At 34.7% G+C, this 70,849-nt stretch overlaps 5 protein-coding genes and 1 long non-coding RNA gene across 9 annotated transcripts; 3 read left to right on the top strand and 3 right to left on the bottom strand.

Annotated features, from left to right (window-relative positions):
- LOC109706133 (NADP-dependent glyceraldehyde-3-phosphate dehydrogenase) lies at window positions 6,508-13,451 on the top strand. The gene is made up of 9 exons (XM_020226937.1): window positions 6,508-6,880; window positions 7,721-7,914; window positions 8,633-8,761; window positions 10,468-10,587; window positions 10,670-10,806; window positions 10,899-11,054; window positions 11,578-11,956; window positions 12,645-12,761; window positions 13,017-13,451. Exons 1-9 carry the CDS (start codon window positions 6,523-6,525, stop codon window positions 13,128-13,130), a joined length of 1,704 nt encoding a protein of 567 aa, XP_020082526.1. The 5' UTR covers window positions 6,508-6,522; the 3' UTR covers window positions 13,131-13,451.
- On the bottom strand, window positions 15,375-18,549 carry LOC109706898. Its single transcript, XM_020227916.1, has 2 exons — window positions 17,209-18,549; window positions 15,375-16,076 (listed from the first exon to the last, which is right to left on the bottom strand). Exons 1-2 carry the CDS (start codon window positions 18,547-18,549, stop codon window positions 15,375-15,377), a joined length of 2,043 nt encoding a protein of 680 aa, XP_020083505.1.
- Window positions 27,241-44,134, top strand: LOC109725393 (neurofilament heavy polypeptide-like). Of its 4 annotated transcripts, none has more exons than XM_020254584.1 (15): window positions 27,241-27,342; window positions 29,658-29,861; window positions 29,990-30,171; window positions 32,406-32,532; window positions 32,625-32,807; window positions 35,571-35,621; window positions 35,785-36,070; window positions 36,194-36,609; window positions 37,956-38,060; window positions 39,034-39,116; window positions 41,265-41,316; window positions 41,413-41,499; window positions 41,580-41,623; window positions 42,274-42,348; window positions 42,450-44,134. In XM_020254584.1, the coding sequence occupies exons 1-15, from the start codon at window positions 27,241-27,243 to the stop codon at window positions 43,627-43,629; spliced, it is 3,177 nt and encodes a 1,058-aa protein (XP_020110173.1). In that variant the 3' UTR covers window positions 43,630-44,134. The 4 variants fall into 4 exon arrangements, with proteins under 4 accessions (XP_020110173.1, XP_020110164.1, XP_020110155.1 ...); XM_020254575.1 differs by having other exon boundaries at window positions 35,785-36,100; XM_020254566.1 differs by having other exon boundaries at window positions 35,785-36,609; window positions 41,583-41,623.
- LOC109725388 lies at window positions 44,734-46,815 on the top strand. Its single transcript, XR_002220248.1, has 2 exons — window positions 44,734-45,884; window positions 46,071-46,815. It is a non-coding gene; the product is annotated as an uncharacterized LOC109725388 (long non-coding RNA).
- LOC109725860 (transcription factor bHLH66-like) lies at window positions 47,566-53,884 on the bottom strand. Its single transcript, XM_020255260.1, has 7 exons — window positions 53,417-53,884; window positions 53,265-53,324; window positions 53,026-53,151; window positions 52,716-52,781; window positions 51,969-52,034; window positions 51,161-51,229; window positions 47,566-48,062 (listed from the first exon to the last, which is right to left on the bottom strand). Exons 1-7 carry the CDS (start codon window positions 53,762-53,764, stop codon window positions 47,865-47,867), a joined length of 933 nt encoding a protein of 310 aa, XP_020110849.1. The 5' UTR covers window positions 53,765-53,884; the 3' UTR covers window positions 47,566-47,864.
- Window positions 59,949-65,406, bottom strand: LOC109706217 (omega-6 fatty acid desaturase, chloroplastic). Its single transcript, XM_020227025.1, has 10 exons — window positions 65,239-65,406; window positions 65,092-65,140; window positions 63,656-63,891; window positions 63,428-63,571; window positions 63,175-63,326; window positions 62,106-62,228; window positions 61,800-61,977; window positions 61,200-61,318; window positions 60,511-60,625; window positions 59,949-60,434 (listed from the first exon to the last, which is right to left on the bottom strand). Exons 1-10 carry the CDS (start codon window positions 65,395-65,397, stop codon window positions 60,273-60,275), a joined length of 1,437 nt encoding a protein of 478 aa, XP_020082614.1. The 5' UTR covers window positions 65,398-65,406; the 3' UTR covers window positions 59,949-60,272.

Here is a 70,849-nt window from a genome sequence, read left to right as displayed (position 1 = left end):
TCCCCCCCCCCCCCCCTCTTTTTTTTTTTTTTTTTTTGGGTCCTAACATATAAGATGAGTGGAACACAACAGCTATGGCCTCTCTCTCTCTCTCTCTCTCTCTCTCTCTCTCTCTCTCTCTCTCTCTCTCCAATAATATAATCTTCGGTCCTATAGCGTTGGCATTACCACGTAGCAAACTCTGGGCTCGGAGTTCTCCACGTAGAAAGTTGGAGCCATTGGGCGAATTGATAATATAGATTCGTAAGAAATATGAGCTTGAAGTTCTCCACGTAGAAAGTTGGAGCCATTGGGCGAATTGATAATGTAGATTCGTAAGAAATATATAAAAAAAAAAAAATTTGTTCTATGTAATTAATTGGTTGGTATCCTACTATTTATATGCAGTATAAATTAGTATCATTTGTGAGTCAAGGATTCTGCATATTTAAACCGAACATATAAAAAAAATCAAAAATAAATAGTTTGCAACTCCTAAGAAAGAAAATACCATAAGATATTAGCAACTTATTGAGCGCAAACATCAATCTAAAATGTTTAATCGTAAGTTGTTAGTAACCGACTGTTTAGCACTCGAGCATTCACAAACAATCTTCTTTCCATCAAATATGAGACGAACGAAACATCACTTTACCAAAATATAAGCTAATAAAAGGCTAAATTACAGAAAACCCCCTTATAATAACCCACTTTTTTACTTTCCCTCCCTGACATTTAAAAATCTACACTTTATCCCCCTATAAAATAAAAAATATGCACTTCACCCCCTACCGTTAGGGTTCTGTTAAAAAATATATTTTTATGCCGAAAATACCCCTCCGCCATCTCCCTGTTGCTTCGCCTCCCTCCGGCTCGCCACCTCGCTGCCGCCTCGCCGCCTCGCCGTCCTCCACTGCCGCGCCCTCACCTACATCCCCTTCGCCGTCCTCCGCCGCCTCGCCTCCGCCTTCTTTGCCCTTCTCCTACTGTTGCCTATCTCGGTTTTCTCCTACTGTCGCCGAAATCGAGGGTGCCAAGGGTCCAGGAGGAAAAGGGGAGCAGGTGGAGAAGGAAATGGAGAGAAATCGCGGCCGATTGAGGTGGGAATCGCGGCCGAACGAAGGGGCGGCTGAGAAAGATGGGAAAGAAGACGACAATGGCGAGGGGCAAAATGGTCATTTTACATCCCGTAACTCTCCTGTGAACATTTTTCATTTTACAGGGGGGCAAAATGTAGGTTTTTAAATGTCAGGAAGGAAAAGTAAAAAAACAGGTTATTACAGGAAGGTTTTCTGTAATTTAGCCAAAATAAGAAACATAAAATGCTCCACATCTCATTTTCTTTGCGCGACGGTCAATTACGCATGCATCAGAAGCGCAATCAGAAAGATACTTAAACTTTTTTCAGTGTGAAATGACCTAACTAACCACTTAAACAAAAAAACATTGACAAATCTAATAGAGATCTAAGGGCTTCAACACATATGCATGAGAAATCTTTAAGAGAAGGCAAAAAGGGGATTCTAACCAATCAACTTAAGACAAATTCTGGTATAAACTGGAATAATGCTATGGATATGCCTCATACTTTATTTGAGGGGCTTATTCACAGTGTTGACCAGGAAATGTTGCGTTCGTAGTAGTTGGAAAGGTGTACCATGAGGTGTGCTGTTTGTGTGGAGACATTATTGAAAATGACTCTATATAATTATTAGGGTTAATTTCATTCAGCTCTATGTAAACATATCAAATAATAAATATATTCCAACAAAGTTTAATTTTTCATATTTGTCTGTACAAAAATTCAGTTGTATTCGTATTTGCCATCCGGTTTGTTCCCGTTAAAATACTATTTATTTTTAGATAAATTTCAAATACCATCCTTGTGATTTCGCACTTTCTCACTTTAGTACCATGTAGTTTAAAGTGTATCAAGTTAGTATCATGTGGTTTCATTTTTATCTTTTCGTCGCTTCTCCGTTAATATTTCGTTAAATTATATACAAAAAACTTCAAATACCCCACCTAGGTTTATCAAATATTCATTTTAGTACTATTTAATTTTAACTTCGTCACTGATTTAACGAAAAAAATTAGTAAAATCGATAATAAAAAATAAAAATAAAATCACAGAGCACTAAATTAATACACTTTAAACCACTGAATATTAAAGTGAGAAAATGTGAAACCACATGGATGGTATTTAAAATTTTTTCTATTTTTACTTGAACTCTCCGTAGTTTTACTTCAACTTAAACCTTATCTTTAGTGAAACAAGCAAGCCTAAAATCTCTTTAAGTTCAACTTCAAAATTAAAAAGGCTTTTTTTGCAAATAGCCCCCTAAGCAATTTTTATTTTAAAAATAGCCCTATCAAAATTAAAATTGCAAAAATAGTCCTGTCCATGCCACGCAGGCGCCACGTCAGCGCCACGCGGGCAGGGCTGGGGCCAGCGTATTAAGTTGAACACGGTGAATCATTCACCGTGTCTAAACACGGTGAATGGTTCACCGTGTTTCTTACGTATTTTTTGTATATTGAAAAGTGGAATAAGCAGTAGGGATGTCAATAGGTATGGATATCCGAAATATTATCCGAATCCAAATCCGAATAAATTATATATATATATATATTTTATTTTTATTTATTTATACAATATATAAAATATTTAATAATTTTTATTTCTTAGATCTTTATTCAAAGGTATGGATTTTTAAAATCCGCCGGGTNGAATAAAAATTATTAAATATTTTATATATTGTATAAATAAACAAAAATAAATTATGTATATATATATAATTTATTCGGGTTTGAATTCGGATAATATTTCGGATATCCATACCTATTGACATCCCTACTCCTTATTCCACTTTTTAATATACAAAAAATACGTACTAAACACGGTGAAGCATTTATCGTGTTTGAACACGGTAAATGGTTCACCGTGTTCAACTTAACACACAGGTCCAGCCTGGGCCCTGCCCGCGTGGCGCTGACGTGGCGCCTGCGTGGCAGGCCCAGGGCCATTTTTGTAAATTAAATTTTAACAGGGCTATTTTTAAAATAAAAATTTGTCAGCGGTCTAAATGCAAAAAAAGCCCAAATTAAAAAGATTACTGCAAGTAGAGGGAAAACTTCAAACCCCCCCCCTGTGGTTTCACACTTTTTCATTTTAGTACCCCGTGGTTTAAAGTGTTTCAAGTTAGTACCCTGTGGTTTTTCACTTTATCACTTATAGTACCATGTGATTTAAAGTGTATTAAGTTAGTACCTTGTGGTTTTGCACTTTATCACTTTAGTACCATATGGTTTTAATTTTGTATCAAATTAGTACCCTGTGATTTTTAAACCACAGGGTACTAAAGTGATAAAGTGCGAAACCACAGGATACTAAAGTGATAAAGTGCAAAACCACAGGTACTAACTTGATACACTTTAAACCACAGGGTACTAAAGTGATAAAGTGAGAAACCACAGGGTACTAATTTGATACATTTTAAACCACAGGGTACTAAAGTGAAAAGAAGTGAAACCACAAGGGGGGTTCTTGAAGTTTTCCCTAAAAATTTTAATAATTAATTAGGTGTCGATCTAATCTGGTCCAAGTAACAACTCTAAACGGGTACAACTTTGTCGGAGTTTTCCCTTGTTTTGTTGGGAATTTATGTTTATGTTTAGGGAATCGATGGTAAATTAGGCTTGTAGATCGTCTATTGTATCTTTTCCTTGTTGGTTTTGGGACTTACAATTTCCTCCCAAACTGTTTACTAATTAATTAAAAGTTTTACGTTAATGAAATGCCTACAAACTTTTCTTTTAGAAAAGGACAATTATTTCTAGTACATAACAAGCAAATGATCTTGACATGTGTGGAGATGATCATCTCTAAAGAAGAAAACAAAATTTGATTACTAATGCTACCTAAAATATAGTTCCCTTTACTATTGGAACTAATTAATAATTAGGGCTACGTACAACTTCTCATAAAAATATCGAATAGCAAATATTATTACCCTTACTGTTAGGATCCGTTAGAAAAATATAGCTAACCGTAAGTAAAATACTTAACCCTGATTAGTGAATAAGATAAATTATTCTTTTTACCTCTTTTATATTATATGTAATGGTAGAAAGAAAGTGACCGTTGGAGATTTTTAAGAGAACATTTCTGTATGATTCTAAAAGTTAGGACTTTTTGAGGAACATATTTGTGATGGCAAAACTGTCATTTCACATATCTCCTGTAAAAAATAAAAGGTAAACTTCAAATACCACTCCTGTGATTTCGTATTTTCTCACTTACTCTATGGTTTAAAGTGTATCAAGTTAGTGTCATGTGGCTTCTTTTCGTCAATTTTTTTGTTAATATTTTGTTAAATTATAAAAAAAAAACTTTAAATATCCCACCTAGGATTATCGAATATTCATTTTTATACCCTTTAGTTTTAATTTTAGCACCGATTTAACGAAAAAAACTAGTAAAATCGATAATAAAAAGATAAAAATAAAACGACAGAATACTAAATTAATACATTTTAAATTAAAAAATACTAAAATAAAAAATATAAAATTACAGAAGCAGTATTTAAAATCTTTCCTTATAAGTATGCACCAAGTAAGTGTTTCAAACTACCACACGTATATGGGTTACATATTGATGTCACCAGCTGTTGAACTTTACATTTCGTGCAATAATGTCACCTATATTTTTATATTTTTGGTAAAAAAATAATATCACCTAAATTCTTGGGTAAATAAATAAATGAATAAAAAGATGGAGACTGTTACTGTGTTCGTTGCCTTCGCTTTTATTGCCACCACCAACACATGTTCAACGCTTTTATATTGTTGCTAAAAAATAAATAAATAAAATAATTAAATAATATATTAAATTATATTTCTCTTTTAAATTATTATAGTTGTTGAACTTTTGGCCATCCAACTTTATATTTTAAAAGTCTTAATTTATGTCTTTTAAGTTATTATAATTTAATTTAATTAATTAAATATTGATATATTAGTAATTCGATAGTGAGGTGATATTTATTTATTACGGCATTATCAATTCAAAATTGCTGTGTTACTATCACGTCACCAATTTTACTGTTTAGGTAATTTAATTAAACTGTAGAACTTACATTTTGGACAATTTAATTTAAAATTATAATGAATAAAAGTTTAACAAGAAAAAGTATAATTTTCTAATAATACTAAACAAAAGCTTTTATATCATGTGGGCTTATCACACTAATATTTTTGTCCGGTAGTGGAGAAATTATTCCATGGACTAGCTTTACCACGTCAGCCATTGACGGTCCACTGATTTGGTGTTAATCTTTTTTGAACGTATATTAGATGATGAAAAAGTGCCTTCACTTATCTAAAGAACATGCTAATGCATAGAAAAAATTTGAAAATTCTATTTCAATCATTAATTATTTTTAAAATTAATCTGAAATAATGTATATTAATAATAAATTTAGAAAAAAATAATTTTAAATTGTAATACTCACAAAATAAATAACGAGCGGCTATGATTAAGTCATCGATATTTATCTTACTCTAGAAGAATGAAAATTAAAATAAAGAAAAATGCTATTTATATACCTACTTATAGATGGACACCTCACATCCCATTAACCATAGGATTTATAAATCTCTTTTTATTAAAAAAGTTAATTGGACTAGTAAAAAAAAAAAGTTTTTGAATAAATTAGATGTAAAATTTAAACCAAATAAATAAATTTATGTTAGGGTTGGTTTGGTTAAACATAAAACAGTAAAGAATAATTTTCCATGAGAAAAACTTTTGGTGGATTTTTTTTTTACTTTTTGTAATATTTAGTTTTCAGAAAAGAAAATTTTTCATTGATATTTGCTTGGTTGAAAGAAAAAAATTTACATTTATTTAGATCGGTGTAAAAAAATGAATGAAAAAAATTTATCCAGCTTGAGATTTTATTTTTTGCCAAAAAATAATAAAAAATAAAAATTTTAATTTTTTTCGAATCAGTAAAAATTCTTTTACAAAAAAATACTTCTACATCGATCCAAATAATATAAAAAATATTTTTCATACGAAATATATATTTTGAGAGATAGGTAGCACGCTACCAGCTTCGTTTATTTCATTTAGAAATAAACTTAGCTAAAAATGTGAATTTACTAGAATTCAAATTATCATACTTGCATCACGTTATTAATAATAAGCCAGTTATTTTCTTTTTTAGAAACAAAAGTATAATAAAAATATTTTTTTTATAATTATGATGTGACATATATTTTTTTAAAAATTTTTTTTATTAATTTGTTACGGAACGTCACCAATATACCACCGGTGCATTCTTGAATTTTTCCTCTCGCGGGTCCCGCTACTGGCGCGCCGTACGAGGCCACGAATTAATTTTGCGGCCCCACCGGTCCCTCAGTGGTACGTCCGTAATTTCCGCGATAAAAGGGTGGCAAATCCGACACTCAAAAACGGCCCCCACCACCGCCCCCGTCGCTTTCCCCGAGGAGGACCCCACCACCCCGCCCCGACCAATGGGAGCCCTCGCTCCGCCCTTTATCGGCGACTCGTGGCTCGCCTCGCCCGTATATATTAACCCTAACCCTAACCCTAACCCGAACCGTAACTCGCTCCGCGCGTTGTCCTTCGCGTCTCCTCTCTTCGCTCGCTGCTCCCCTGCTTCGGCTTCGAATTCGAATTCGGCTTCGTGGGCGTCGGGTGAGAGGTGGGCGTGGGCGAGGGAGCGGAGGAGAGGAGGGGGAGCGTTCGACGAGATCGTCGACGGGGAGGTGTTCAAGTACTACGCCGAGGGGGAGTGGAGGAAGTCGAATTCGGGGAAGTCGGTTTCCATCATTAATCCCACCACTCGGAAGGTCCAGTACAAAGTGCAAGGTGCTCGATCCTCTTCTTTCCTTTTACATTTTTGCTTTTAATTTTGGGTGGTAGTTTCCGCATCTTAGGAGTGTGATTCGGATTTGTTTGTGATTAATTTTCGCAAAGATTATGTTTTTTTTCGGGGAGAATTAGAGCGCTCTGAGATGCTCTTTTGGGTTTTTTTGAGGGTAATTTGAATTGGGTTGTGATTGATTTTTGCGGAAATGGAGTTTTTACCAGCTTTTTCTGCAATTTTTTTCTTTAAAATTTGATCTTTTTTTTTTTTTTCTCGATAGGTTGAATTAATTTGGGTGGGTCTTGATTTTTTTCTTTATTTTATGAGATTCGGCTCCGTGCGAGATTTTCTCTTGCAAGTTCGATTTTTTTTTTTTTTTTCACTTGCGAAATAAAACTAAAATTACCTGGAAAAAACTGAGAATTAGATCCTCAAATCGATATATTTCGCAATTGAAATGATCGTCAATGCGTTGGAGAGACCATTTCGTATTTTCAAAATGAAACCAGAATAATGTCTCAATCTAAGCTTCTTAACGATTTCTTCTTTTTTTTTTTTTTTACATTGTATACTATATCGCATTTTGCTCTTTCTCTGATGGGTTTCGTAGTGGTCAAATTCTATTTTAACCGAGTTCCTTAATTGTCATCAAATATTTATCCTTTTTCCACGAGCTCTGTGATGTTCGTTTTCTTGAGAAATTTCTATGTTCATTGAATGTTATTTTCTATTTCCCTCTAATTCTTTTTTCTTCAGAAATTTTCGTCTCAAACTTGTTAAATTTTGCTTTTTTTTTTTTTTTTTTTAACAAGTTAAAATTTTGCTTCTTTTGGTGTGGTCAGCATGCACGCAGGAGGAGGTGAACAAGGTAATGGAGGCAGCGAAGGCGGCGCAGAAGGCGTGGGCGCGGACGCCGCTGTGGAAGCGGGCGGAGCTCCTCCACAAGGCCGCGGCCATCCTCAAGGAGCACCGCGCCCCCATCGCCGAATGCCTCGTCAAGGAGATCGCCAAGCCCGCCAAGGACGCCGTCTCTGAGGTCCGGTAGCTTAGCTTCTGTTTCCTCTTTCAGCTGCAACCACCTCTAAGAGCATGTTCGATGAACTAAAATGTTTTGAACTTCTGCAATGGCAGAAGCAAAAAAAAAAAAAAAGAAAAGAAAAGAAAAAAGAATTGAGGCCCAAAAAGGAGAATCTATAAGTTTAGGCTTTTAATTTTTCTGTGGAGAGAAGCTGTTTGGAGGAATTTGAACTGAAAAGCTAGCTGTGCTTCTCCTAAATGTACTAAGGCACACTTTGTCGAACAACAATTAGACACTATGGTCCTTTAGCCCCAGGAGTTGAAAATACTCCTTAGCTTGTATATTTTGTGTAAAATTACCCTCCAAGCAGATGTAATGTTCTTTCTTTTCTATCCGTCACCTATTTTGTGGTGCCATTGATGGATCTTTGCCCTGCATGTATAGGACTATTCCGGTAATGAGCCTTTTTGGCCTAGCTAGAGCTTCTTCAAAACTATTATTCAAAAGAGTTGTTTGAAAAAGTACTTAAAAGCATTTTTCTTAAAATTCCAGCGAGAAATTTTTGCAAAACCTTCCACTTTTGGGTCATAGAAGCTCAATTGGGCTTCCCGCTATAGCTAGAAGTTTTAGACTTTTGTTTGCCAAATGTTTGGTTTTGATATCTCTAAGAGTAGAGAAGTTGTTGCCAAATAGAAGAATCTTGTTGCATAGTAATGCTTTTCTTTATTGGTAATAGGTGGTTAGGTCCGGTGATCTCGTATCGTACACTGCTGAGGAGGGTGTCCGGGTACTTGGAGAGGGCAAGCTGCTTCTTTCTGACAGCTTTCCTGGCAATGAACGCAACAAGTATTGCCTTGCTTCTAAGGTATACATATTTTATCTATTCTTAATTTTGTTTTCTTTTATGTTACCCTCCTTTTGTGGACTTGGTAAAAGTTCATATATTAAAAAAAATTCTGCAAAAACTCAGCAAACAGAAACGTAGTGAATGGTTCCAACCTAGTTTGGGCTTACGTAACTTTTGTGATTTGGCGGTGGCTTAGCTCGACGCAAATGTCTCTTCAGATTGATTTTTGGTATTAAATGCATTATTCTCATACCATCAACTAACAAAATTAGCGGGTTCCTTTCTGCTTTGCTGGATGTTAGAAGTTTTGTTGATTGTAATTTATAAATACAGTTGACTTTTAGGTATGTGGCTCATTTAGTTTTCCTTTACTTTTTGGTGCTAGTCTTCTCAGAGAGCAGAGTATTTGGAGAAAGTGACCCCTCACAGCCTCACCCAACCTGCAACCACCGCGTGCAACACATTTTATAATCTCAGGATTTCAGATTGATTTTTCATGATGTGCCAGAGTTTATAACACTCGAACAAAACAAAACAAAACAAAGACTGTTCAATTAGTTGAAGATGGTAAACGTTAAGAGGGTGAATCAATGGCCTTGAAGTAGGAAAAATCTTTCTATTATTCTTGAAGAGGATGACTTTCTTCCATATGCCGTTGGTTTGGGGGAATAGCTTAGAAATTAGTTAATTAGTTAGTAACTGTATTTTGTGCACTAGAGGATTAATGACTGTATTTTGTGCACTGGAAGAAAATGGGTGTGAAAAACAGATGGGGTGGTAGGGGTATTTATTTTTGCAGTTGCCAAAACAAGTAGCTATTCATTTATACTGTGGCATCTTTTTTATGTTTAGGGCATTAATTCTGACCTAATCAGATACCATGTCGATTTTATGTGGGGTCAGTTCTTGGTTGTTCCTAGTTAGGCTGTATTAATATTTGTTTGATGAAACCATGGGCTTTATTGGGTACAGTTTAAGAGTGGAAAGATTTCTAAACATGTTACGTTGTTAGTGGCTGAAACTAATTATTATTTTGGAAATGTTTATAATGAATATACTAACCAATCTATCTGTAATTCATCAGTGCTTAATATTTAAAAGGACAAAACTATAGCAACATGTCCGTGTGGAAACAAAAGAATAATACGAAGAGAGAATTTGGATGCAGGTGAATTGAAAAACTTGTACCTTGAAACTTTTACAACAGTTGACCCACCAAACTAATCGTTAGTACCTTAACTGATTCCTGAATTGTATGGCTATTGAAGCATCACTTTGCAAAGCTTGCGAAGCAAAGCATTGTTCACTTTGAATCTTTAATTAACACGACTCTGGCTATGTATTACTTTGTGGCCTAGTCATAAAAAACATTTTTTTTTTTTGCTATGGACCAAAGATTGCAGATGAGAAGCAGGACGATTAGTAATGATTGGCACTTTGGTTTGTGATCTCTTAAGCTAAGCACTTTTGAATCAGAAGGAAAAAGAAAAAGTGTAGGAATTCAATTGAAAGGACAAAAAGGAAGAACAGAAAAGTACGATAACATGAGAAATTAGGATAACCTGAAGTTAAGGGAAGAAAGAAAGGAAAAGCAGTAGGAAGATATGAATTGTAAAACGAAACGAGGAAAACGTTAAAAAGACTAATTAGTAATAATACTCGAATCAATTAAGATATGTTATTCTTTATGTTTATGTTTGTAATAGTCGTGTGTATTATTGTAGATACCCCTTGGAGTTGTTTTGGCAATACCACCATTTAACTATCCTGTGAACTTGGCGGTCTCCAAGATTGCTCCTGCATTGATTGCTGGCAATGCTCTTGTGCTCAAACCCCCTACTCAGGTGTAATAGATGAAACACACTCGTACACTCGTATCCTTACTATTTATAATTTGTCATTTTTTGTGAATTATTGTTCAACCAGGGTGCAGTCGCTGCTCTTCATATGATACACTGCTTTCACCTGGCCGGTTTTCCAAAAGGCTTGATTAGCTGTGTCACGGGCAAGGGCTCAGAAATTGGAGATTTTCTCACAATGCATCCTGGGGTCAACTGTATAAGGTACTGAACATTGTGTTTGAAGGCTTTTATGGATCTTATACTATGGTGTTTATACAAACCTCTTTTTCATTTTATTTTTCTTCTTATTGCAGCTTTACTGGAGGCGATACTGGCATTGCCATTTCAAAGAAGGCTGGAATGATCCCCCTTCAAATGGAACTCGGGGGGAAGGATGCGTGCATAGTGCTAGAAGATGCTGATCTTGATTTAGTTGCTGCAAATATAGTAAAAGGAGGTTTCTCTTACAGGTAATGTAGCATAGCCCTTGATCGTTCTTGCTGCCAGTCTCCTGTGTAGTGATTGGTAGGTGAACAACAGGGGGATAGCTCAAATTTTCCCTCTTATTCTGTCAAAAGCAACCGAAATAACCTCAGGAAGTTTGCTCTGGTCAAATCATATTATTCTAGGATAACAAAAATACAATTCCAACTAAATACTATGCAACTAATGTCTGGATTCATCATCAGTTTCTTGGTTTATTACAGTTATCTTTGTAATCCCACAATTAATCATATGAATCCAAAACTGACCACAAAATTAATTTTGCCCTCATTAATTATCAGATAGTGGGACAATCTAGGGTTTAAAAAGGTTTTTCCCCCGAAGAGTATTTTGTTCTGATAAACAAATCATGTTTTTATTTACTCTAAACGTCGTAAGATTATGAACAGTATCTATCTCTGCTGTTAGTTTAACTATGTGTGTGGGAAGTGAGTATGATTTCTTAAAGTTAGTGAGGCCTTATTTTCTCCTTGCTTTCAACCAATACAGCGGCCAACGATGCACTGCTGTTAAGGTTGTCCTGGTGATGGAATCAGTAGCGGATGCTCTTGTGGAGAAAGTGAATGCCAAGCTGGCGAAACTCAAGGTGGGTCCGCCTGAGGAAGACTCTGATATAACCCCTGTGGTGACCGAGTCCTCGGCAAATTTCATTGAAGGCTTGGTTACGGATGCCAAAGAGAAAGGAGCAACATTCTGCCAAGAGTATAAGAGGGAAGGAAATCTCATCTGGCCGTTGCTTTTGGATCACGTCCGTCCCGATATGAGGATCGCTTGGGAGGAGCCCTTTGGTCCGGTCTTGCCAGTGATTAGGATTAGCTCAGTCGAGGAAGGTATCCACCATTGCAATGCCAGCAATTTTGGGCTCCAGGTATGTTAGTCTCGCTTTCTAGGTCTGCCCTCCCGGGCACCTACCTCTCTCTACTTATCACATATACCCCTCAAACAATACATTCTTTCGTGAATGCCCTTTCCCTTGGACATTCTTAAAAATAAAAGCACATTTTCCTGGCATTTATATTCGTAAGGGTATTTTTAGATGACATTTATGATATTTGCAACTTTTGGACAGTATAGAAAATTATAGGTTGCCTAGGGATATGTGAGTAAATTTTGCCTTTTTACATTAGTCTGGCAGGGGCAGCTGGCTTTCCTTATTCTCTGTCTGCTTTTACCTTTGGATAGATAATGCAAGAAGTAATTGTTAATCCCAAGTTTAGATACTTGCCACCGTTACCTTGATGGACAATGTAACTATATTTGTTCCGAAGAGTTTGTTCACACAAATATCTGCATGCAGCTACTACTATTTTTCGGGCATATATTTGCTACTTCTCTCCTGTCCGCGATTAATTATTTTAATGGTAGTTTGTAATTTCCTCCGTTCGATCTAATGTAATAGTTATAATAACTGAGATATTCCTGACACAACAGCAATAACTTACAACAAATGGTGTTGGTGCAGTAGAGCTTATATACTCTATTGTTGCTTGCTCCTTGGACATTCTAAAATCTCCTCCGTAAGCAAGCTGACTCCTAGACGCTTCACATGTCCACAGGGATGCGTCTTCACGAGAGACATCAACAAAGCAATCATGATAGCCGATGCAATGGAGACAGGAACTGTTCAGATCAACTCAGCGCCGGCTCGCGGACCTGATCATTTCCCCTTCCAGGTATTGATCTTTTTTATATTTGAGTAGAGCTGTTGGAACAAGCCCGAGCAGTTTGTGTCGTGAAATCGCGCTAGCCGCATCCTGCTGAAGCTAAAATCGGGAGTTCCAAAGTCCAGATGAAGCTCATTTCAGCTTTCTGTTTCAACCTAAAGCTATAGGCTTCTATTGGAAATGATTTTGAGCAGAAAAAGTTGTTCCAGGAGCTATGCGCGGAATGGGCGTTAAGTAAATCTCGGTTTGGCTTGTGCTTTGCAGGGTCTTAAGGACAGTGGCATCGGATCTCAGGGGATAACTAACAGTATTAACATGATGACGAAGGTCAAGAGCACCGTAATAAACCTCCCAGCCCCCTCTTACACTATGGGCTGAGAGATTCGAGTAAATATTAATCCCTTTCTTAAATAAATCACAAGGAATTCGGGATCCTCTCTCTGTTTCCAGTTGTCTGCATATATTCTGTTGTCCTAATTAAATAAGATCAGATAAAAAAGGGTCTTCGCTAGTTTAGATAGTCGCCGTGTTTCTCTTTCTTAATGCTTTACTTATGCAAAGGAAGTTGTATCAAGAAACTGAGGATGAGCATTTGTATCTCTTTGTGTATAATGTAATACGTTGTAATATTATGTAATGTTTATAGCCCTGATGTTGAATAGAGGGCATAATAATTGAGATGAATTTTGGTTGGTCAAATTTTGTGTGCGCGCGCGTGTTCATAGATTATTTTGTTGGTTTATTGCAGTTGCTACATGGTAAAGTGTAACTTAGCAAACCCCATGTTGAATCAATGAAAATGCATGATAAAGTGTTTAACTTATTTTACTAAGAAGTTGTCTATCCTGAATCGGTTCAAAACTTATTATCTTCTATTCTGATCTATAGAATGGGTCAGATGTATTGGGGAGCACATGTACGCGTCTAAAGTTTGCAACATTTTTGGCATTAATAACATGGTGCACATTTTGGATAGAACTATTTAGTTACTTTTAACCCTATTAAAGTCACTCTATGCATCTTGTGCATCCTAATTTTTAAAACCTAATATGCTATGTAATTTAAATTTTGAGTATTTTCTATTATTAAAATGTATAATTTAATATTCTAGAATGAGTGACGCAACTATGAGTTAATCGGCAACTGAAAGTATAAGATGAGTCTCGATCGAGCTAGAATTATACAGTGAGGAGAGCTCGACTCCCCGACGACTTTACTAGTCCATGTCATATAGAATAATTAATGTTCTCTATAATTACAGTCTAGTAATGCAAGATATATATTTTTCTTTCTTTCTTTCTTTCCAATAATAGAGTAATCCTTTGTTACTAGTAATCTTGAACTATTTATAAAATTGCGTGCGGGATGAACTAAATGCGGCACTCTGAAAAATATTTCTGTAGGATTTTTATTAATTCTGGCAGAATAGCACGAACTAAATGCGCTCTTAGGATATTATTTCTTTTATAATTAATAAACTCATAAAAATTATAAGATATTTGTTCTAATAGTTTTGCTAGAAGGCATAGTAATTCTCATGAAAATAAATCATGGGCTAAACCTTGCCTTAACTAAAGTTTCTATGTACTAAGTTCTAGCAGGGGTACAATAGCTTTAAAATAAAAACTGTTTCATGCATGCCATATTTGCCTCAAAAGCTATTTTCCAAGCTTTTCTCAGATTTATACTAACGGATTCGGGTCCATAACCATGGGTTCCAATGCACCCCCTGCCAACTAAGGGTCTCTTTGGTTCAACATAAAACCGTGAAAAAATAATTTTTCGTAAAAAAAATATTTTCGCATTTTGTAGTGTTTGATTTGTGGAAATATTTTTTTTTCATCACTATTGTTTGGTTGGAAGGAAAAAAAAACTACATTGGTTTGGTTTAGTGGAGAAAAATGAATGAAAAAAGTTTTGCACAGTTTGGATTTTTGTTTTCTGCCAAAAAATAGCGAAAAATGAAAACTTCAATTTTTTTTTCAAATCTGTAAAATATTTTTGCAAAAATATATTTTTATATTAAATCAAACAAGTAGAAAATATTTTCCATGTTGAAAATAATCTTTTCGATTCATTTTATGTTGAACCAAACACCCTCTAAGGTTGAGTTGATAAAAAAGAGAGAGAATTTCTCAACTGGTGCAATAGAGAGTGAGAGAATAAATTGAACTTTTAAGGTGCAATAGAGAGTGAGAGAATAAATTGAACTTTTAAGGTTGTGTGTGTATATAGAGAGAGAGAGAGTTGAGTTGAATTTTATTAGTAGCAAACGAACTATATTGTCACTCATTTATTTTCGATGATGGAACCTCCAAATTGACGATTGACACCGTTGAATATGAAAACATTTAGAAACTAAATCTCATACTTTTTCGATATTGTTTTTCTGTCCATCAAGTTGACATAAAAATGAACGGTTGAAAATGAATGTTATTTAAAAAATAATGATAGTAGTCTTGTAATCAAGATTAAGAATATAGATTTTATTTTTAATAGTTTAAAGAATTTTCTATCTAAAATTTAATTAGTTTGGATATTTTTACACCGTTAAACGAAAAAATGTCTCATATNTCGTGGCTTCCTTCTTGGATGCCCCGCGCACATTCCAAATAATCAGCTTCATAAGGAAACAGAAGATTCCAGATCTAGCTCATCAGCCATTGAGGCCGCTTCGAAGTCCTTCTTTTGGGGTTGTCGTTTTGTCGATCGTCGAGATGCACTTTTCAGTTTGGCCTTTAGCAGCTCCGGCGACTTTTGGGCAAGATCCCCCACATCGAGCTCCTCCATAATACCCTTTTTAGAGCCAAGCCTAGCCAGTTTTCGAGCTAAACTTGATCGAAGGGGCTGCCGATGAGCAAGAGGAGGAAGGGCGTCAAGGGCCATAGAGACCTTCTTAGCTAGCATCTCCGTTGGGGAGGGAGGTCTAGATGACCCCTCGCCGGCAGAGGTGTCTAGGCGCTTGGGGTCAGAAGAAGAGGGAAAAAAGCTAGCTGGCTGCAAGAGCCCGCCATGGTTACCTTCTTCCATACATTGATCCCCATTATGAGGATGCCGATCAACGGACATAGCCTCGCCACGTGCTGCGATCTGATCGTCATTTGATTCAAGAACACCATAATTCACAGACTTAATTTGATCCACCAACTCACTTGGGCCCCCATGCACTATCTTTTGGGTCCCACTTGTCCAAGCTAATACTCCATCACGTGCATTTGAATTATTTAAGCCACTTTTCTTCCATCTGTCAGAACCCATTGGGCCCATTGCTAACTTCATGCTAGTTGGCCTGTTCACATTGNCGGATACCTCTGTGGTCATAAGCTATTTTTGATGATAGAACTTTCAAATCAATAATTGACTTTTGAAGTATATAAAAAATAAATTTTGTGATTTTCGATATTATTTACCTAATAATAAAAAATGCTAAAAATAGACGGCTAAAAATAAAAATCTTATAAAAAGTTGCGATATAGCATTAAAATTTTCGATCAGAGATATTAATTTTGTTCTAAATAATATAAAAAATTTTCTGTCAAAATTTCATATGGTTTAAATACTTCTACACTGTTAAACCTATAAACGGCACACATCAACTATTAAAATTTATCGATTTTGAATCCTTTTGATCAATAAGTAAATTATATCAGAAAATTACAAAATTTATTTTTTAGGTATTTTAAATAAACTAGATTAAGTTTAACAGAGCCATTTGTCGATTCAAAAGTTCTATTATCGAAAATGACTTAGAAGCATGAAGACCTCCGTTCTTTTAATAGCACACTAGTCCTACTATATATATATATATATATATATTGTTTTGATGAGTCCGGTTATAGTGCTTGTAAAAGCACCAAGCATTTGGTGTTTATAAATTTTTTACCATTAGGTCTACTCCTTTGATCATTTTCATCCGTTAGATCATAGTATTCAACCAACCACCCACTCAACCCTAAGGGTCCTATATCATTTTAATCGCACATTTTTTAATTCAATTGTCAAAAATCTACAAGTACTAATTAATAACTTGGTATTTTTAAAGCACAAAAGTTCAATTGTTGTTTTGATTACATAAGGTAGGGTTGGAACTTGGAATGAGAGACTGACCGTTCCTAGAGCAAGTGGCAAAAGGCTTGGTGGTTGGAACCCGAGACCTAAGTTCGAATCATAGTTGATTCATATTTCCAGCTAAGTTTATTTCTAAATGAAATAAATGATTTTAGAAATAAATGAAGTGGGTAGCGTGCTAACTATCTCTCTCTCAAAAAAAAAAAAAAAAACTTGGAGAGAGAGAGAGAGGGAGAGAGAGTGGGGTGAAGGGGGGTGGAGGTTCCGTTATCTCAGTTTTGAGTTGCGTGAGTCGTGAAGCGAGAGTAAGAGAGCGACTAAAATAGAAGGGTGGTGGAAGTAACCCGNCATGCACTATCTTTTGGGTCCCACTTGTCCAAGCTAATACTCCATCACGTGCATTTGAATTATTTAAGCCACTTTTCTTCCATCTGTCAGAACCCATTGGGCCCATTGCTAACTTCATGCTAGTTGGCCTGTTCACATTGGTCTCCCCTTGGTCAACATTTAAAGTAGCAGCATCCCCTCTATGGGCAGGAGTAATCATGGAGGATATTAATGGGTTAAATCTGACACGCTCATTAATGTGATTTTTCCCGTTGAGAGCCATATCACGTGAGTGGTCAGAACGGTCTTTTGTGGCCGGTTCGCCCCGGCCCACGATAAACCCCCGAGTTTCTTGAACCGGGTTATCACGCACACCTCTGTCGGCGGTCGGAGTCGGGCTTATTGTCTTAGGCTGCTGTGATCTTGAACGACGACGGCTACGTCCACGACGCCCAGAGCGACGTCTCACCCGAATCCAGGGGCCAAATAGAAATGTATCATCCTCATTGTCCTGTTGCCTTGAATTCTCCTCACCAGGCTCTCCTTCACTTAAACTATTACTCATTCTAATTGGATCCTTCACTATCATCAACTTTTTTGTGGGACAATCCGTGGGTCGGTGACCCACATGCCCACAGCAAAAGCAGACAACAGGGAGATTCTCATAAGAAATAAGCACATAAGCTTCCCTCTCAAGAGGACCCACCCATAATCCTTGACATAGTGGTTTTGAGAGATCAATCTTAATGCAAACTCGGGCGAACTGTCCCCGGGCCCTAGTAAGCGTCGTATCATCTAACTTGAGTGGCCTACCAACCCGACTAGCAATTTGCAAGAAAATAGGCTGCTTCCAGTACTCAATGGGTAAATTGTGGAAGTGGACCCATACTAGAGCAGTAGAGATCATCTCCTCCATTGGGTTAAAATTTGGCCTCCATCGCATGAGATTAAGGGGTAGACCCCTCACTGTCCATGGGCTAGCTGACAGGATTGATAGCATAGCTTGCTCGCTTGAGAACTTGAACAAGAAGAAACCCGATGGCAGGTCAATAATGTCAAGGTTCCCATCAGTAGGCCAAATAGTGCTTAGGACATTCTTAATAATATGTAAAGGTGGAGGTCTGGTAAGAAACTTACCAATTAATGAGAACTGCCATTCATTTATACTCTCCTGGAGCTCTATTGGATCAATAACTACACGATCTGTAGTTGCAGCCTTAATTCTAGAAAGTTGATCAGCAGTAATAAAGTTAGCATTTATATGAGCAATGTTCTTTCCCACACCTGAAGTAACTTGTGCCCACGAACGAGATTGGGGCATCAATTCGGAATCCTTCTGAGCATGCGACGGAGACGAGGATTCCTTCAAAGGTGGAGGGTCGGGAGGAGGGCCTCCCTCCATGAGGAGGAAGGCAAAGCTACAGGCAAGTCTAGGAGGGACGCTCTCTCTCTCTCTCTCACTCTCTCTCTTTCTCTCTAACACATGAATTCACAGTCATTCACTTTGCATACATAGTTGTTCAATACTTTCTTGCATGTTGCATATTTAATTTAGCATTTCTTATATATCATATGACGGGATTGAATGTAGAATTGTCTTTATTTGATGCAATTCTTATTACTTTGAATTGAAAGGAATGAATGATGGCCAATCGTGCACATGACATGATGCACTTATTTGTTTTTTCTTCACTTCTTGAACTTTCCAATCTTTTTAATACCTAGCAATATATCATTGGCTTATTAACTTAATAAATTGAATCTCTCAAAAAAAAAAAAACTTAACAAATTGAAGGTGGCCACATCTATCGCTTCAAACCCTCAGTTTGAGGCATTAAATCTAGACGATATAATTTAATTTGATAGTTGTGACAAAAACTCTGTCGTTGGCAGCAGATTATTTGCATTTAGTTTTTCTTTTCCTTTTTTTCTGAGACTAATTTACTTGCAAATTTGTGTTTTCAATTCTGTTCAAGCACTATGCTCCCAAATCTATAAAAGGTGATCTCGTTTTTTACATGTTCAATGAAATGCCAATTCAGATATACTGTTGTCAAATTTTTATATTTGCTTTTTATGTGTTCAATGCATGGTCACTTCAGGTATGTGGCTTAAAATTTTGTCGGATTGTACGAGTATTGTATTGCTTTTCAATATGTTGGATGGATTGCAAATTTAGATTTGTTTGCACTTTTTCTGAGGAAATATTTATACAATAATTAAGTTTGGTTTGGATGATGATAATTCATACCTTCTTTTCTTTTTTTTGGGAAAGCAATCAATGATGATAAGATACCTTTCAATAAAGATTCTTTTACTTTTTACCCAATAGTTTTAATAGAAGGGTAGTAAGAATGGTCTCATGGCAATCACTGCCATCCTTAATCTTTCTAAAATTTGATTTACTTGAGAATAAAAATTAGGAGTCTATTTTATATACCAAATAATGATGAATAAGTATATTACCATCTGAGCCATTCTTTTCATAGTTTTCACTTAACATTTTCGATTTGGTTTGAATTTTGCAACTTATTATCAATCTTTTATTTTTCTTGCTTTTTATTAAGCTTCATTAAAACTTTCAAATACGTGCAAGGTGGTCTCGCTTGCTCCCAAATTTATGTAAGGTAATATTGTTCTTCATATGTTCGGTATTTGTTTGATAAATGTTAATTTAGAGGCATTTGGCCAATTAGGAATATATTAGATCTTTTAAAAATTTTGAAGGGTATATTTGATATTATTTATTATTTTTATATGATCAAGAAGAGAGAGAGAGAGGACGTGGGAGATAGCTATCAATTTGAGCATGGATTGGAAGTATTTGTATATCATTTGGATACTTCGGATCGAGATATCCAATCATAAAAGTATTTTAATTCAGATACTGTGTGTTCCCCAATTATTATTATTCAGTTTTTCTATTCGTTATTAGAACATAAGTTATCAGTTCCTANTATAGTTAGGCTAGAATATTATTGATAGCAAAAGATGTTTTTTGCTATCAAGTTTTTAGCCTTTGGATTATTTTTTTTCTTCATTTTTAACCATTGGATTAAATATTATAACCCAGTAAGGACCACTCAACCCTAGGGAGACCACTCAACCTTAAGGGTCTAATATCATCCTAACCCTACAATTTCTCATCCAAGGGTTAAAAACTTGAAAGCAAAAATGACCTTTTATTATCAATAGTACTCCAGCCTAGCTCTCTCTCTCTCTCTCTCTCTCTCTTTATATATATATATATTATAATGTAAAAAAATCTCAGGTTTGGTTTCGTTCAGTTACAATTAAAATCCATACCCGAAGTCAAATCCGTTAAATTTTTATTTTTGATATCGATATCCGAAACTATATCTATCTATCTATGATAAATCCACTCTATTCGAGTCCAAATTCGAATAAAGTTTCAAGTATACGTATCCATTGACATCCCTATGTTCATAAATACATACAAGTACATACTGAGAAAATACATTCTAACGATGGCCATGTCTTCAACACCTAATCAAGAAGTACTCCATCCGCAGCTTCTAGCTTTAACAATTGTCTCATCTTCATTACACATATAATGGTAAGTTTATAGAATTGATTAACTAAAGTTGGAAAAAGGTTTAATGAGAATCAACGAGATCGGGAATCATGGAACCCATTTTAAAGGGATGACATTGGGTGGCTATCACGCTCCGAGATCGCCTAATTTAGGTCCGCTCGGGCACGCGCCCTGACCCACCGAATGGGCAAGAAGATCTTTTCTATCCGAACGAAACAGTAACAGACATCAACCTGTCCAATCATACATGTTATGTGCGAGATCGATATACCAGAGAACAAACTACTACTTAAACGTTCAACTTTAGACATTTAAAGTTCCACAACTACTTGAAACGTTCAACTAAATGAAACTTTAGTAAGTTTACATCATTTGGTTCAGAAAATATTACAAGTCTCTTTCTTGTTACAAAAAAGGGTACAACCTGATCTAACTATGTCCACTATTCTGCGACATTCTTGCCGCGGTCACGTGCCTCGCCAGCAGTGGTAGAATCTGAAAAAGGAGTAAACCACAAAGAGTGAGAGTGATTGTGAGGAAAAAAGGAGGAGAAACGTATAGAAAAGTACATAGCGAGAGAGAATAAAGCTCCTTGTTTTCAAAGTTGGTGAAGAAAGATCATAATGCATTATCAACAATATATATAGTAACGTAGATACACTAAGGGGTTGTTTGGTTCCACGTAAAATTATATAAAAAAAAATTCGATAGAAAAAAAATTTTAGGAGGAAGACAAATTTTATGCCTCTTACAGTTTGGTTTGTAGAAAATAAAAAATAGTTTTCCATCACGATTATTTGGTTGAAAGAAAAAAAAAAGATTAGATAAAAAAAACAATTATATGTACTTCTTCTATTATATATTATATAGTATTAATATATAATAATTTATATATTATTATAATTTACATTTGTAAATTAAATATATCAAAATTATATTATATAATAAATTAATAAATAATATAATATAATATAATATTATAGTACATATATAATACTATATAATAGAAATAAAAAATACATAATATAATATAAATTTTNGGGATAGGTGAAAATTTCTTCTGCTCTTGCTTTCTTTATTGAAACATACAAAGTAAAGGGTCACCTTTCTTTACCCATGCCTTTAGTAGGTTCTTGGTGTGTGTGTGTATATACAGGGAAGAGCTAGAGAATATATATATATATATATATATATATATATATAGAATTGGGCTGGAATATTATTGATAGTATTTGATCCTTTAGTGTTTTGATATTGCTCTAGTTTCCTCATAAACACTTTCCTTTCCAAATTTTGTAAATAACTTTTAATCTTATTTAGAATAAATTAGAAGTCGTTATAGATGAAACTAAATTAAAAACATGTAAAATTATTTACAATAAAAAATTATTTTATGCAAAAATCGACCTATATGATTATTAAAGAAAAAAACATAATGTACATTGCCTACGAAGCATTTTTCTCAATAAAAAAAGAAAATTAATGTATACAAAAGTTCTTATATGATTATTAGGACGTCGTGTCACCAATATAGCTAATGCATTTTAAAAAAATTTTAGATAATAAAGGGACAATTCATACATTTTAATTTTTAAAAATGTTGGCCAATTTGCATAAAAAATCTATTTATTTTGGGCTTTTGCAAAACCGGATAATTTTTTTTATTTTTGCAGATTCGGTCCTAATTTTCAGCAAAGTGACCAAAATACTCTTATTACTTTTTCTCTTTTCTCTTTCTCTCTCCTCTTCGTTTCTCTCGTTCTTTTTTTTTTTTCGCCGAAAAAAATAGCGAAGTCAAAGGCGGAGGCAGACCTCGCCTCTCACCCTCATGCTCTCGCCCTCGCCCTTGCCCTCGCCGACGCAACCCCACCTTCCTCGCCTCCGACCTCGTCAAGGCTGCGTCGCGAATTTTTTTTTTTTTTGCTTTTTTCTTTTCTTTTTTTATTTGACTCTTCTCCACCGTCTCCGACGACGACGTCTCTCTCGCCTTTCCCCGCCCTTCTCGTTCCTCCCTTTCCCTCCTCCCTGCCTCCGACGATGATGCATTTACGCCGGCGCCGATGTCGACACCGTGGAGGTCACTGCGGCGTTGCAGCCTCCGAGCCGGAGGTCCTTAGCGGCGTCGTCACCGGCGCCGTGGTCGTTGGCAGAGAGGGGTGACAAAACAAATATAAAAGAAGCAAGAAAAAAAATAAAAATAAAAAATAATAGAAAAAGAAGGATGAAGATGAAATTGCATCGTTAACTGTAAAAAAAATTATAAGTTGCACTGCTTAAGATGTAAACTGCAGCTTTAAGATAAAAATTACACTCTTTAAATGAAAATTACACTCTTTGAAAGATATTTACATTGTTTCTCCACTTATTACACTCTTTAAGATGTAAACTGCATCCATTAAGATAAAAATTATACTTTTTAAACGAAAGTTGTACTGTTCCTCCTCTTGTTGTACCATTTCTTCTCTTGTTACACTGTTTTTTATCTTAAACTACACCCCTTTAAGAGATATTTATACTATTTTTTCTCTTGTTGCACTTTTTCTTCTCTTGTTGTACTATTTCTCCTCTTGTTATACTGTTTTTATCTTAAACTGCACCCTTTAATAGGAGAAACAGTGTAACAAGAGGAGAAATAGTGCAACATGAGGAGAAACAGTGCAACAAGAGGAGAAACAGTATAAATATCTCTTAAATGGATACAGTTTAAGAAAAAAAATAGTGTAACAAGAGAAAAAATGGTGCAACAAGAGGAGAAACAGTGCAACTTTCGTTTAAAGAGTGTAACTTTCATATTAATGGATGCATTTTATATCTGAAAGAGTGCAATAAGAAAAGAACAGTGTAAATATCTCCCCAAAAGTGTAATTTTTGTTTAAAGAGTGTAATTTTCATCTTAAAATTGCAGTTTACATCTTAAGTAGTGCAACTTGTAATTTTTTTTACAGTTAACGATACAATTTCATATTCATCCTTCTTTTTATATAATTTTTATTTTTATTTTTATTTTCTGTTTCTTCTATAATTTTTTTTTTTATCACTCTCTCTGCCAACAGCCACGGCGTCGGCGGCGACGCCGCTAAGAACCCCCCGCTCCGAGGCTGCAGCGCCGCAGTGACCTCCACGGTGTCCGCGTCGGCGCCGGCGAAGATGCATCGTCGTCTGAGGCGGCAGAGAAGGAGGGAGAGGGAGAGACAACAAGGGCGGGGAAGGGCGAGAGAGACGTCGTCGTCGGAAACGGTGGAGAAGAGTCGAATAAAAAAAGAAAAGAACAAAGCAAAAAAAAAAAAAAAATCGCGATGCAGCCTTGACGGGGTCGGAGGCGAGGAGGTGGGGTTGCGTCGGCGAGGGCAAGGGCGAGGGCGAGAGCATGAGGGTGAGAGGCGAGGTCCGCCTCCGCCTTTGCCTTCGCTACTTTTTTCGGCGAAAAAAAAAAAGAACGAGAAAAACGAAGAGGAGAGAGAAAGAGGAAAGAGAAAAAGTAATAAGAGTATTTTGGTCACTTTGCTGAAAAAGCGGATCGAATCTGTAAAAACAAAAAAGGTGCCCCGATTTTGTAAAAGCTCAAAATAAGTGAATTTTTTATGCAAATTGGCCAAAAATGTTTTGGCTTGTGAGTTATTGTTTTATTCACAAACCCATGTAACTTTATAAGAATGTGTATATAAACAAATTAAAGTTCTTTATATCCTGATTTTCAACACAACATCTTGGAAAACATATATTATTAGTTCTTTTAAATAAGTGAAATATATTGGGTGTTACAGAATACTGTTCTTATAAGGCAATGTTGTATTAAGTGTTTGCACCATCTAACCAAAATTATCCATAATGTGAGTGGCACTATATCAATAACATATAAAAATAATATTTTGAAACAACTATAATGGTAATTTTATTTTTCAAATTTTTAGAGAGAGCAAGAGAAAAGACAATAATATTTTGAAAAACTACTGCACTACTTTTTGGGATGCAAAATATTTTTAGGTCCTCCAAAATGTTATTTTGATAAGACGTCGATGGTACATTTTCTCACTTTTGGAATATACATATAAACTAATTGAATCTTTCAAAAATGTGGCAATACGTTAGCAATATTTAAAGACAATATTTTAAAAAATCTATAATAATATTTTTTTTTTCAAAATTTTAAAAATGAGAGAGAAGACGATATTTTAGAAAAATTGTAACACTACTTTTATATTGCCAAACATTTTGGATCCACAAAATTGTTATCCTAAGAAGATGGTGGTATATTTCTCACTCTTGAAGTGCACATGCAAATACATCAAAAATATATAAAGCCAATATATAAAGTCAATATTCTGAAATAATCGTAACATTACTCTTTTGGGAAAAAAAAATTAAGAGAGAAGAGAGAGAGAGAGAGAGAGAGAGAGAAAAAGAGAGAAGACAACATTATAAAATATTGGGACAACTTTAAATACCACCCTTGTAGTTTCGCATTTTTTCACTTTAGTACCCTGTGGTTTAAAGTGTATCAATTTATTATCTTGTGGTTTTGCACTTTCTTATTTTAGTACCCTGTGGTTTCATTTTTTTCTTTCCGTCGGTTCCTTTGTTAATATTTCGTTAAATTATATATAAAAAAACTTCAGATACCCTATATAGATTTATCGAATATTCACTTTAGTACCCTTTAGTTTTAGTTTTGTCACTCATTTTTTTTCCTTTGTTAATATTTTGTTAAATTATATACAAACAACTTCAGATACCCTACCTAGGTTTATCAGATATTCACTTTAGTACCCTTTAATTTTAACTTTGTCACTGATTTAACGAAAAAAAATTAGTGAAATAGATAATAAGAAAAAGAAAAATGAAACCACATGGTACTAAATTGATACACTTTAAACCACATGATACTAAAGTGAAAAAGTGCGAAACCATAGGGGCTAACTTGATACACTGTAAACCACAGAGTGTTAAAGTGAAAAAGTATAAAACCATATGGGGATATTTGAAGTTTACCCCAAAATATTTGCAACACTACACTTTGTAATATCAAATATTTTGGATTCTCCATAATGTTATCCTTGTGAGAGGATCCCACTCTTAAAAGTATGCATATAAATGCATCAATAATATATAAAATTAAAGAAATATTTTTCTTGCAAACAAATTATATAATAATTTACAAACTACACAACTTAATAATTAAGTTTTACTGCTTAACGCAGTAGGAAACTGGCAACGGAATGGGTTAAGTTCTGTCGAGCTGGATGACATCTACATCTTTTTGAGTATTCGATTTAACGCCGCAATCATTTTTAACTTTTTTATTACTCTTCTTCTACTTTGTAACATCAAAATTTAAGCTTATTATTTACTTTAATAAATTTGTAAATCTGAAAAAATTACATGAGATATACTCATTAAATTTATAAAAATAAATAACATATTTAAAATTTAAAATTATATATCGGTGACCGGCTTAAATTAAATAAATAAAGAATTAAATAGTAAGATTAAAATTTTAAAGTGTTGGCTGACTAAATTAAAATTATGTATAATTCAGGTAAGTTTTTATATATTAAAAAAAAGGGCTAAATTATATACAATTCTCTATAAATATCTATTTTTTTATTTTCTCTCTCTCTAATTTTCAAAAATTTATATTGTACTCTCTTAAAAGTTTAGAAATATTTTTAGAAAGGTACGGCGTTAGCAGAGAAGGCAAAATAACCAAATTCTTCTTAGTTCTTCTATAAAATAAAAAATAATATTTTAATATATTTCTGTTATTTTGAAGCATATTTTTGATATAAATTGTTAGAAATGGACAAAATAATAATAGAATCCCGATGGGGAGAGAGATTAATACAAAAATTTGAATTATTAAAAAATAAAATATAAAAAAATAAATACTTATAAGAAGTTTTTTTTTTATTTTTTTGTAATTTAGCAGGGGAAAAAAAAAAAAACGGCGGCAGTGGTGAGGTATGCGGCTGCCACGTGGGACGCGGAGGCCAATGCAGAAGCGAAAATGCCCGTTGCGGACGCCAACCCCTCGTTTCTTAACCCCATTCCATAATCCTTCCCCCGTCCGCACCCTCCCCATTCACGCTCCTCACCCCATCCCCCCCTCTCTCCCTCTCTCTCTTAAGACACAGCACACACACACACGCGAATACTCTCTCTCTCTCTATCTCTCTCTCTCTCTCTCACCTGTGTGTATAAACTCAGCAACGATTGAAGCGATGATATTCATATCCCCTCCTCGCCATTCAGATACACTCCCCCATTTATTACAATGACTCAGCGTACCCCAATATAAGACAAGGAGGATGCTATAAGTACGGCGAGCGAGCGAGAGAGAGAGAGAGAGAGGAGAAGAGGAGGACGAGGAGGAGGAGGTGAGCGAGTGTCGTCGTTCTCCCTTGGGTTCTTGTTCCCAAACCCTAACCCTAACCCTAACTCTAGGTTTCTCTGTGTGTGTGTGTGGGGGTGTGTGTGTGTGTGTGTAAATGTGGAGGTTATCAAAAAGGAAAAAAACATCTTTTAATTTATATAAGAGCCATGGCGAACGCGGAGAAAGAGCTCGAGGAGCGGCTTCGGGAGGTCGGGGGGAGGCTCGGGTCGCCGCCCGGTGATGTTGATGAGCTCCTTGCGCTTCTCGATGTAAGCAGCCTATGTTTTGCTTTTTCTCCTTTTCCTTTGATTTTTTGCTACAAATCCTTGCTTGCGCTGATCGTTTCAATGGGTTAATGCGTGGAATTACTTGATTTTTTTTTTTTTCAATGCTTGATCCATTTATTTGTATATGTTGTCCTGTTAGTTCTTTTCCTTTTCCCCTCTTGGAAATTGGTTTCGATTCGCGCATCTAGTTTATGTTTTATCACTCGAAATGATTATAATTATCATCTTCAATGTGATTTGTTGTAGTGCTGAAGCAGTGAGGCGAGCTCATGGGTGCTTGTTAATCGTTTTAATATCATTATTTCTTGCATTTTAGAGACACTTTTGCATGTTGCATAAATGTTATGTAACTGGCTTAATGCTGATCCTGGAAGTAGAATTTTGCATAAACGTGGTGAATTTTTGCTGGAGACTGAATTTTCGCGCTATTACTATTCTCCGACCAGCAATTTGCTGATTCTGTAGTTACAGGTTTGAAGATTCGTTGATCCGAATAACTGCTGATTGGAGATCTAGAAGCAACTTTTAAGCCGACAATTCGTGAGCAGTCAAGCCGCTGCATAACGACACACCGCAGAAGCGGTGTGCATGTGCAAGCCGCTGCATGAAGCAACTTTTAAGCCGACAATTCGTGAGCGGTCAAGCCGCTGCATAACGACATACCGCAGAAGCGGTGTGCATGTGCAAGCCGCTGCATAACGACATACCGCAGAAGCGGTGTGCATGTGCATGTGCATGGCTGCCAAGTGCGTCTATATGGCGCGACGTTAAAATTATCAGCAGTATTTTATCTAACTTAAAACACTATTATGATGGTCTTTAAATTAGAAATGGATCGATATATAGCAAATAAAGTTGAGAAACAATATATATTTCTAAAATATGGCGGTGTTATGTGGTGAGTTAGGATTCTTCTTAGTGCCGCGTGGTCTGCAGGTATATATTGGTGCGTATGAAACCGTTAACGTACAATAAAAGCAAGTAAACATGCTAGCTATGATAGATACGTAATGAGTAACCCAACTTTCTAGAAATGTAACATTGGAAAAATTTTAATTAAAGAAAAGATATATAACTGGATTCTAGTGCCATAAATGTATCACGTACGCATTACGCTCAATCTAGTGTTTGCAAACTCTAAATAAGAAATTTTGTGCTCATAGGGCAGTTTTAAGCCCTGTGCTCATGCAATCATAATGGGGCTGCAGTTGCATATGCAGCTGCATACGTGGTTCATGCATTTCTTTTTAGAACATCCTGAGTGAAATTTTCTGCTCAACTGGTGGTGCTTTTATAGAAATTATATTAGTCCAAACAAGTCGTAGGTGCTGACTAATGGGTTTGATTTCATCTCCTGAGAAAATGTGTTGGAATCACCGGATTTCACCTCAGGGTACCAGTGTGAAGAAAATAGGCGCACAATAACGAAAGTAGTAAAAGTGATATAAAGCGTAGTGCTATGATATTGTATCCAATAGCCTTCCACTTGACTATTTCAGGCTGGAACAAGAAGTTCTGGGCCAACCGTTCGGCTGTTTTATGCTGGCCTGGTGACGATTTTGAACTGTCTGGCACTTAATAATGGTCTCCCCTTATGGTTCATGCCAACCTTGCCAAGTATTGACATGTATCATCCCGTGGCACATACGATGCCGTTAGCAAATTAATACAGTTGTGCTGCTGAAATTAAAACCATGGTTTTGAATATATTCTCCTTATTCCATGGATAGCTGGTCTGCAAGTCTGAACTCCTCTACATTGGTTGAGGAGGATGTTGGAAATTCTTTTCTGTATCCATATGTTTGTAATCATGTGTGGTAGTCTCTCCATTAAGAAATGCTCACAATTTTATTTTTGTGCTGGTAGAAATCAATGCACTTCTTTTGCGATATATCACTCTCGTTCATAGTTGTTTTGAAGGTTTTGGGCCTATTGGTTATTGCATGTGGATGAAATTCTTTGTTTGTCATGCGGACTCTAGCTTAATTTGATGATTACAAATATTTTAATACTTTATTGATGTCTGTTTTAAGCTACCTATTTATATCCTTTGCAGCTCCCAATTTTGGTGTGCAAAGTTTTGAAACGACATTTCCTTTTCTTAGGTTTCTAGTGCACAATCTTGCAAACTCAGCTATGCTTTCAACTAAAGTAACATCTTTCTCTAAATTATTAAAGGATAATGACTGCGTTCAGTTTTAACTGGTCATTAAATCAGGTTATGGCAGTGCTTGCTTTTCTCATGGAATTGTTTCAAAAATCGTTTGCATGTAACATTGTTTCGTTCTTGCATCCAGGAAATCGAAACCCTTTTATCAAGAGTGGAACAATCACCTTCCCAGTCGATGTCAAATGCAATTCGTCCTGCAATGAAAGCCCTAGTTGCGAACGCCATTCTGAGACATGATAATATGGATGTAAGAGTTGCTGTAGCTTCATGTATAAGTGAAATAACCAGAATTACAGCACCTGATGCTCCATATGATGATGATGTAATGAAGGTATATTTTCCTTTCAACTTTTGTCACTGCTAATTTAATTTGATCTGGTACTTAATATCACAAAGGTGTTAATATTTCTACTTTGAGCTCATAAATTTGTTTACATCTATTTTTTGACTGAATATCAGGAGGTATTTCAAAGAATTGTGGAATCCTTTGATAAGTTGGATGACATGTCTAGTCGTTCATATCCGAGAAGAGTTTCCATTCTTGAAACTGTCGCGAAGGTCCGATCTTGTGTTGTGATGTTGGATCTTGAATGTGATGACCTTATTCTAGACATGTTCCGCAATTTTCTGAAGACAATAAGGTATATATATTTGCCAATGGTTCTATATTTGATTTATTTTCGTCCTAGCCTTCTTTGCTAGTTGCCATTAGAGGGGGATTCATGAATAACTACCTAATGTTGCTACTGTAGCTATGGTCCAGTTATGTGGGCTTTGTTTTGTGTCAATGTGAGACAGCAATAATTTGAAACATTTTTGTTCCTTCTCTCAAGCTGCACATGGTGCCGGAAATTAAGCCTGTTTATGTCATAATTTTATTGTAATTATGGTTACCTTCAGGGCATGTTTGGTTGCCTGAAAGTAACTGAAGTAAAAAAAGTCACTTTTGCAAAAGTGACTTTTACAAAAGTGAGTTTTCGGTTCGATTGTTTGGTTGGCTATAAAGTGAAACATGAAAAACTATATTTTTGTAATTTTGATTCTTTAATTATATATAAAGAGGTGAAAGTATAAACAAACGACTTATACTCACAATTTAATTAAAAAATTAAAATTAAAATTATTTAGAATTGAAAATTATATTTTAAAATTGAAATTTAAACATAAATCTGAGTTGAATTTATAATTAAAATTTAAGACATAAATTAAATTAACAATTTGAATTTAAAGTTTAAGTTTTAACTCATAATTGAAATTAAATTCTAAAATAAAATTTCTACATAGAAATTAGAACATTTATTCAAATTTGAATTCATAATTTGAATTTATAATGTAAATCATGTTTTAATTTACTCTTTGATCTTAAATTCTGAATTCAAATATGAATTCACAATTTAAATTAATATTTAAATTAAAATTAAAATTTGAGTTTAAATTACAATTCAAACTGAACATTTGAATTCATAAATTCAAAATTCAAACTGAAACTCATTGTTGAAATTAAATGTAAATTGCAAATTTAAATTTGAATTTGAATTTCAACGTAAAAATTTAAATTTTAAATTCAATATCAGTCAATAGTTTGAATTTATAGTTGGAACAATTTGAATTCAAAGTTCAAACTGAAGTTCTTAGCTAAAAATAATTTGATTAAAATTTTACATTTGAAAATTTAAATTTAAATTCTAGAATTCATATTTAAATGAAAATAAAGATTTTAAATTTTAAATTTAAATATAAAGTCACAAATTTGAATATAAAAATTTTATGTTAAATTTGAATTTACAAACAAAATTCAAAATGTGATCACAATTTTAATTCAAATTTAAAGTGAAATTCAACTTTAAAAATAAATTCAAAGATCAAAGTTAAGACCAAAATATAACCTCTTAGCTAATCCTTATACTTTCGGTGACTTCCGAATTTTTTGAGCTAAAGTAAAAAAAGTGAGATTTAGTTATAACTCACTTTGTTGGCCCACTTTTGTAAAGTGACTTTCATATTCACTTTCGCAAACCAAATAACCGCTAAGACGTCACTTTCCAAAAGTGTCACTTTCGATGGTTCACTTTCGGCTAACCAAACATGCCACTTTCGATGCTTCACTTTTGGCCAACCAAACATGCCCTTACCCATAACCTGAAGTATTTCGGCTCGAACATGAAATTTTTAATTTGAAACAAGGATGACTGGAATGGTACGGCATGCCAACACAGTGTTCTAGTCACACATAACGACAAAATTGGCATGTTGTGTGCAATTATTACTGCGCTACTCTGTGTCACATGCAGGCATCGCTCGGCATCCGGCAGCATGGCCGGCTCAGAAAATCTAACTTTGAAATTTGAATAATTAAGGAGTACATTATGCGACAATCATGTAATCCTTGAATCATCATTGATTTCTTATTTAGATATAATGTCATGCTTTTAGTTGCTAACAAAATCAGAAGAATGAATCTTTTAGGTGGTTTCGTAAGGACATTTGTTAGGCCATTTGATTGAAACAACTAACTGTCTTGCACAGCTATCCAAAGGGAAAATTGAGAATGAGAAATATTTTTGTTTGATACCTTCAATAAACGCCATTCGAACGCTTAAGTCGATCGGTCACACCACTTCTTGTTAGAAGAATTGTTCTTTTCTATAGGCTCTATAAGATTTCCTCCTTTATATTAGGTTATCTTGAGAAATCGTTGTCTCTAATTTGAAATTTTTTATCCTTAAAGATTGTATAGCATGCTATAGCAATATTTATATTGAGTACGATGGACCAGTCTCTTAAGTATGGTGCTGTTTCAAACTCACCAATCTGATTGTTCCCTGAATAATTGCTTGTGTATTTGCTATTGAAGTGCACATGTTTTTATTTTCAGTTCAAACCATCCAGAAAGTATTTTCTCTTCTATGGAGACAATAATGACGCTTGTGATAGAGGAAAGCGAAGATATTTCCAAAGAACTTGTCTCATGCCTTCTAGATAGTGTGAGGAAGGGCGGCAAGGTATGTATTGTTAGTGGGGTCATCATCCGTTAGTTGAATGTGATTATGCAATTGTCTCACTTAAATTCTATGTAAATTTATCTGTTTCTCAGGAAGTTTTGCCAATTTCGTTCAGACTTGGAGAGAAAGTAATTGGTAACTGTGTTGAGAAACTAAAACCAGCCTTTGTGGAATTCGTTAAGCCATCTGATGTTCCTTTAAATGAGTATAGTAAGATAGTTAGCTCTCTGTGCGATGAGAATGCCGACACTGCAGGGCAGAATGATGTTTCTGGGGTGAGTTTATTTTGTCAATTTTTCTCCTAGGCTATGAATGAACTTGTTGATTCTGTTGTAGATTTAGTATTTCATAATTCTGCAGCCTGGAAAGAATGTAGATTCTGCATCATGAACTGCATTTTTGGTGCCTTAATAGCTTATTGCCGTACATACGTGTTGACTGCTTAGCTGAATCGCATGGTTGTGTGTGCTGTGCATGTCTGGGACCACCATTTAAGAGTTGTACAGACTAGATGGCATGGGCATGATACGCTGCAACAATGGAAACTGATCTTGTTGTGAGATAAAGATATCCTTACACTTATTGGAATTGTATAGCAGTCTAAAATGATGTAATAACTCTCTTTTCTGGTTCAAAGCTTCATGTTAATAGTCTAGTGTTGATAAAATGTAGGACACTATAGTTGAAGATACGGTATAAAAATTACATAAATAAAAAGGAAGGGTACGGGTATAGAAAGTCTTCTAACCTCTCAAATATGAATCCTCCGAGATGAATATAAGTGCAGAGATGGGTTTACTAGTTATGGATAAAATTTCATCTGAGCTTTGTATATCATCTCATGTTTTTCTAGCATAGTATCCTAATATACAACTATATAATCATATGTTGTTGGCTCGCTCTATTTAACCTTCGACAACCTGACATGTACTGTAGAAAGCAAGGGGACATCTCGTCATTAAGGTTTCTTCAATATAGTAGTACCTTATATATGGATATTATGATGTCTGTCTCAAACTACCCTTTGATGTTCTTTGCTTCTGTACAGAACTATGATACATATTTAAAGACTTGCTAATATTACCGAAAGTAGTGGCCTCATTGAGGATAATAAAATGCTAGGGAGAATATGGTATATGTGGAACACAAAGATGCATGCGTTTATGATGTTGATTTTCTTAACTAGTGTCTTCTTATTTGTTGATGAACATTTGATCCCACGACCTATGGTATACACGACCTATGGTAAACCTGATTTAGATTATTACTATTCCCTGAAGATTTCATAGGTGTTCCCTTTTTCCTTGACGATTTGCCATGTGAAGTGAAAAGATCTTGTATTTCTTCTCCTTGTTATCTCTTTCTGATATTGTTTTGTATATACTGCAATATTTGCTTTTGTTGGATAGGCAAAAAAAGGCAAGGTCTTGTTGCATTTTTCATGGCTAAGGCCATAGTAAAGGCACCAATGAGCCATAAATAACTAATGACTCTGAAATATTTATGTCAAATTTCTTGTAATTTCTACTGTTCTAAGCTCGTACATATTACACACTATATTTTTTTATATGAATATCTTTGTATTTGTCATTCATATATAATTTTCTATTTCACTAATAAGGTTTAGCATTTTTTATGTACGAGATGCAATTTACAAGTTTGTATTGCACATTGTACATGATGTGCCTTTTTTCGGAAAGGAGGGACATGCGTAGCTGTCCCACAGCAGGTCTAATCAATTTGTGTTAGTCGGTGGTCATTTGGGTATAATCTCAGTCTGGATAGTATCGTGGTCAAGTTCTTTGAGTTGATTTCATGATTCAGATTTGTAATTTCACGGCTGGGCATAGCGAGTCTATTTCTACTTTTGAAATAAATATTATCATCTAGAGAGGCGTAGTTGGTTGTCGTTAGAATTGATTGAGATTTTAAGAGAGGATGATAGTAGTGGAATTTGATTTCCTGTATAACAGTTCTACAGGGGTTACTACAAAATTTTCGATTTATTTTACGGTTTTAAAAGGGCCTTATTGCGGTGATAAATGGGATTGAAAAGTGATTGAATTGTCTAGTGTTTCTTTTTATGTCAAGTAGGTTGTTGATAAGTATGGCACAGGAAGGATCCAGAAATCAAGTCGTTCTATCGTCATTTGTCATTTGCATCTTCTACCTCTTCTTCCACATTTCTACAAGTTGCTCTAATTGTTCTTAGAGCGACCACCAGTGCGTCTTCTACCTCTTCTACCAATATTTCTTCTACAAATTCCTTTAGTTGTTCTCGGAACTACCGCTGGTATTTTCTTCCTTTCCCAGTTTAATCCTGAAATTTACACAATTAATGGTTGTGGAATGTCTTAAATAGTTTATATTTGAAACTTTTTCCACCCATTTAGTATCTGTAGAGATTGGAGCTACAGAATATATTGTTCCCTGTTGATATTGAAAGCGGGACTTTATTTGTTTATTATTGGAACCTCCATTAAAACATCTCCGTTATAGCTAACCTATGGCATTTGATACTCATTTGGGCTGAAAAATGTTGTGTGGAAACACAAAATGTTGAGCTAGCTAAAACAATGAGCACTACAGGATTCGTTCTTCTTCCTGTTTTTGTTCTTGGATATTGTTGGTTAGTTCGTATTTTAATATTTGTTGTTAATTGTTTCCCTGAATTTGTTGCTACAAATATATTTTGGCAGTATTGCCTTTGAAGTTTCTATAATTATATATGTACTGACCGTGCTTGTTTTAGCTTTTGCTTTGTGAGCAGCGACATCAGCACTAGTCTATGTCGGTATCAATTCTAAGTTGTTAATTATGTTATGTACACATGAAATTTGTGATAACTGATGACTATTGTGCTCCACTTCTCGTCATTTTATTTACACTAGCAGGCTTAGCTCATGCTTGATGTAACTGCTATGTTTCTAGAGCTAACATACTGCATTGTCTGTCAAGAATTTAGTTATTAGTCGTTTTCTAATAGAATATGCAATTTAACTTGGTTAGTTTTCTGATAATCTGGTTTTATTCTTCAGGCAGATGATAGCAAACAGTCTGAGAGGACTGTTTCCGATGAGCTTCCTCAGGTGTGCAACTATCAGAAATGACTTTCAGTGTTGGGTTTTTTGTTTGCAACTACCATAAATGACTTCAATTTTTTTTTTTTATAGTTAAATTGTTTATTTCCATAGTGTTTTTACACTCCTTTTGATTTAAGTGCGAAAATGCTTAATTTCCACACACATTTAGGAATCTACAAAGGTGGAGGAAAAAGCAGGTGATCCTGAAGAAGATGGTGCTACTTCAAATAAGTTATCGAGATCTGCGGTGAGCAATGGTACAGTTGCAGTAGGTAATGGCGAATCCCTGCAAGAACCAGCTCATCCTAAAGAGAAATCTGGGAAATCTCGTCGCAGTGGGCAATCAAAGAGTACTTTACCCAACAATGAAGCGGAGACAAAAGACCATTCTATGGCCGATGGTGACAATGAAACACCAGTAGTACTTGGCAGGAGGAAAGGTCGTGGAAAACAAGGTGATGATGCTCAACCTGATGGTACATCTGGTAATAAAATTGAATCATCTGTTCCAGTGGGTTTCAAAAAAACAGTTGACCTTCAGACCGTTCTGAAGCCTCATAATGTAACTTCTGATTCAGCTTCAAGAAAGGGTCGACCTCTTAGATCAATAGGATCTTCCGAAAGAGTTGGGGAGAGTTCTGAAGCTGACAATACAGCTTCATCTGGAAGGAGGAGAGCCAGGGCAAAAGGGCAAGTACAGGATGAGAAATTACCGTCCAAACATACAAATATTAGTAAGGATTTGGAGGCTGTTAATGATTCAGAAGGAAAGCCTTCAAGGCGCTCATCTAAAAAGGAACAGCTGGATGATAAAACACATGGCATTGTGATAACTGATGTGGAGCCGAAAGTACAGAGGCAGAAAGAAAAAGAAGGGTCGGCAAAAAAGATTGCTGACGGAGAATCATCACAAAAACGGCGAAAAATCAACTTTAAGAACCGGAATGAAAAGATCAACTCTGAAGAAGATGCATCTGAAGATGTCAGTTTAAAGGTAACTTTGTAATTAGTGATCCTTGCCTTGTCACATGACACAGCCCGCACATTAAGGCTAATAAAATTATGCTTCTTTAACCCATAGTTCATAAAATTTATAATTGGCTCAGATGTACGGTAAGTAAAATTGATGGCATGTTCTGTTAGGGATTATTAGAACTTGTTGGATTTTGTAAATAAAATACTTCATCCAAATCAAACTAATTATAAAGTAGGCCTTTATTAGGGAATTGAGCAGAGAAGAGAAAACCCTTTAGGTTCTTGGTGACTTACCTGATACCTCCTGTTATTGATGCTGCACTCCTTTGGCTTTATCACAAGACTTAATTTGATTTCTTTGGAGATGAGACTTGTATGGAGGACAAAAACGAAGAGTAGGCAAATAATGTGTAAGTGGTCCAGCTAGTAAAGTCCCCTTTGGTGGATCTCGATGCTTAGGCCATGCTTTAAAAAACCCAGTAAAAGACCTAAATGTAGAAATTATTGCTGTGCTGTCAGTTAAATGGTGTGTCCTGGGGTGATTAGGAAAGATATAGCTGCTGTTGAAATAACTCGGGATGGATATGATGGTGTAACATCATTCATATGGTAGATTCCACTTGATTTCTTTTGAGATGAGACTTGTGTAGGTAAACCCTTTTGCGTGGGTGTAAGGATCAATGAATGTGAATCGAGTCTTGAGTTCTGCTTGAAATTAAAGTATTTCTTCGTCCAAGTCCTTAGAAGCTTGTGTCATTATAGATAGTTTCAAGGAATAAAGTAACCTCAAAAGCTTATGTATCACATAGTTTCTTTGTGCATGGCTTTTGGCCCATGCACCGCAAAACTAGTTGCAATTTTGAATGAGTCTCTGGTGATATCAGAAATGATTTCTTATTCTTGTATCTATTTTCTGGTTTCTCTTACGTGTTCCCTCATTGTTGTACTCTTAACTTCTATCAGCCAAAGTGCCAAACATCATGGCTGGTGTCCTTTAGTTATATTTTCCTTTGGCCATTTATATTTTTCTTGCTTTTGATTGTATGTTTGACATGAATAACGGGATATTTGCATTTTGTGAACCTACCTTTTCATCTGTTTGATATCCCATGAGGCATTTAACTTCTCTTCTTATTACTCCCATTATCATGCTTCTTATATAAAATTCATTCTCATACCTTCTCTATATGTGACCTGTAGGCTGGAATGCATCTCTTAAATTTAGCCTTATGGAAGGTAGTTGTAGTATTGAACTTGGAAATCGAATTTGTGTCCATATTTGTCTTTTCCCCATTAATTTCTTTAGGTTTCTTGATTTTCTCTGTCGCAGTGAATAATTAGTGTGTCGTTATGTATCTTATGCAGGAAATGATTTCGCGTGAGATTGCTATGAAGGCATTTGGGAAAGAAAAAGGCATCTTGGGAGAGAGTGGTGGATCTAAGAAAAAGCGTGGCCATGGGAGTGAAGAGGTTCCGCATCTTATCTTTGTGCTTGCTATTCCTAATCTAAGATGTAGAAGTTATCTTTGGTTCTACTATAAAGTTTGGGAGCCGAGAAACTTTAGTTTCTTTAAAATATTTTTATTAATTTAAAAAATTTTCAGTTGAAGAAGCTTGTGATGTTCTCTTACTTATTATTATTATTTTTAACCTTTGGAATTGTCTATTTAACAGTTTTCATGAATAGCGCAATTCTGCGTTGATGTGCTCTCATGTGTTGCTGTTATGGTTTTACATACTGAAACATCAGTACATTTGTTGTATCTGAAGTGGTATGCTGGTTTAATATGAGTCTTAAAGCTCATGCTGGTGATTTATTGTAAAAACAAATGTTAACTCCAGCCTGCAAGGATTATATGGCGGATTTTTTTTTTTTTTATGCCATTTGAAAAATATTATCTTCTATATTTCTCCTTTTCATGTTGGGTTGGCATTTTTATTAAGAAGTATTGAAGTATTATCCTAGTTTCTGTACTTTATCTCTTCATGGGAGCTTGAGTGTTTGATTTGTACGAGTGAATTTCGCATTGTTATTGAAGTATTATCTAAGTTTTCCCACTCATTGCATACTAGAATAACTTAAACGCATAGAAGCCTTTTTGTGAGAATCTTGATAAATTATTATGGATTCATCTCCGATATTATTGAAACATGTAGTATTGGACTACTATATTTACTTTATCAGGTGCTGTTCTGCATTGTAGCTTGTGTTTGATCCTAAAGCAGAAAGTACTTCATGCATCTTCCATTGCTTTGGTACATTTTAATCTAACCAGTTAGCATGTGTATTATATTAAAATTTCGCAGGTAACTATTTGCTTAACAATTTTTTCATGCTTCACAATTTGTATTATTTCTTTGACTTGTTTTGTAGTTCTTCAAACCTTTAACTTTACCCGCTGAACTACATAATTTGTTGATTAAAATACCTTGCTTTTGATAGGCTTCAGCATCAAGGCAGAAGAAAGACCTTAACGAGCGCCTTGTTGGTTCAAGGATTAAAGTATGGTGGCCAGAAGATCAAACGTAAGTTAGATTTCTCTAGACATCTGTTATTACTAATTTCTTTGCCTTAATTAAAATTATTGATGTTTTATGTGAAGTATCATTAATTTTTCTGCTATTTCTGTACACATTTGTTATTACTGTATTCTTTGCCTTAATTAAATTATTGATGTTTTATGTGAAGTATTGTTCACTTTTCTGCTATTGATTTATTGGTGTACAACCAGCATATAAATTAGTCTACTTTGCGAGTCTTATGAGTATTGTTTTTGTTAATATTAGTTATTTTCTTTACATGCTTATCTTATTCGCAATAGCAGCTATTCTGTTTTTGTAGGCTCTATTTGTGTTCGATATGCATGATCTTACATACGATTCTTCTGTTCGCTGTTTAGGTAGTCTGTAGTTGGAAACAAATTTTCATGGCCATCTTTTTGCTGTAAATGTAATCATAATTTGACATGTTGCAATTGTTAGCTTAATTGATGTTTCAATTGTTAGTTTAATTGATGTTTCATTAGATTATGGCTTCTAAGTAAGGTAAGCATTGTTATGGTTTGATTCTTCAAAAGCAATTCGAGTAGGATCCGGAACCTCATAAAATATTACTGGTGGGCACTTTTTTGCATGTTGTAGTATCGCTTGTGCATCAAGTCCTCCAGGAAAATTTTAGGTGCACAACAAGTATAGCAGTTTCATACCATGCAGAGGTGAGAAACATAGTTTATTTTAGCATGTCTACAGAAATTAGCAAGTAGCCCGAAACTGATTGGACAAAATCTTAGTTTGTCAAATTCAAGGATTGAATGTAGCTTCGCTTTCTAATTATGAATGATATAATAGCTTAATTGATCAGATTCCTAAATCACTTAGTACAAGCTAGGGATGCCGACTTTGGTAGGCTGGCATTCAACTTGGTTGGCGAATCGTGAGGATGTTCTCTTTTGGAATGTTTAATTACATGACTTCTTAAGGTCCTTGTATGAGCCAGTCCACACGCATATTCACAGGAGTACTATCGAGCGCGGATATTTGGAGTCTAATATAATATGCCAATGCTTGCGAACATTTATAAATAGGCAAGTCTATCAAATAAAGTTTTCATTTAGGACTCAAGAGTCTAGAGTAAATTAGATGGATAGTTTTAAATAGGATACACCTGGGGATTAGTTCTTATTTATGCGAAAGCTATCCATTTTAAGTGGGATGTCCATATGGTGGTTCCCATCTATAAGAAATAACAGGAATGGCATTTTGACTAAATCATAGATGTCTCACCATGACAATTATCGTTGAGAAGATAGCCTATTGGACATGGTCTTGAATCTTGATGCCATTAGACAGAAGGCCCTTAGGGATTAGAAATTCTTTGATAACCATTTGAGTCTTCTTCTGCTATCGCTTCATTTCATCTTGCAACTTTTGTGTTTCTTCACCATCTTTTAGTCAGTTTTCAATGCCATCAATAGCTATTTCTAAAATAAGTTAGTTACCGACTGCCAATACACTTGGCTTCTGTAAGCTTTCCAGTGCAGAAGCTTATATTATATGTCAGGAGTAGATATTGAATATTTATTCATGGAGCTTAGAGTTTCCTTTGGGGGTAATGGATATTTAATTATATGATAGGGTTCGATATTGGATATCTGTTTGTGAAGGTCTTAGAATTTTCTTTTGGATAGCTGATGAGAGTATTGATTTTACAGGATTTGGTACTAGTTTAAATAAATTCTCTCTCTCTGATTTCAGTGCCTGCCAATTTATGTTGGCAGCAGGAGACAGTTTTTAAAACAATAACTAAGACATCCTTCAAACTCCGAAGTCAAAAGGTTTGCTTCTGTAGTTTTTAGAATGGCAACATTCATATACGCATCATTAAATAGAAGCACAAATGGTACATGTCATATTTAAACAGATTGTCATTCTTGGTAGATGCGAAATAAATATTAGATGCCATATCTGATAAATGCAGCAGATTGATTTTTTTGATTTTCAATTCGTTTTACCATCTGATGCTTGCTTTTCAAGCAAACTTGGAAAAACTTATGACACGTTTCCAAATTGGTCTGCCGTTATTTGCTTCGCTGGGCTTGAGATATGCCAAGTTACTGTGAATAACTGTTACATCTTGTAATCCTTTTCAGAGTTCGAGCATTTTGTGTTTTGCAGGTTTTACGATGGTTCGGTTGAGTCATTCGATCCTTCGTCAAAAATGCATAAGGTGGGTAGATTCATCTATATGCTTGTTTTAAATCTTTACAGCTTTGTCTGCAACATAATTTCTTTTAGTATTTAATTATTGTATTTGTTTCTACAGATTATTTATGATGATGGAGATGTGGAGATATTGCGTCTTAAGAAAGAGCGATGGGAACTTATTGAAGGTGGCTCGAAAACTGTTATGGTGTGTAACATACCATGATTCATTTGACTATCACTTGTCTTGTTATTCTTTTTAATTTCAAATTTCATTTGCTCTTTCAGCAGGGACAAGTGAAGGATGTTTTGGGTCCTGATGTTTCAGAAGTGTAAGTGTTTTTTTCCCCCCCAAAGAAGTATTTTTTGTGCCAATTGTCAACTGATTTCATTTGATAGATCGACTTGGATGCCAAAGCACTGGGGTGTGCAAAACCTTGATTTAGTCCTAGATCCGAAGCATGCATCTTGAGATTTTTTTGGTGTACCCAGTGCTAATTTGTAAAATCTACTGTCTTTGTTTGTTAGTTCTTGTGTTTGGTTGCATGTGAAAGAAGCATACTGAAACTGGGTGCATTTGACTTGATTTATATTTCCATTTTTGTTTTCATCAAGTTCTATGACATTGAAGGCATTTTGGGGTTGACATTTTTAATTTCATTTTTGTTGGTTCGCGAACTCGCCGTAGTTCAAGGAAGAAAAACGAAAAATGGAAAGACAAAGTTATAAGTTATTTATTAATATATTTTACATAAATGTAGAGATTGCAAGCAAACAAAACTAATGAAGGCCATCCCAAGGTGCTTTCAATTGCATAGAACTTGATGAAAATTGGAAACAGGAAACTGAAAAACATGAAAAGCGCACTACACATTTGGTGGTCTTTTCTTTGGATTTCCTTTTTCTGTAAGAAGATTATTCTGACTTAATCAAACTTGAAGCTCTGCTGATTTGGTTCTTTTATCTGGCTGCCTTTTGGCAGGCTGGAGATTAAAAAACCCAAGGGAAGTGGAGGTCGTCCTCCAAAACAATCAAAGGAGGAAACACCGTCAAAAAGGTAAATTAACAAGCTAGCTGCACTAACCATTTATGTTAGTTAGTGAGTCATTCCATAATGAATGATCCTTATATTTTCTTTCTTTTTCCTTTTTTTTACAGTGGCAAGGAGTCGAGTGGTGGTCAAGAGGGGGATCATCCAAAGGGTAAAGGCCGATCAAAAGGCGGATCAAAAACTGTTGCGCCATCTAATGATAATGATGGCTCTAAAAGCTCAAGCAAATCGATAGAGAAAGCTTCAATAAAGAATAAAGAAGAGAAGACGCCTAAAGGTAGAACTAGGAATAAAAAGGAAGGTAGTGGTGAGGTTGATGCAAAGTCTATTGATGCTCTTTCTGGTGTGGATGAAACCTCAAAGCCTGATAGGATATCGATGAGTCGCTCCAGAAACGTCACTGCCACATCAGAGGATGACACTACTGCTGGCAAGAAGCGTAAAAGGCGCATTGCCACACCTAAATCTGGTAATGAAGCAAAGGTGACTGTTGGTTCGTCCGAGAAGGCTAAGGTGAAGGTTCAGAATAGCAAAGGTTCTGGGAAGAAGGTGGCCTCGTCTGAGAGGGCTAAGTCGAAGGTTCAGGAAAGCAAGGATTCTGGGAAGAGGCAGGAGTCATCCGAGAAGGCTAAGTCAAAAGTTCAGGACACTGAGGGTTCTAGGAAGAAGCTGGAGTCATCAGATAAGGCTAAGTCGAAGAAGCTGGAGTCATCAGATAAGGCTAAGTCGAAGAAGCTGGAGTCATCCGAGAAGGCTAAGTCGAAGGTTCAGGAAAGCAAGGTTTCTGGGAAGAAGCTGGACTCATCCGAGAAGGCTAAGCCGAAGGTTCAGGAAAGCGAGGGTTCTGGGGGGAAGCTAGAGTCATCTGAGAAGGCCAAGCCGAAGATTCAGGAGAGCGAGGGTTCTGGGAAGAAGCTGGAGTCATTCGAGAAGGCTACCTCGAATGTTCAGGAGAGTGAGGTTTCTGGGAACAAGGTGGATTCATCTGAGAAGGATAAGTCGAATGTTCTGGAAAGCGAAGTTTCTGGGAAGCTGGAGTCATCCGAGAAGGCTAAGTTGAAGGTTCAGGAGAGCGAGGGTTCTGAGAAGGAGGACTCATCTGAGAAGGCGAAGTCAAAGGTTCAGGAAAATGAGGGTTCTGGTAAGGAGTCTTCCGAGAAGGCTAAGTTGAAAGTTCAGGAAAGCAAGGGTTCTGGGAAGAAGCTGGATTTGGGATCTGCTGCTGCTAAAGCACAAGGAAGTGAGACTTCTGCGGGAAAGAAGCGCAGGAGGACAGGTGCAATTTAATTGGTGAGGTAACATTATAGTTTTTCCTAGTTGCATCTTCTGAGGTAAATAGGTCATCCATTTTCGACTTTACCTTTTTTGCGTTGTATCTCACCAATTGCCCGTGGCATTGACCGTGGCTGGTGATGTGGTCAAATAGCTGATAGATGTAGGGATGTTGTGGTTGTTGTCTAGCATTTACTTTGTTGGCAGTTAGTGTTGGGTACATATCCTGCAAAAAATATCAATAGCTGACTCTTATGCTTATTACCCTTTTAAGTTAAAAGAAGCCAGTTTAGATGGCTATGTAGGAGAAAGAAAAATCCATCCCAATGGGCCATTTTGACTTAGAATTTTCGAAGTTGTAGGAGAAAGAAGTCTCTTTGTCTCTCTTTTGATCTCTCAATCTTGAGGTGGTGTCCATTTACATAGTGTCTTGTTTGTTGTTTGGTTTATTTTGTTGTGGTGATCTAGTCAGAAAGCACCCTCTTATCTTTTCTAATTATGCAGTGTTCTATTCTTTCAACTTTAAGTTGATATGACTTTGCTAATATTTTCAAGTGGCAGTGCCTGTATAGAACGCTGCACTGTTGTTGTTTTACCCATTGGTATAGGCAAAATCCCCTTTGGTATTTTTGTAGCACACGTTTATTAAGTGGGAAGGTTAAATCAAGTTTTATCTAATCTGAATAGTTTAGAGGGAAAAAAGAAAAACGAATCTAAAGAGTCTAGTGACAGGTAAATTACTTTGTTTTCTTTTTTGATTTTGAGCCCATAGGCACGTAATTGGTTTTTGAACTTCTATCAAAATCACCTTTGTTTTTGACTTTTCAAGTATTGAAGCTTTAACTGTTATTTCCTTCAGACTGCCATTTATCACTGTCCATAGAGAGTTATCTATGCAGCAGTGAGTGAAAATTGTATTTGTAAGAGATCAATCTCATTGGGAAGGTCGTATCTAGTGGATGATATGGTAATTTGAATTAAAAATGGGTAGGTTAAAATCAAGGATTAAAGTGCCGTGGCACGGAATCGTGCCGGAAATTTGCCGGCACGGTGCGTGCCAGGCCGTGCCGATGCGTGCCGGTCAAAAAAATATGTGTGTCGACACGTAATGGTATGAAATATTTATTTTCTTTAGCAACAAAATATGCCAATTATTTATTATGTATTTTTATCAAATCTTTGAACTTTGTTGAGAAAATTACCTTCTAATTTTAAGAATAGAGGGTTTTAAGTTGTACCATTGGCATGAGGGTTGTATCGTGCCGATATCCTACTGGCACGATAAGGTACGGTGGATTCGGCCCATGCCGATGGGCACTTTAATCCTTGGTTTAAATGTATTATAGGTCGAAATATTTGTAGCCCTTTGAAATACTGTGATTTGCACCATATCTCCTTTGATAGTCGAAACCAAGAATTTAAATGCTGTGGTACTAGGTTGTGCCGAACACTTGCCAAGGCGTTGCGTGTTGTGCTGTGCCAATGTTTGCTGTGGACAAGATATGTGTTCCAGCATAATTTGGCATGAAATTTTTTTCTTCGGCACTGGTGGAGTCTGATTACTAGTAATATATTCTTTATCAAATCTATTGTATTATATTGATTGATGTGATTATTTGTTAATTTCAAAGAAAGAGGGTTTTGAGATGTGCTATCGGCATAGAAGTTGTTGTATTGTGCCGATATCTTGTGCACGGTGGGCGGAATCTCTGCCTATGAGCACTTAATTTTTTGTTGGCCAAAACCCATGGAGAACTCTTTTCATGCGGTTTGTCTTCAGAGAAAAGATTGTACACTAGGATAATTTTAACATTTGCTTTTTTTTTTTTTTTTTTCTCCCCGGTGCTGTGATTGGAGAGGTTTCTCACAAATGAAAGGTTCCTGTTTATATTTTAAATATCCACTGGGTATTGTGCAACTGCAGTATTTAGAGTTTTCTGTATTTTAGTGAAAATGTTAATGAGCTTTTTCCCTCTGGTGGCTTTTTGCTTTTTGTGTTTTTTGTGTGTGAATGGACTGTTACTATCCCTGTGGTGAAATTACCATTTTAAGATGTTTCGAGTGTTGCAGCAGTTGATTTCTATAGTGGTTCTGCAAAGTGATGTCGAAATAGTTGCTATTCCTGTAATCCAGAGATGGCGAGATGAACGATTTTGTTTCGACATCTGTCTCTCTGTTTGATGATGTTGTTTAACTGCACCTGAAACACGGACCCTATTGAAACAGAAATGGAGCTTGCTATGCACCAGTTGCAGTGGAATACAGTTTCGGTGAGCTAACAGAATTTTATGACAGTTTGATTATCAAATGATGTTAGTTTACTTACGTAGTGTTGAAGTATATTAATCTCATGTTGATTAGAAATCAGAATTTTGGCGTATGAGGTTTTATTTATCTATTAGCTTAAGATTTCGGAGTGATCCGCTCTCTGAGTCGGTAATACTCTAGCTATGCAGTTCGCGCAATTGGATTTTTGAAGGTTATGGAGTTGGGGTGATAGCAAAAGGCTATGTAAAATGTAGCTTTAAGACTTTTCCGCAATAGGTTTTGTGAAGGTTGTGGAATTGGTGTGCTATCAAAAAGCTGCGGAAAATGTAGCTTAGACTATTCTCTCTGCTGGAGATCATCAGTTTATTGCAGTACATAGACTGGTTGGACCTGAGTAATGAGTGAAGCTATTACTGTCCTTTTAGGTTCTGTTTACATACGATGTTACTTTGGGTTCACCACTGTTTGTAAACTGTTCATCCCCTTTCTTTTATTTTTTATTTTTTCTGAAGGTAGTACTGTAATAATAGGAAAGTTTGGGTGCGTCTTTTTTGTGTGGTTCTATACGAATGCGTGAATGTTTAGGTAGTTGTGGTGCATATATTTATGTTTTATTTATTTGTTTACTTATTTTTGATTATATATGTTTTATTTATTTGTTTACTTATTTTTGATTATAGGCCCTAATGACTATAGTTCACAGAGGGATCGTTCACTCCGCTAGTTTATTAAGATGATTTCGGGAATGTTGTACATTTTATTTTATATTAAGCATGATAAGCTTTTTTTTTTTTTTATCTACTATAATTGCTATCAATATATGAGAATGACGGTAACTTTTTTAACCCATCTGTAAAAAGAAAAAAAAGGAGAGGGCTTTGGTATCCCGACGTAGTGTTCTGTGCAAGTATGAATAAATTGAAGTTCCCTTTATTACATATCCCAATACATCATCATCATGTAGCCAGGGAAAGCATTGGAGGGGGCGGTAATAACACTCTTTTTTCAAATCTTTGTACACGAATAATCAATCAAAATTTAGCATTATCACTGACCGTATCTAGTGCAATTGAGTGAGTACCTGATGGTTGGTATCTAAGCCTTCAAGTTCGAAATCTTGTTACTTCATATTTGTAGTCAAGTTTATTTATAAAAAATAAACGTAGCAAAAATCTTGCTACCTTTCTCTCAATAATAATAATTAAAATTGACCGCTTCTAACGCAAGTGACAAAGAACTTGACGATCAATATACGAAATTTCAAATTCAAATCGTAGTTGATTCATATTTTTAGCTAAGTTTATTTTTTTAAAAAAATAAACAAAGCTATCTCTCTCTCTCTCTCAAAAAAAAAAAAAANCACATATGAACAGAGGGCCAATTGCAGCAAAAGTCTAGCGGTAAGATTTGTATCCACTTATTCCAAAGCCATTATTTTTCCACCCTTCTCATCAAATTTTTGTTTTCCTTAGATGTTGAAGGATACCTTAATCCCCACTCCCCCTAAATTACTCTTTTTTTTTTTCTTTTTTTTTCTTTTTTTTTTTTTTTGCCTTTGATCAACTCCGCCACCCCCACCACCTTTTAATTCCAACCACAAACCATAATAATTCACTTACATTAAACCACAAAAAAATATATAAAAAAAAACTAGGCTATAAATAAAGGACAGGGATGGAATAAAAAAAAAAGAAGAAGAAAACACGAAGAAAATGATACAGCAACTTACAAGCGCGGAGAGAGCGCGCATATCATAACAACTATTTAACAAAATACATAATATAATAATAATAATAATTATAATAATTATAAAAAAAAAAAGAAGAAAAAAAGGTAAGAGAGGAAGAGCGGGATGAGCCACGGGATCGTCGACGTCCCCCATTTTATAGGGCAAATAATGGGGCCGTCAATCTCCGTCACCTCGCCGTTAACCATTCCCCTCCCGCGAGCGGGAATTCCGGCGCCGTCAGATCCTGACGGCGTTACTGGTCGGCGGCGACGGAGGGGGAGGAGGTGGCGGAGGAGATGGCGGAGGCGAGGGAGATGGGCATGAGGCAGAGGCCCTTCCCCTGCAGGTACTGCATCGCCGTCCCCATGTCCTCCTCCATCATCTGAGCCACCTTCTTCTCCGTCGCCGCCGTTAGGGTTTCGTTACCACCCCCACCCCCCGCGCCGCTCCCCTGAGGTCCAAAAACGCCTTCTTAATAATAATTATAATAATAAATTTCTTTTTTTTAAATTTAAGATAAACTTCAAATACCATCGTTTCCTAATTTCTTACTTTAGTATCCTGTCGTAACCATACTTTTCTCTTTTCATTTCGTTAAATTATATACAAAAAAACTTCAGACACCCCATCTAGATTTACCAAATATTCACTTAGATACTTTTTAGTTTTAACTTTACCATTGGTTTAATGAAAAAAATTTGACGAAAAAAAAAAAATCATAGGTATTAAAATTGATACACTTTTTAAATCTCTAAGGTAGTGTTTGGTTCGGGAACAAGGGGGGGAATAAGCCCTTGTTCCCCCTTTTGTTCCCAAACGCAACGTTTGGTTCCCGGGAACAGTAGTTCCCGAGAATCTGGAACTAGCTGGTATAAGGCTGGAACTGCTGTTCCACCTGTTTCCTGGAACAAGCTTGTTCCTGGATGAGAACAAGATTAATTAAAATCTAAATTTAATTTTAATGACAGTAAATTATTAATTAATCTAATTAATATATTTAAATCATTATTTATTACTTTAATAATTAAATAATTTTAATAATTTATAATTATTATATAATTAAATATTAAAAATTAGATAATATTATTATTAATTTATTATTTATAATTATATAATAATTAATAATATTCACTGTATTTTTATAATAATTATTATTTATTCTTAATGAAAATGACTATTAATATTAATTTATTATTTATATTATTCTACTAATTAAATGATATTATTATATTATATTATTATTAATAATTTTGTATTCTTAATATTAGATCAAATGATATATATATTAATCTTATTATTATAATTTACATATTTATAATTAATAATTATATTATTATTAATATTATTAATAATTTTATTCTAAGTAATTAGATAATTGATATATATATTTAATTATTTATTTATATAATTAATATAATAATTATTTTAATTAATTATTCATTTGTTATCTTAATCAATAACAATGGATATTAATATTAATTTTATTTATTTATAATTAAATAATAATTGATTAATTATTATTTAATAATAAATATTATAATCAATATTTTATAATTCAGATAATCAATATCTCATATTAATTATTATTTATAATAATTAATAAGAATAATTAATGATTTTATTATTTATTAATAATTAATATAATGAATTATTATTATTAATTAGATCATCCATATTATTAATTTTTAATTGATAATTAATTATTTAATAGATTATTATTATTATAATTAATTATTAATAATTAATTTCTATTTATTTTAAGTAATATTTTTTATTACTATTAATTACATAATATAATCTTAATTTCAAATATGAACTTATTCCTCTTGTTCCAATCTAACATGCCAAACACTATCTTGTCTTATATCCTAAGGAACTACTCAAATTTTGCATCCAAACGCATAATATTGTTCCTAATTCCTGTGATTATCACTGAATTGTAACCTATCCCTAAGAACTAGCAGTTCTTACTTATAACCTCGAACCAAAAACAACCGGCAAGGCCCAATAAGATACTAAATGAGAAACGGTAAAAACTTCCCCCCCTCATAGGGTAGTAATTTGAAGTTTGCGCTTTAATTAATAAGCCCTACTGATTTATTTATGTAGGAATTAGCTTCTATACTTTTACAAAAACCAAATCATTAATGATCGGTCTTCTAGGGTTGAGTGGGTCATTGGTTAAATAAATATACGTAAACGATAAAAACGTAAAAAAATTTTTTTTTTTTTTTTTTTTTTTTGCTACCATCATATAATGATCACTAATTAATTTTAAAGAAAAAAAATGTTGAGCTATATTATTGGCACAAGAGTGGTATCGTGTCGATATTTTACCGATACGGTACGGTGCGGTAGGCACAGTCTGCGATTATAAATATTAAAAAATGCTTCTTGTACACCCCACAAAAAAGGGTGTAGAGTTGATAAAAATCGAATTAATTTTTAGTAAAATTTTAAAAATTTGATGTGATAAAAATAATTTTAGTCTGAAATGGATGTAAGATATACACCCGCTTTAGAGTGTATTCGATAGAATTGCTTATAAACATGTTAAAACTTAGTTAGAAGGTGAGGGGTAATCCGGAAATTTCACATGGGGGCATGCGTGCCCCCTGTTGTTTCCCGTCCCGACAAGTCGCTGTCAGCCGGATCCATAACTAATGTTCAGATAGCTAATAATTATGCCACCTGTAGAGCCGAATCGGGCCCCACAATTACCCAACAACCCAATAATCTTTTTTATTTTTTTTACATATTATATATATATATATATATATATATATATATATATATATATTTTGAGAGATAATTATCATGCTACTTCTTTCGTTTACTTTATTTATTTTATTTAGAAATAAATTTAATCGAAAATATAAATTAATTAGAATTCGAACTTAGAATTCGAACTTGGGACCCTCAAGTATCAATCACTAAATCTTTTGCCACTTGCGCTTGGGTCGTTGATAATTCTTAATATGTTATTACAGTTATTATGAGTAGGTCTTACGTGCTTATTAGGAGTACGGAGGCCTCCGTGGTTCTAAGTCGTTTTCGATGACGGAGCTTTTGAATTGTCGGCTCGGTTAGATTTGATCTAGCATATTTGAAACATCTAAAAGGTAAATTTTGTGATTTTTTGATACCATTTACCTAGCGATCGAGAAGGACCGAAATCAACAATTTTTAATGATTGACATATATCGTTTGCAAGTTCAACGATTTAGAAGCATTCAAATCAGATAAATTTTTGATAGAAAATCTTTTATACTACTCACAGCGAGATCTTCGTTCTATATCACCACTTTTTATGAAATTTTTATTTTTAGCCGTTGATTTTGAACTCCTTTGATCGCTAAGTAAATGATATTAAAAAATCATAAAATTTATTTTTTAAATATTTTAAATATGCTAAATCAAATTTAACAAAATCGATCGTCCATTCCGGAGCTTCATAGTCCAAAAAGACTTAGAACACCTACTCCAGTTATTATATATATAAATATAACAAATAAAAGATAAGAAGAGAGAAAAAGATATGAAAGATACCTCGGAGCAGAGATCGCCCACAAGAGGAGCAGCCGCTGCGGCTCCGCCTAAGCGGCTCACGCTAAGCACCTGGGGAAAAATTTCGACCAAAAAAAAGGAAAAAAAAAGAAAAAACCACATTATTATTGGCAATAGATGGGGTACCAGCATAGTAAAGTAATTAATTTCAAAATATAATAGTTTAATAGTCTATAACTCGCCCTTTTACTTCAACTTTGCTATTTTATTTAAGAATAAATTTTAAATACCGTTCATGCAATTTTATATTTTTTTACTTTAGTACTTTGTTATTTAAAGTATATTAATTTAATATCCTATGATTTTTTTTTTTTTTTGTTAGTTTCTTCGTTACCATTTCGTTAAATTATATATAAAAAATTTCATATACCTTATTTAGATTTATCAAATATTTATTTTAGTACTCTTCAGTTTTTATTTTTTTATTGTTTTAATGAAAAAAAATATTAGTGAGTGGGATAATTAAAAAAAATTATGGAATACTAAATTGATACACTCTAAATCATAAAATACTAAAATAAAAAAATACAAAACCATACGAATGATACTTAAAATTTGTTTTTATTTAAAAACTATTTTTTTTAAGATGAAATAATGTTAAAGGTACGTGACCAAAGACTTTTCAAACGGTAATGACAACAAAATAAAAAAAAAAATGCTAAGTCATTTAAAAGAATTAATTGAAATTTACCTTTGGATCAAATGTGTGAAAAATATATGTAGATAATAATTAATTAGCGTAAAGATTAAATTAGGGGGATATTACATTTTAGTGGGGATGGTTTTATACCTTGACCTGGAGCTGGAGGAATTTCACGTAGTCGATGATCTCGTCCAGCATCGACGCTTTATCCGTCTGTGTATAATTCCAACACCAATACATCATTAGTTATCAATTTAATTAAATTAAAATTAAACAGTAATAGAACCGGAAGAGTTTGCTCCTGAAGCTGTTGCTTTAAAATTCGTGCATTAATCATGAATTATCGTTTTAGAGTTTACAAAATTTACTTTTTTGTTTTGTTTAAGATTGATCATCCTTGAGTTCCTCTGAGCTAAATATGCACTCCAAATTTTATTTTTTATTAAATTAATTTTATACAGGTCCTTATAAATATTACAAATTGTAAATATATTTTCATAAAGTTTAATTTTTATATTTTGTCACTGCAAAAAAAATTTTTAATATTTTTGAATATATCCCTCTGATTTGTTACCGTTAAAGTACTATTTATTTTTAAAATAAAATGATATTTTTGTTTTCGCAAATGTCCGTCCAAAAATCTCAATTGTTAATCGAAAAGAAGTAAAAAGATCAATTCATTTCATTAACAAATTAGGATTAAGTATTTTATCTATAATTAACTAATTTTTCTAACTGATCTTAACGGCGAAGACATATTTGAAAATACCATAATTTTTACAGAAATAAAATATAAAAGTTAAACTTTGTAAGAATATATTTATAATTTATTATATTTGTAGGGATATGTATAAAATTAATTTTTTTTATTTATGGGAGAAATTATTATTTTACCTTATTCGCATTCGGTACTAATTCTTGGAGCGCTTTCATCCGCTCTGCTATTCTCTCCCTCCGAAGCTGCAACACAAAAGAGATCAAAAGAAAGAAAAAAAAAAAACCTCTTAAATTTTTTTAAAAAAGTATATCATATTAAAATTCGTACAAAATTGAAAAAAATAAAAAAAAGGGCTGCTCCGCATAAATCAAATTACGTATATTTTAAATTAAAATTTTAAATTTAAAATTTAGGGACTATAATAGAATTTCTAAAACTTAAAATTTTTAAATTTTAGGAATTTTGTTCTGGAATTTTAGAGCTTACTCTCTCAGCGATGCTGTGGGGATCCGTTGCTTGGCCTCTCCTCGCCCTCACTCGCTGCTTTGGCGCCGTCGTTGTCACCGTCGCCTCTGCATTCGTAGGTGTGATTCCGAAGCTCATTGACGTTCTCTGTTGTTATTTTAGATTGAAATTTTAGTTCAAATATTGTGTTTTTTTTTTTTTTTTTTGAAGAAAAAGGGAAAAAAATAGGGGGATTAATGGGAGAAAAAAAAGAAAAAAACCTGTGCGGCTGGAACGGAAAGAAACCCACCGAATCCACCAGCATAGACCCCTTCACCGCCCTAAATTGAGCACCAAATTATCAAAAAAAAACTAAACAATTGATGCGAATAAGGTTTAATTTTGGTCGAAATTGGGGATTCGAGGCTCGTACGGTGGGATTGAGTGATTTGAAGGAGGAGGATGGGTCGATCTCGCAGCCCCCGTCGCCGATCGCTGGGGCGAAGAGGCCGAGCTCGGCGGCGGAGCTCGCCGGGGCGGCGGTGGCGGCGGCGGCGGCGCCGCCGATGGGATCGTACGGCGTGTAGCGCGTCGCCACCGGCGGCGGGGGCGGCGGCGACGGATCCTCCGCCATGTGGTCGCACCACGCGGCGGAGGGCGCGGCGGCGAGCATCTGCTCGAGGAACTCGTCGCCGCCGCTGACGCCGCCGAGGAGGGGCTGGATCCCGATCGCGCTCAGGGACGCCGCGATCGCCTGCATCTCCCTGCTACAGGGCTGCATCGTGGGGCAGGATTTCCAATTTCTAGGGTTAGGGTTAGGGTTAGGGTTTGTGGAGGGAGGGAGCTTGTGCGGAGGAGTTGGAGGAGGAGGAGGAGGAGGAGGGAGACGGTTACGGAAGTGTCGTTGGTGAGTCGGGGGTTATTTATAGTGGGCGCGAATCGGGGATTAGTTTAATTAAGTGGCGGGGGGTCGTAATTAATGAGGTATTAATTACGGATTTTGACCGCGACTAAGGATTTAACTTAAATATAATTAGGGAGCGGGGAATTAAAGGAATTAGGGTTTCGAAAGTTCCCGTGCTCCCTTTGCGGTGCTTCGTTGCGTGGACCATGTCCGCCACGTCAGCTAAAATTTGGGACTTGTTTTTTTTCAAATAACCCTAAAGAATATTATAATTGCTTAAATAACCATACTAAAAAAATATTTGACAAAATAACACTCCTTTTGTTCTAAAGGCGATGAACGATTTACCATCTTTATAATTTTTTATTTAAACGGTGAATCATTCACTGTATTTTTAAAAATTGTACATGTGAAATAGAAAAAAAAAAGGTTGTTAGAATTGTACGTGAGTTATTAGAATTTTTATTTGATTGTTAGGATTGTATAGATAGATTATTAGAAAATTTCAAATTATTAAGATTATATATGATTTGTTGAAATTTTTATATAATTGTTAGAATTATATATGAGATATAGAAAATAAGCGAAAGGCAGGTGAATGATTCACCGCTTTTGTTAAAAATTAGAAAGGCGATGGATCATTCACCGTCTTCATAAAGGTGGTGCATTCACTGTCTTTAAGAGAAGCTTCTACATGGCAAAATGAGTGTTAATTTGCTATTTGTTTTTTTCATAAGGTTATTTACCCAATTAGAAAATTCTATAGGGTCATTTCGAAAAAAAGTCCAAAATTTGTTGGGTTTGTTTGAATGTATAAATATTTTATCTGTATCTATTTATAAGCTGCTTTATTTATTTAGTATATCTTTCAATTTACTCGAGAAAATATGTAGTATTTGCTGGATGAGGAGTGTGATCGAATGTTTATAATGAATATTGCATTCGACATTTAAATTATCTCGTAAGTAAAATATGTTATCTACCAAATTGTAAAATGCTGAAATTTTTTAAAGAGCAGAAAATCAAACTCTCACCAACACAAGAAAATATTTAAACTAAACAAATTATCATCGGATAACTTATTCCGATATTAGAATAAGACATAAGAAGTATATAGTTTTTGATGGATTAAGAGTGTGGTTAAATATTTTCATTGCAATGTTATTCTGATTTCCAAGTTATTTTTTTCAGAAAAAACATAAATGATCAAATTATTTTGTAGGTAAAATATAACATCATGCAAAACTATGAATGTGAAAATCTTTTAACGAGCCAAAATTAAACATTTTGCTTTCAATCACATAATAGAATCTTCATACCCAATAAATTATTGACCATAGTATTTGTAATTGCGCTAAATCGCTATATAGTGATTTTGCTCATAATGCACTGTAATTTTCTTTATAATTGCAGGTAAAATTTTAAATTGTTTTTATGCCAATTTATAGCATGCTAGAATAAGTTATCCATTAGTAATTTGTTTAGTATGAGAATTTTTAGGTGTCACTGGATAATAGAAATTAGATTTTTTGCTTCTTTAAAGATTTAAAAAGATATGGATCGTACTCCTTAGCGACCAAATGTACTAAACAAAATGTTTATACATCTAAATAGGACTAAGAGATGAATTGTAATTTATGAAATGTTTTGAGACTAAAGTGCTCAAGTAAAATGTTACGAAAGGAAGGATCTGTTTAGCTCAAACTTGCGCCAAGAGATCTCGCTGCAACGTAGCGCGACGGTAAAAAGCTCCGACCTTGATAATATTTACATAATACATCTTTTTACGTTGGCGAAATCTAATTCCACCGTGATAGCAAAATGCACTGCTATTATACAGAGTCGTGCAGTAAAAATAGAATGGATGACAGATCACTACTCCGAGTACACGCCAGAAGTTGTGAACCTGGTCCAGGGAGAGGTGAGAAGTGGGTGGGGCCCAGGGGAGGGCGACAAATCACATCCGTCAGATCATAAGATCGATCCAGGACGGCCGTGATCTTTCTTCTGATTGGTGGACTCGTGGGGTGAGTAATAATGACGGGGTTTGACCAATCAGGGAATGGGGAGGAAGTGGAGAAACCCCCCAAACGAAAGTCAGAGTCCACAAAGAAAATTTTCGCTGCACCGGGTGTATAAACACCTCACATAGGAAACATTCTAAAATGCACCGCATTATCTGTACCCCCGACCAATCAAATTTGCTCATGGAGTTCACCTATCCAATCATAATTTTGTTTTATTAAAATATTATTACTTTTCCTTAAAAGCAAATATTTGATTGGCTCAAAACAAAGTGACGCGGTGTCGCTGCTATATCGAAGATCATTTTCTCCTGGTAAACTTTAATCTGATCTTTTATTATTTAGTATATTTTTATTTTATTATTCTGTGATTTAAAAATACTGTACTTAGTTATTATATGGTTTTATTTTTTATCTTATAATTAGGAGCAAGTAGTAAAATATGATAGTAAAATAATACTTTAAAATTTCACAAATCACAAGATAGTACAATATAACATATAATCATCTGTTAATGGAATTCAAAATAAATGTATTGTTATGTTAACATGCTTAACAGGTAGATTCTTATCGTGAAGTAAAAATAAAATCACAGAACGATAGGATAGTAAGTGCAAATACTCTTTACAGTAGGGCAAAGTGAAGTTTATTATAAATCTAACTTATTGAATGTCTTCTATTTCAAGCTTAATTCTAACTTATTGGATCCATTTTATAATACCTTTTGTTTGATCGCCCGAGAACAAAAATTTAGTTTAATAAAATGAGACGATACGAAGTTAAAAAAGCCCTCAAAAGAGTACCACATAGTATATTTTTTGTTACACAAATTTCAATTAGCTAGTTGATCAACTTATACAGTATTTCTAAAGAAGCGAGAATTTCATCCAAAAGAGAAGGCGTAACGTTTGCCGACGAAGAACTAAAGCATTTTGAATTTCGTTCTAGCATTCCAAGTGGTCGATTCAGATTGATTAGACCTGAAATGGATTCGCTTTAATAATCAATGCTGAGTCTGAGAATATCTGAATTGGTTCTCCTGAGAAGGTACCCTAAAAAAAATATAGCTGCTTTCGACACTGCTTTAATTTTTTATAAATTGAGTATCGACTTTTACTGAATCGTTAATTTTATTAAATCACATAATGTCTAGCTAATAAAATTTCGAAATATGTAATCATTTACACATAAGATCGCTAGAAGTACCGTATCACGTCTATTAAATTAGATTTTGATTATAAAAATCCGATCATCGAATATTACATACTATTTGGTTTACTGTAATGGCATCTAAATATTATGGCTGACCAGTAAAATAAATATCCAACTGATGTGTTTCAATATATACTCAAATCGGACGCAGTTAAAAATGCGACTACCAATCCGCTTATCTCCTAACAAAATAAATTACAGAAATGATTCGGTACTTTTTTAAAAAAAAATAAAAAAAATTTTAACCGTTGATTAATAGAGGGTAAAAATATAACTTTAATATTTAGCAGGTAAAAAGATTATTTTATTCAAGATTTGGTAATTAAATAATACAATATTTAAAGAAACTTTTAATTGAGGTCCTAAATTTATGCATTAATTAGTACTAATTTAGAAAATTAATTGATTAACCAAATTTATGAAATTATTAGGCATTAATTTAGGAATCTACTTTAAATGTTTTAGTGTTTCTCAAATTATGCATTAATTTAAATTATAGAAATTTTAGAAATAGTTTTATTTCTAAATACGATGAATTTAAATTTTAAAAATTAAATACTTAAAATTTAAAAGTGAAATTTAAATTAGAGGAATTTCATATTACTATTTAAAAACTAAATTTCTACCAAGATTTAAAATACAGTTTATTCGCACCAGTTTAAAACGTAATGCATAAAAAACTTAGAGAGTAAGATTTCTACAACTAGATTTCTCTAGAGAAATTTTATATTACTATTTAAATTTTAAATTCAATGATTTAAAAACTAGATTGAACCGATTGATTTGACTGATCAGACTTTGACCTATTCTATCAAGAATCTGATTTTAACCTATTGAACCGAATAACATTAAGAACAATTTGGAACCGGTAAAGATAATAGATATTTTAAACAGAATAATAATTTAACTGTTAGAGCTAATAAATATTTTAAATATAATTTTAAACATATAAATTAAAAAGATTAGAATTATTGGTGAGAAAAAAAATAGTTAGTAATTTGAATTCGAATCTGACTAGCAATCACAAAACTTATTTCCGAACTCGACGGATTTCAAAAATCCATATCCAAATTCAAAACTGACTAATTTTTCGAAACCCAAAATCAAATCTAAACCAGAAGACTAGAATTCAAACAATTATTTCTGTTTACCATATTTCAAAGTATTTATATGAAACTTAAATTTTAAAAATATAATTTGAATATAATATTAAATTTTAAATTTAAAAGTGAAATTTAAATTAGAAAAATTTTATATTACTATTTAAACTTTAAATTCAATGATCATATTGTCAAATCATTTGAAATTTTCCTTATATGAAATGCCAAATTATGAAAGGAAAGATAGAGAGTGCGAAAGGAAACAAAGAAAAAATAAAAATTTTGAAAATATAGTAGATGTAAAATGACTAAATTGCTCATGTATTAAAAGACAAAAATATCTTTTTTTGAGGTACCTGGTAACCGGTACCTCTCCCAAAGTGACCTGCTATTGCAGGTCACAATTTAAAAAAAATTAAATCTGAGTCGTTGAATACGCGTAAATAAACGGTAACTAAAAAAAAAAAGTATAGAAGCATTACTCAATAAATTACAGTTACATCATTCGTAACTATGAAATGTAAATACAACTGCTGCATCTCCAACTATGTGCATATATTTAAAATTACACCAACTAAACTGATCTTTAGGTGCGGCGCACAGAGTGTACGTGTACATCTTGTATAGAAAATAATATCTCGAGTCTCCGTGTGGTGGCACGTGCGGGGAGGGGTATTTTGGGCATATTTTGGCACGTGAGATCGTGTGACCGTTGACTGATGATGAGAGAGAGAGAGAGAGAGAGAGAGAGAGAGAGGGGGTTTAATTGGGTCAGTGGACACAAAATGGAATCCTAGGGTTTCATTCGATACGGTGTAGCTCACTTTAGGGACAATTATGCGACAGGATTAGGATAATTTTGCATTATCAAATTAGCGCATTTATTAAATACTACAAAGAACCCTTAAACTCAAGATATTTTATAAATAGGTATCTGACTTTTAATTTACTATCGAAATTTCATTGAAAAGTTTAATGTATCCCTCTTCTTAAGGCTAATTTAGATGTTAATCTTTTAGAATTTTAGATGGCATGAAAAACTTGAGGCTAAACTGTTTTGGCACTAACCATTAATCCCAAAAGTTTGAGCTGTTAGAAATATGCAACCAATTCATTTAAACCGTACGGATACAGTACCCACGGATCTCGATTATGACTCGGTCCAACCAGCCTCACGCCACTTCGAACATGACTCGGCTTATCCAGCCTCACGCTATTTTGAACATAACTCGGCTCAACATGGCCTCTCACCACAGGACAGGATGCTGGTCCATTTAAGCCAACATAAACTACCAAATGTGCTCTTACACTTTTGTGTCTCCATACTGTTTCAAATAGGCAAATTTTTTTTGGCAAAATTATTGAACTTTAGTACCATAATTGAACATTTATGTAGGGTATAATTTAAACTTAAAAGAAAAAGAATTTCTTCTTAATTTAGGCTATCGGAATTACCTGTTCATAGAACAATTTATTATATTTATGTGATTATGTTTTATTGAATGTAACAATCTTATCTAAGACAGCTTATTTTTATTAAGTTTTACACCCAAACGCCAAGGATCATAAAAAGTTTTAAGGGCCTATTTGACAGAGCGGCATGGGCAGGATCAAAATAAAGGAAAATTTGATGCAGGAGGGCAATTGAGACATTGGATAAAGTGTAGGGGGTGATTTTGTAATTTAGCCAAAACTTAATTGTTGCGCAAACAAGCTCTAGGCACATAGAAATGAACTTATGATTGAAACAAATTCACCATTTAGATGAAAATGTAAACTTCTCGGAAACACAGAGAGAGTGATGTTATATTAACATCTGTTTGTTTCTTTTGCTCAGTAGTCCTAGCCAACTAAACATTACACAGAGAAATAATTGAATGTCTAAACATATATAGCTCATACAGCCAAAACATCAGAATGAAGTTTCATTAATTTCTGTGAAAAAATAACTCGTGTCCGAACTTTGTTACGCACTCTGCGAAGCATGTATATGAATATTTGCCGCCGTTTGCTGTAGTAGATGTATAGAAAAAGAGCTGCTCAAGAGAATCATGCATAATCTGGCATTGCCTTCTTTAGGAATGTGATTGGTTTGGAATCCTCGGGCGCAACCTCGTCAAATGAAACATAATACTTCTCCTTATCGTATACGTGGCACGTAGTCATTATCGTCTTCATGAGACGCCAATTCCAGTTTGCTTCGTTGAGATACTGTCGATAAGAAAAAAAAAGTATTTTTTGAGGAACTGGAGAAGGAAATCATTTACGAAAAGAAATATAGATGCACCTTGCCCCAGTTTTGGAGGAGTGCCTCGTGAGCTGCACGGAGATTGTAGCTCGGGATCCTCGGAGAAATGTGGTGCGGAATGTGGACACTGATATCATGGCAAAGGATCTCTATCCTGTTAAAAACATTTAGTCTTGTTAGGTGCAGTATAAAAGGGTTGCGAGTTATCGCGAGGAGAAGATTTCGAAAGTGTCGATGTTACAATGCAAAATAACTACGTGATTTACCTATCATGTCCCAATAGTTTCATTCTGAGTTTTGTTACTGATGTATGATGCATTCCAGAGCCCTTGTGCATGAAAAATATAAGGATGTATTTACGGCCCACAAATTTTGATAACAATACAAAACCTTTTCCCTTATGATATTCCTCTTCCTAACATGCAATTCCACATTTGATTTCCTTGAGTTGGGTCGATGTACTTGATACCGAGAGCTACTTTCTAAGCCAAAGTACACCTCATGATTTTAGATTTGCTTCCGTTAACGCATACTATTTAGTTTTATTATGGAAGCTTCTAACTCCATATGTTTTTTTGGATATTATGGTCTTTTGTTAGATATCCATTTGTTTGCACCGGTTAGTAGATTGATCCTAGTCTGTCCCAAAACTCGACAAACGACAAAATCAAGTAAAAGCTGTTTTCAATGATCCATGAATAATCATCAGGTTTTGAGTGAATATTTACCAGCGAGGATAGTTACAGTGAACCGTGCCACCAAGTTGTGCTTGAGCAGCATTCCACTCCTCTGATGCTTTGAAAGGTATATGCGGAGCAGTATGATGAATCATTGTAAACGTGCTCATCTGAAATTTAGAGTACAATTATGATAAATAACATAATCAAAGTTGATTACAAGATGTTTCAATTTAAATGTTAGACATGCTTGGCCTTTTCGCAAAAGAAAATCCACACGTTTTGTGAGAATTTGAAAAAGAGTACAGGGCAGGCATTTTCCATTTTCGCAACTTTAGCACATTTTAATAGAGCATTTAAGGCCAAACTGTCCCTCGACTCCAACATCATGACGCACAATTTAAGAGGATTGAAGCATATTTCTGAACTGGTGATAAGTCCGGATGTCACTGGCTGTTTGGCCCTAAAAGTTGAAAAGTCTGCAGGAGTTGCACGAACCAAACAGGTGATAAGCTTTGCAAAATGAAACGAACAGGATTTTTGGCAAAAAAGCCAAGAACCTCAACCAATGGAGTGTCCCAAAGCTTGCATCATAACAAAGACTAGAGAAAGGGAGAAAAACAAGCCTAAAAATCACCAAAAAAAAATTACCCAAAAATGATACACCATCCACGGCATGAACCAAAACTTGAACCATCCTACTATCCCTGTCTTCAAAATAATTAACGGCCATCCTATCGCCATAAATGCAAATACACATGCTAAGCTTATCTTCACTCTTCCAACTTCGGTAGGTCTAAACTTTTTCAAGTCGAAGTGCCATGTCAACCTAACGAGTAACTTGACAGTGTTAAGAGAAGTAAGTATTCATCGAAACAAGAAAATATGTTGTCATATTAGTATATTACATGCATATCATATATGTTAAAATTATGAAAATGGAGGTGTGCACGGTACCAGTGAGCTATTGACATCCAAGGCCTGATGGGGCCATAACCGAGAATAATTGCTTTCCTTAAAGCAGAAGATGTGTCAATTTCCTCTTTCCAAACTGGGTGCCAAGCAGTATCTTCTGACAACCTGGATATGAGGAGCAAAGAAGGTTGAGGATGGTGCCAAAATTTCAGTTCCTTTTATTGTCCGACTGTGCAAGATGTTGGCCAAAGGAGCGGATAAGCTATTAGAAATGCATTTCTATACCAAAGTATGCTTGATGGTTACATGCATGTATATAGGGATGTCAATAAGGAGTTAAGTTACATTGACCAGTTGGTACTCAAAGCAAATTTTTAACCTACTGTAAATAAAACAAAAAAGCCAAAGTTGCAAAGAAATTGAACATAAGTTGGCAAACTATTTACCTTAACTTCGCAACCTAGTCGGGGGAAAAAAAAACAAGGATTAATTTCCTGTGTACACCTCAAAATTTGTCAAAAATTTATGCACCATTTGGAATATATAATATCATAGAATGACCTTGTCGTCACCATCTGTTAAAAAATGCCAGCTTAATCCAGGTTAAGTCATAATTTAATACAGACTGAGAAATTTGCATTCTCACCCCTCACTTTCCACCTTCTTCCTAAATGCAGAAATGTCCCAAAAGGCCAAAATGGGAATTTATGAAGTGTACAGTTAGCTTCTAATGAATTGGTACAAAAGAGTACTTACAATGATTAATAATGTTTTCAGGGCATTTTATGGCACTTAATAATTCTGGGAGGGTAAATATGACACTATAGATAGGGGGATAACATGCATTTAATTTTGTCTAGTTGTCGACCTACTTTATATAAACATGTTAGATGAAATATTGTATCTAATTTATACAACGTGTTAGATTAAATAGTAACAAGAAAAATCTGCGCGTGTGAATATCCTTTAATTGTACGAAAAAAATTTAAGAACAGAAGGCGACAGATACAGTTTTACTATCAAGCAGAAGAATCAGAAAACAAATCACAGCAAAGGTCAAGATTTTCACATACACTAATGTGAGGAAGGCTAAGAAAAGTAGAATACAAACATATTCGTTTTCGCGTGATGTCTGTCGTGCTTAAACCGCCAAGGTTCGTAAGGATATATCAGCGGCAGAAAGGCAAGAGTTCCAACAATATCTTCCACCAGTTTATTCCTTGAAAAGGACTTGTGAGCACAGTCATGGCCTATGACAAAGAACTTTAGAAAGACAAATTAATTAAAACATGGAAGAGCATAGAATACAGTAGAAAAAGCCAATGCATGCGCGCACGAGAGAGAGATGGGCTAGGCAAACTAACCCCTGTCGCTGCTGTGCCAGTCCATGCCCAAGCCAAAGGAAGCAAATACCAAGGAGCTTTTGCAATTACGAATATTCCGAGCGCATATGAAGTGACAGATATCAAAACTGACTTCCAGGCTTTCAGGTCATCAATTTCAAACACCTTCACAAAAAGAAAGTTTCTGTGTAAAAAATACGAGAAAAGAAAAAAAGGAAAAAAAAAAAAAACCGCACTAGCCAGCCAAACCTTTTTAGGGAGACTATCCATGATGTCTTTCAAAGTAACATCATCTGGGAGTGGTTCCCCGATTTGTGCGAACCCATACTTTTCACTTAATTCCTTTCTTTTCTCCTCATTGTCTAGCAATACTGGTTCTACGGGAAGTACTGCCGCTTGCACAACTTTATTTGATGTCCTATAGGGCAAATGTTGATGCACAAATTTTCTCCTCGGTTGGAAATTTTTCTTCAAACAAAATATGCCTGTCCGGGAGCAAAACATGACGCACCAGTGATTTTCATAGCAATCAAAATTAGAGTAGCCGCATATCTCGCCAAAATGTCTAGAGCTCTGGTTGGAGCAGGAAGCTGAAACAGCTTCTCATCGGCATCAAACTTGTTAGGAGGTTTATGAAAAAAGTTAATAGGGCTTCTAGGACAAGTCTACACGACAAAATTTTGACATAAGCTTCATGCAAGCCACACAAGCCTTGCTAATCCAGGAGCTTGATAGCGAAGGCTGCTTTTCTTGAAGCTCCTTAAGAGACAGAAAACTATCGACATCCAACGGACTGCTTATATACTATTGAATTGTGTCTTCTATACTATTGAATTGTGTCTTGAAAGCAGAATCGGCATACGAGTCTAATCTCAAGAATGTAAATAGTCAAGTTTCTTCTTTTGTACTTGTATACAAAAGAAACCTTCAAATAACGACAGGTCCAAGCTTAATAATCTCCCTAATATTGATCCTTCATGGTACAAAGTTCCATTCACATTTACCTCGTCATTTGCTCTAGACAATTACGTCCGATACATCATGAAAAATTAGATGATCTTCCAACATTGTGCATTTAATTCATAGAAAGCATTTAATGAAAAAGCAAGTTTCAAGCTCTACGGTTTTCACCACAAAAAACGACTTTGCAGGTTCTACAAGAAATGGCATTATCTCGATGAAAATCGAAACTCATCAAACATATATGGGATCTTATCTTGATAATGAATGCTATTACGAACATGTAAAACCTAAATAATATAAGAATTAAGCTACCATTTTCTTCTTCGATTAGTAAAAATAGTGTTATTTATTACCCTAATCCCTCTGAAAACGGAAAAAGTGCGAAAATTGACAAACTGTCGCCATATGGTATAGTTACTATTTGATACAAAGTTATATGACAAGTGCTATTGGAATTACAGCTTTTACATGTAGCAGAATCAGAATCTCCGAATTTTGAGCTTTCGCTTTTCGCTACAGCAGAAGATTCAAACTTTTCAAAATCACATTTTTTTGCTTTTCGCCGCAAACGCAAAAGCTCTAGACATTTCCGATTGCCAAACATTAATCTATTATTACACAAGGAACTGAAGCTTAAAGCAGAAGCAATTTTCCTCAAAATCCACTCCAATCCCACACCGAAACCACCAAAAATCAACAAGAACAAGCGATCAAAACTATACCCGGGTAACATCTCGGCCTCCCACTCCACGACGACCTCCTCTGCGGCACCTGCTCCAAAAAACCCCCAAAAAAGCGCAAAAAACACGAAATTTGAGCACCAAAAAGGGGAGAATCCAAGAGGATGGTGAGCGATTCGTGAGGTTTACCTCTAAGCGGAGGATGATAGGGTTCGAGAGCTCGCACGCCATCATCCGCTTGAGGCCACCGCACCCTCTCTCTCTCTCTCTCTCTCTCTCTCTCTCTCTCTCTAATCCAATACGTATGTGGGAAAGAGGGAGATTTGGAGCGGTTACAGTGGAGCGCATTTTATTTTTGTGCGTGGACTCGAAACAAAAAAAATAAAAAAAATAAAAAAAAATAAATACATAAATAAATAAATAAATAAATAAATAAATAAAATTGGAGGAGTTTTTAGGCTTGCGTCGTAGCCTTTGGAGTTGGATAGGTGGGGACGAGGCCCCTCCCCTGCAACCACAAGCATCCTCAAATTATTTTTATTTTTATTTTTATTTTTGGAGATTAATTACATATAGATTTCTATAAATATAGTAAATTATAAATATATTTTTATATAATTTAATTTCTACAAAAGTTTTAATATTTTCAAATATGTTACAATCCGTTGGAAAAATTTAGTTAACGTTAGGTTAAATACTTAATTTTGCTTAATTTTTGACATTTTTGTCACTTTTATATTATACTGTTGTACCTTTTGGAATGATATATTTATGATAGAAAAATTTAAAATATAAACAGTTCGTTAGAATATAAACAGTTCTCTAACGAACTGTTTATATTTTCTCATCACAGTTCTAGAAAATGGAGAGAACCGCGGCCGATCGATGCGTGAACGAGGAGACGAAATTGGTGAGAGGCAAATTGGTCATTTTGTCATCATAATTCATACCGTACCTCCTGTGAACATTTTTTATTTTACAATGGGGCCAAATGTAGGTTTTTAGATGACAGGAAAAAAGTGAAAAGCGGGTATTGACATGGAGGTTTTATGTAACTTAGCTAAATTTTTATACAAAATTTAGTTTGAGTGAATGATGAATTATTTGCAATCCTGGTAAATAAAGTGGAAGCTACAACTATTTTTCGACTATTAAAATTTTTATAAAAATATATCATCTATTATTATTTAGTATGAATGTATTATAAGGTAACTAACAATAATAATAAGAAAAAGAATCCTTCCTACAATATCTATTCTCTATTCTTTCTTAGTAGTACATTAAAGAAGAATTTGGGGGACCTTGGGGTGCCACGTGTCTCCCCAACCCTAATAGTAATATGGTTACCCATAGCCTCGATATCAATATGAAGTACTCACTGTGCGTAGCCCATAGCGCCACGCCGATATAATCGAAGAGTATCGCCTACACCCTACACCGCGGGTAGTATATATACTAATATATATAATACTAGTTGAATGTACGGTGCAAATGCAACGGTAACATAATTTATAAGAATACTCTCAACCAATATAAGTGTGTACATTATATATCTAATCCAACAAAATTTTATAACTAAAACTAATATTAAAATTAACTATATTACTGATGTTATTAGAAAATAATTTACAATATCCTACGTTGTCTTTTTTTTTATATCACATCGACATTTTTTATAGTATTTTTTTTGATTTTTGAGGTGAATTAAATTTAAATATGTGTTTTAAACTAAAAGCATCAAAATTTAATTTATATTTATTTTCAAATTTAAAAATTTAAGATTGATCCACTGTAATAAAAAAATTAATTGTTAATTTAAATTTGATATCAAAAATTAAATTAAATTCATAATTTAAACTCAAATTTTAATGTAAAATAGATAAATATGAATGCTATTTTTTTACAAATTGATCATAACAGTTTGTTTTTATTTGAGGTATTTTTTAACAAATTGATTATAATCGTTCGTAGGATTAAATTTATAGATGGATAGAAATGCTATTTTTTAATAAATTGATCATAACTGTTCTTATTTGAGAATTTTTTTAACAAATTGATCATAAGCATTTTTAGATAATAGATTTTTATATAGTAGAGATTTAATAGATGGATCATAATCGTTCTTATTGATTTGAGATATTTTTAACAAATTAATCATAACCATTCGTAGGGAATATTATTTTATATTTAATAGATTAATCATAACCGTTTATTTTTATTTGAGATATTTTTAACAAATTAATTATAACCATTCGTCGGTAATATTATTTTATTCCTTTTTGGATTCCGTCTGTCATTGTCGGAATTCCTATACGCTTTTGCATACCCAGGTACCAGTGGAAGCATATCCGGTACGTGCACAGACCCGCCATACACCTGCAGTATATAAGGCGTTTACAAGAAAGCAAGGCGATAGAAGAAAAATATAGAAAAATCCTAACCTGATATCAGAGCAAAGTATAAATTCCAAATACTATCAATAGAGGAACAAAGAGTAACCAATCCAAAATTTCAACTAAAAGAAAAAGTAACACAACTATAATATCTGGTTTAACGATACATATACATCACGGGGTATACAAAAAGTGAGTACAATGGTGGTCTCTCTCTATATATAGGGACATCACCCTCGACCGTAGCCCGAGTAGCAAGGTGATCGACTAGCATGCTCCTAACAATGTCTAGCTAGACGCGACTCCCTTACCACGATCCCTAATCTCTCCTGTAGATGGCTCTGTAAAAATAACCACAAAAAGGGCGTGAGAACTATTAACAATAGTTCCCAGTGGGTAAGCCGCCAGCCTCGGCGAATTACACCACTAGGCTCATGATGTACTAAATGAAAGTAAAAGCGATAATTGCATGATATCTATATGCAATGCTAGCAGGCAATAGGCATGTAATCAACATGTAATCAAGATTTCTGCAGTAATAAATCAACTGAATAATAGAAGCATAGCACTACTATAAACATGAACATAAACATGGATGTGTAAGTAAATACTGTACACTATAACTGATGAGCATTCATTACTATCCTTTGTCATTTAGTACTTTCATTTCATTCATAAGGACCTACCCAAGATAGTCCAGCTTGCGCCGTGCCTAATGGCCCCGTGGTAGTATACACTCCCCACGGCAATCCACTTTGGCACCCAATCCTGCACGGGCGAGCAACTGTCGCGTAGGCCAACTCCGGAGTGCCGGCTTGTAGGGAGCTACCCTCACAAGCATGTGCGAATGAGCACGATGGCAAGCAAGCAAGATCCATAATCCAATACATCTCAATCATCATGTTTTATCTTGCAATATTCTCACTCTCGATCCATTGATCGGAATTTCAATATAACAGATATTGAACATAACTAGTATCGACTAGATTAATAAATATGTGAGAATAATGCTAATTTACATATGGCATTAGAAACCTTTCTACTATCATGGCACTATCATTATAGTCACAAAACATCTCATTGTTCTTTAGTTTCTAGGAACATGAAAACTTGTCCATTAGTCATTCAATTAGATTCAACATAAACATAAAGATTTGTATGCATGAATGTTCTCTACTTACAGAGATCTCAATTCAGTTATGTATCGATACTATAGTATAGTGGCTAGCCTCAAGTCCTATATTAATCTCAAAAGCACACAACCACAACAATTCTATAGTAACACATACAACATAGGGGAGCTTCACTTGCTCTGGTTAGGTCAAACCCACCTATTACTAGGCTCAAATCAGTCCAAAAGAAATCCCAAAATCAGCTCCACAAGGTCTCAACTCTGCTGAAAAACAAAGCACGAAAGTGGCATCATTACTACAATCGAAATGTCCGATCTCGGCACAATTCGCACTTATTACAAAGTAGTAGCTTGAATCCCTACTTTGGGGCTAGTTTAATACCTCAAGATGAGTCTCCAAGAGCTCTCACAAGTCAACTAAAGACGATCCAAGGCTCGATCGCCCTCTCGCTGCGAACAACATCGAAACGGCATCAGAACGCTCAAATATAAATTAATATCATCGAAATCTTGCAAAATCAGCTTTACAACTGAAATTTCTAATTACCCTTGGTTAGAATATCCTCCAAACCAGCTTCCAAGAGTACAAGTTCAATTCAAAGAGGCTCAAAGGCCTACTGCGAAGAAAACATACCAAGCTGTATTAAGTTGCTTAAATAACCCGCATTTAATTCCAAATTAGCTTCATAATGAACTAATTACCTCTATTAAGCTTCAAAGTAGCTTATCCCTGGTCTAAAGAGGTTCATTCACAGCTAATTAACTCATATTTACTTGCTGAAACCTCAGTTTAAAACAGTTGGAAGCAAAAATCCAAAATCAATACTCAAATCGACTAATAGAACGTCGATAACGGAAAAATCGAGTCGATTACCTTCTCAAGCTTCCAACCAGTGAACTACTGGTTCAGGGCTGCGAAAAGCTTTCCAAAACACTCTCTCACACGTCCACGTAGGCTGAGCGACGCTCGCAACCAGCGGAAAACCAACGTTGCGACGAAAACGAGCGAAATCGGCGATTTCTTTGTAGAGAGAGAAAAACCCTAGAGAGAGAGAGAGAAGAGGGTGGAAGAACCATCCCCTGAGCTCCAGCAACCCTTACTGAGCTCGTGCAGTCGTGCTGGGCGTAAGGGATAAGAACAGGAAGCAAAAAGACCAAAAGAACCCTACTGCCACGCACCTGCTGCAGCTGCTGCTTGCTGTACCGGTACAGCATTAATGTGGTACCGGTACATAATGCAAAAATTCGAGAGAAAGGCTACAACAATGCACTTTCTTGCTTTTAGCCATCAAATCACTCTCTAACTTGTCCAAAAACTTGTCCAAGCCTTTTAGAACATGTGGAATAAATCCTCATCTCATTTGACACACTCGAACTCCGCAATTTGCAAAAGTTCAGTGTATTACAACTTATATATATATATATATATATAGGCTGGAATACTATTAGTACTAAAACACTCTTTTTGCTATCAAGTTTTTAACCCTTGGATGAAAAATTGTAGGGTTAGGATGATATTAGTCAGTTAGAGTTNGTGGGTCCCCAAGGATTGAGTGGGTAGTTGGTTGAATAATATAATATAACGTGTGAAAATGATCAAAGGCGTAGATCTAATGGTAAAATATTTACAAGCACCAAGTACTTTGTACTTTTACAAGCACCATAGACAGACTATATATATATATATATATATATATATATATATATATATATAGTTGAGCTAAAATACTATCGATAGTAAATAGGCTCCGTTGCCATTCATTTGTTTTCAATGATGGAGCTTCCAAATCAACGATCGGTACCGTTGAACATGATCTATACCACTTGAATCATCTAGAAATCAAATTTTGTACTTTTTCGATATTGTTCCCTTGTCCATCAAGTGGACACAAAATGAACAGCTGAAAATGAATATTTTTTAAAAAGTGATGATAGAAATCTTATAATTAAGATCGAGAGTATAGATCTTGTTCTAAATGGTTTAAAGAATTTTCTACCAAAATTCAATTGATTTGGATATCTTTACACCATTAAAAGAGAAAACGTCTCACATCTACTATTAAAATTACAAATTTTAAAATTTTTTGATCATTAGGTCAATGATGTCAAAAAGATTTTAAATTTGATTTCTAAATACTTCAAGTGGTAGAGATCATGTTCAACGGTGCCAATCGTCGATTTGGAGGCTCCATCATCGAAAACAAATGGGTGGCAACGGAGCCCGTTTGCTACCGATAGTATTCTAGCTCAACTATATATATATATATATATTTTC

Source organism: Ananas comosus, linkage group 2, assembly GCF_001540865.1.
Source record: "Ananas comosus cultivar F153 linkage group 2, ASM154086v1, whole genome shotgun sequence".
In the NCBI taxonomy this organism is placed as follows: domain Eukaryota; kingdom Viridiplantae; phylum Streptophyta; class Magnoliopsida; order Poales; family Bromeliaceae; genus Ananas; species Ananas comosus.
This window is presented reverse-complemented; position numbering and strand designations above follow the sequence as displayed.

Bases quoted from the DNA above. Each gene is read 5' to 3' on its own strand.
- LOC109706133 (XM_020226937.1), top strand. From the start codon at position 6,523: ATGGGAGCCCTCGCTCCGCCCTTTATCGGCGACTCGTGGCTCGCCTCG. The intron at 7,915-8,632 runs GTCCGGTAGCTT...TATTGGTAATAG, and splicing joins CCAAGGACGCCGTCTCTGAG to GTGGTTAGGTCCGGTGATCT. The intron at 11,055-11,577 runs GTAATGTAGCAT...CAACCAATACAG, and splicing joins AAAGGAGGTTTCTCTTACAG to CGGCCAACGATGCACTGCTG.
- LOC109725393 (XM_020254557.1), top strand. From the start codon at position 27,241: ATGGCGAACGCGGAGAAAGAGCTCGAGGAGCGGCTTCGGGAGGTCGGG. The intron at 35,622-35,784 runs GTGTGCAACTAT...ACACACATTTAG, and splicing joins TTTCCGATGAGCTTCCTCAG to GAATCTACAAAGGTGGAGGA. The intron at 36,610-37,955 runs GTAACTTTGTAA...TATCTTATGCAG, and splicing joins CTGAAGATGTCAGTTTAAAG to GAAATGATTTCGCGTGAGAT.
- LOC109725860 (XM_020255260.1), bottom strand. From the start codon at position 53,764: ATGCAGCCCTGTAGCAGGGAGATGCAGGCGATCGCGGCGTCCCTGAGC. The intron at 53,325-53,416 runs GTACGAGCCTCG...TGCTCAATTTAG, and splicing joins TCAAATCACTCAATCCCACC to GGCGGTGAAGGGGTCTATGC. The intron at 52,782-53,025 runs GTAAGCTCTAAA...TTTGTGTTGCAG, and splicing joins CCCACAGCATCGCTGAGAGA to CTTCGGAGGGAGAGAATAGC.
- LOC109706217 (XM_020227025.1), bottom strand. From the start codon at position 65,397: ATGCGCTCCACTGTAACCGCTCCAAATCTCCCTCTTTCCCACATACGT. The intron at 61,978-62,105 runs GTACCGTGCACA...GTTACTCGTTAG, and splicing joins TGGATGTCAATAGCTCACTG to GTTGACATGGCACTTCGACT. The intron at 60,435-60,510 runs GTGCATCTATAT...TCTTATCGACAG, and splicing joins TCCTCCAAAACTGGGGCAAG to TATCTCAACGAAGCAAACTG.